Source organism: Vicia villosa, linkage group LG3 (assembly GCF_029867415.1).
Source record: "Vicia villosa cultivar HV-30 ecotype Madison, WI linkage group LG3, Vvil1.0, whole genome shotgun sequence".
In the NCBI taxonomy this organism is placed as follows: Eukaryota; Viridiplantae; Streptophyta; class Magnoliopsida; order Fabales; family Fabaceae; genus Vicia; species Vicia villosa.
Genome location: NC_081182.1, coordinates 86,506,924 through 86,579,012, shown reverse-complemented (window position 1 = coordinate 86,579,012; position 72,089 = coordinate 86,506,924). Strand labels below are relative to the sequence as shown.

General features: G+C 33.3%; 2 protein-coding genes across 2 annotated transcripts; one reads left to right on the top strand and one right to left on the bottom strand.

The window, feature by feature from the left end:
* The first annotated feature begins 17,817 nt into the window (after positions 1 to 17,817).
* On the top strand, positions 17,818 to 20,856 carry LOC131656261 (cation/H(+) antiporter 24-like). Its single transcript, XM_058926009.1, has 3 exons — positions 17,818 to 18,248; positions 18,353 to 19,360; positions 19,586 to 20,856. The coding sequence occupies exons 1-3, from the start codon at positions 17,922 to 17,924 to the stop codon at positions 20,684 to 20,686; spliced, it is 2,436 nt and encodes an 811-aa protein (XP_058781992.1). The 5' UTR covers positions 17,818 to 17,921; the 3' UTR covers positions 20,687 to 20,856.
* Positions 20,857 to 37,338: 16,482 nt separating this feature from the next.
* Positions 37,339 to 53,408, bottom strand: LOC131662124 (N-terminal acetyltransferase B complex auxiliary subunit NAA25-like). Its single transcript, XM_058931819.1, has 19 exons — positions 53,091 to 53,408; positions 52,849 to 53,005; positions 52,596 to 52,714; positions 52,414 to 52,488; positions 51,314 to 51,407; positions 50,224 to 50,342; positions 49,076 to 49,146; positions 47,644 to 47,785; positions 47,352 to 47,527; positions 46,680 to 46,888; positions 46,042 to 46,172; positions 44,280 to 44,356; positions 42,970 to 43,044; positions 42,655 to 42,847; positions 41,458 to 41,577; positions 41,236 to 41,374; positions 40,142 to 40,182; positions 39,781 to 40,026; positions 37,339 to 39,115 (listed from the first exon to the last, which is right to left on the bottom strand). Exons 1-19 carry the CDS (start codon positions 53,235 to 53,237, stop codon positions 38,411 to 38,413), a joined length of 3,036 nt encoding a protein of 1,011 aa, XP_058787802.1. The 5' UTR covers positions 53,238 to 53,408; the 3' UTR covers positions 37,339 to 38,410.
* Positions 53,409 to 72,089: the final 18,681 nt, after the last annotated feature.

The window sequence follows — 72,089 nt, the reverse complement described above, 5'->3', positions numbered from 1 at the left end:
ACCAACATGTTAAACAAGATATTTTAACTTGCAGAAAGAAAAGATGTTTATCAAAATGTTCTATCAACTGCAACTAGTATAACATGTCGAATAAGATGTCTAATGCAGGACCATATGATATAGTGATTCTGTGTTAAGCTGAGTTCTTAGAATATGTTTAAGTTATTAAGAAACGCAGAAGAATTGCAAAATATTCTGGGAATATTATGCAATCCAATATGGAGCTTAATTTAAGGATAAAAGATTTTATCAGTTTTTGAAGATGTTTTCCTAGTTTCTAAATATGGAGAATATTTAGGAAACTAATATTTTGAAGCCATATCTTTTTGGATAAGATTTTCAGCGCTCCCCAACTGCGAATTTTTAAGCCCAAGTCCAGTCCATAAGATTGCTTTAAATAGAAGACTACAAACCTTATTGTTGAGGATAACTTACGATGTAATAGGTTAGAGTTTTTGTGTTAATTGTGAGTCTCTCTAATATCGTTATTGATAGAAGATTAGGATAGTTTTTGAATTGTAAGTTCTGTCATTCATTCATAGGCTTTTAAGCATTGAATGTTTATATGTCACTTAGGTATCATTGATACGTAATTCTAAGTGTGTGTTGCTTGAATCTCTAGCTATTGTTCTTGATCGAAACTTTTAAGAAATATCAAGTATTATTCTTGATTAAGAGGTTCTTAATCTAGTATTGCTTGTAATTGAAGATTATGGTAAAGGACCGTCAATATCAGTAACTGGGATTGTTATTGTGAGACATCACTGCGGTAATTGGAAGTGAGAGGGGTTTCTCGTATTTAGGAGGTTTCTAGGTAGAAGTTGCATTGGGTAGGGATTAAGTGAGAAGTTGTAAAACTGAGGTTGTTTAGCTTTGAATTGATACTTGTCGCCCTCAGTTTTTTATATCTCATGAGAGATACGAACTGACTCTTCTTTTGTTTTTGAGTTTTGAAAATCAGAGAGTCGCCACCGACTTTTATTTTATCCAATTAAGGAAAGGTTTATAAAAGAAACAGAAAAACACCTTTAAGAGATTTTGGGTTCGGGGGTAGGTTATACAAAGGGAAGGTATTAGCACCCCTTTGTATCCATGGTTATCCATGGGCTCTTAATTGCTTAGCTCACTTGTTTGAATCATTTATCTTGCCTTGAAATGCTTGTATGTGGTTTTAAAATACCTTTGTAAATTAACTTTGTAATGATCCTTGTGCGGATGTATACAAAGTGTTTTATCTTTCGAAAGATGTTATGAAAAAAAGATCTTTAACTTCGTAATGATCCTTGTTTGGATATATACAAAATGTTGTCTTTTTTTGAAAGTTTTGTTTTGAAAAGCAATGAATATGTGAGACATTTGTTGTTTTGATTTGAGCAAGCAATTAGGAGATCTACCCTAAGTTTATAAGGTCCTTTCCCATTTCTTTTAGAAAATTCTCTTTTGACCGGATGTAAACAAAAGTTTGGATTTGTATTTGAAACAGTAGAATGGATTTTGAAGAGAGTAACAGAGGGATTACCCTAAGAGGTGCAAGTGTGATTGTGTTTTGATTCAGATATTTTTATCTTTAAGTTAGTGATCTAACGCTTCAGTTTTTATCTTTGACATACACGCAGTTTTATATGTACAGAATTTAAAGTGCGGGAATGTAAAATGCGGAAAGTAAATCTACGCTATTACATCGATTGTGCGGGAAATGTAAACTACGCTATTTACATGATTTTGACAACCTATACACTTTATCTAGGAATTTAAATTGCAATAAGATAAAAGGAAGTATTTTTGGATTTTTTAGATGGTTGATTTTAATTGGAATTAATGCATAATTAATTTAATTTAATGAGAAAAAAAGGTAGAAATAAAATTTAAACCTAAAAATCAAGTCTAAAATATGTTCATATTGCTTGTTAATTAATTTTAAAACAAAAACTAATTTTTTTGGATTTTTTGAAGTTGTTTTGGAAATTTATTAAGCCAATTAACATAATTATATAAACAATTATACAAATAATTTAAACTTAAAGAGAAAAATATTCTAAATATGTACAAAATTAGTCTATAATATATAAACCTAATTTAATAAAAAGAACATATTTTTTCTGATTTTTTTGATAGGTTGAAATAATTAAAAAGCAAATATATAAATATATACTAATTAATTAAACAAAATATTTTAATTATTAAGAAAAATAAAATATTTTTGTGTCAAAAAATAGTAGATTATTTTATAAACCTAAAAATATTTTTATTATATTTTTTTGATTTTTAAAACTATTTTAAATCAATTTTGCAAGTTATATTAAATAAAAATAGAAAATAAAATAAAACTGTGATCCTGTGTGGTTAGTGAGAGAGTCTATGACATGGTCTGTGTGTTTTGGTGCGTTGGATGAGTGGATGGCATGATCTGATGGTGGTCAGTGTAAGGGAACATGGCGCGTGTGACACCTGCAAAACACTGGATCACAACATATTTAAATTAAAACGCGCGCGCTTCAGCCAATCAGGGGAAGACACCTCATCGTCTTCTTCCTCTCGCCACTACATTTAACAGCGTTTTTTCCAAACAAGTGCTGTAATAAGTGAGCTTCATCCCTACAAAATAGCGAATAGGGGTAAACCTGTACAAAAAATTTTCGCGACATGTTCATTCCACTTGCTATGATTCACTGAGTTCAAATATGCATCTGTTTTCTTCTAATTTTGCCTAAATCAAAAAATCCCAAATTTTAGCTTAAGAACCCTAAAATGGTATATTCTACAAACGGCCATTAAAACTCAATTAGAGCTCCAGAAACGATCAGAGCATCAAACTAAACACAAATATGAGATTACATCTTATTGAATATGCATGAATGATCAGATACGAGGTGATTTATGTTTGAACAAACCGTGGCTTGTGTGGCTCGATTTGTGAGGCTTTGATGCTTAAAATTTATTTGAATAGGTTCAATGAAGTTCAGAGATGATGTTTGAATACTTAGTTTGGATTAAAACTAGCTTGAACTCAAAATTCGAAATTTGAATTTCTTTGAAATTTTCAAGTTGCTACAAGTATGATACAAGCATGGATTTGGTTCTGAAATTGTGTCTCTTGTGTTGCTGAAACATGCTACTTCATTTATAAGCAATGAATGAGCTTCAAACTTAAGCTAAGAAGCATTGATGATCTTTGAATCTTTGAATTCTTTAATATTAAAAAGTTTGAATTCTTTGGCCATGGCTTTGAATTTTCTTCACCCTCTTGCTCTAGGCCTGCTATGTACTTCTCTTTGTTGCAGAAAATAAGCTATCTTGATGACTCAAACAAGAGACAAAGCTTTGGATAATGATCTTGCATCATTTCTTTTTAATTTAATTTTAAATGTAATAAAATTAAATCAAAAAAGAAATAAAAATGTTATGGGCCTTAGGTTGGTCGTGGGAGGCCCTTAGCATTATTAGAATCATGTTTGGATCATGGAAACTTGGCCCCTTTTGGAAAAAAAACATTTTTGATCAATGTTGGTTTCATGCATTTTCCCAAAAATTAGCCAACTTCAACAAGGCATAAATCCCTCAATTTTGATCATATGAAGGAGTTCTTGTACTTTTTAGAAACCTCAAGATGTCCTCTACAAGCCACTTTGGAAACTTTTTTTCATTTGGAGAAGTTATCTTGATGTTAAGGCCTTTGACAAAAAACCACTTTTTGTTGACTTTGAAAATGACCTGTAATGTCTGAGCTCATATTTTTCAAAGGGCGAATCCAATGACCATGGGATCAATTGCATTTGAAAGATAGTTGAATTTCCTTCAAAACAAGCTTTGGTTGGAATTTTTTGAATGAACGAGGAGAGAGTTATGGCCGGTCAAAGTTCAGTTGACTTTTTAGGAGAAAACCCTAATTTTGAAACTTAGGGTTTTGTTGATTTTTGATCTTTTCTTGATGAATTATGATCAACCAATGATCAAATGATGAATCTTTTGACAAAATATGGATGTTGACAAAAAATTTCATTTTTGACTGTCTGTTGACTTTTCGGTCAAACTGGTCGTCTGTTGACTGTTTGAGCTGCTGACGGTGCGTCTGAGCGAATTGAAGTTTGAAAATTTGTATGGTGGTACTTTGAGACATATGGAGGTCCATGAAATCCATTTGAGGTCTCAAAAAACTTGTTCTCCTGAAAAAAACAAAAACCCTAGTTAAGGATTGTTTGTGTAGAAGACAGTTAAGCGTACCTGATTTTTGTGTAGTGCTGAGTCTCTGCTGATCATGTGATTATCAGAAGACTTCTAGAACAAAAATCTTGGAATTTTTAAATGCAAAAGATTGATTTGATTAATGGTGCAAAACAGGAGAATCGCGCTGTCAGCGAGTTTGACTGTCAACTGGCTGTCTGGGCATTAACGTAACAGTTAAAGTGAAAATTCAACAGTTAAAGTTAATTTTTTTTCTTTTTGTTTTTTTTGTTATGTTAATGGTGAAAATTTATTTACATGAGTTGTTAGAAAAACACAAACATAATAAATAAACAAAAAATATTGTACGCGGACAAAATTACCGATAATAACCTTGAAAAATATTTAATGCACAGAAGAATAAATATTTACCTAGCAGAAAACACACATAATATTATCTTGATAATTAAACTACAGTACGACAGATAGTACGACATTTAATACTGACAGTACAAATATTACATAATATAATGAATAGTAAAATAAACGGTACATTATTTGAAAACAAAAGATACGACAAACTTTAAAAATAACGATTAAAAACCCATGCTATAAATAACAACATATAGATGATCGGGAGTGTAAGCAACCCAGGTCCGCATTTTTCAGGACTATGTAGACAGAAAAAAGACATGATCACCACCAAGACAGTGATGACCATAAGGAAACACGTATCCATCCACTTTGCCATTTTTGCCGGGGAAGAAGAGAAAATAAATATGAGGTAGAAATTTGAGGAATGAGTTGAAATTTGATGTGAGAATTTATGGAAAAAATGAGAGGTATTTATAGAGTGAAAAGAAGGATAGAGACGTTGAGGAATGAAGTGATTCCGTACAAAAAAGGAAAATTTGAGTGGTAGTAGGATTTGAAAGAAAGTGTATGGTAGGGTTTGAAAAGAGAGATGTATAAAATAAAGTTAGGATTTGATTTTGAAAGAAAGAGATTTGAAAAGAAAGGAAAAGATTTTGAAAATAATAGAATATAGTACAAAAATTAGTGGGAAACAAAAAACTAATAATAATTTACTTGTTACCAGTACAGTCTGAATCCTCGGGCTCTGTGCCTGCAAAATTTAATTCTGTACCAATTGCGTCAGTACTATTTATCTGTAAATAAATCTCAAATAAACAGCGTGTGTGAAGTGATAAACACTAATTGGCGTTTGTGTAAGAATAAATTCAACAGCGAACCAAAATACCGTATAAGAAAAATTCTAAAAACCGAGTATTCATAAAAATCAGGATATTTGTGAAATAAAATCCAAGATTATATGAAACTCCCAATTTTTAGACAGAAATCTGTTGCCTTCTTTCTAAAAAAGATGCGGGCAAATTTTGGGGTATAACAATACTACTAATAGTGGATTTCCTTACTGGCTTGGTAGCCCCCAGAGTAGGTGTTGTTATACACCGAATTGGGTTAACAATTATGTGTGTTTAGTTACTTTCCAGTATTGTTTTAAATAATGTTTATCCTACCACTGCATGTTGCTCAGATATCAATGTCTCAACATCTCTTTGGACATATGAGATTTGAATACCAAAATTTCCCAATGCTAATTTTGACTTTAGAGGAAGTCAACAAAAATAGTTTGTTCAGATCAACTTTCCACATAAGAGACATCTTCAGTGCAAGTATATGTCTAAAGCTTGGGTTTTTCAGATATCTAGTACAATGTTGAGACATTTAGATTTACATCATTTACTTATCTTTCCTTTTGATAAAAACATCCTTTTGTCACTTGAGTTTCCTCATTGCTTGTTATAACTTGAAAACTCAACCGCTTTTTAGACTTCCAATTATCTTTCCACTTGAGAAACTTCCTTCAACTGAGTTGAACCGTCCCTACATGCTTAATCATAATATTAAGTATGAAGGTTAATAGAGTTACCTTAACCTGCAGAATATAGATGGTTAATAGACCTTCCTTTTCTTAAAGCATAAGATAAGAAATAGTCACCTCATGTCTTCTTCATGGTTGACAACCCTTTTTTATTTTAGATACGCACATCTTTGAATGAACAATCATTTTATCAAGAGAAAATCTTCAATACAATGAAACTTTATTAGAAGTCCATCTTCCAGTCAACCCGTAAAATCCTTGGTAAAAACATAATTAGAATCACCTTACTGATTATACCAGGAAGTAGAAAACCTATACATTTGTTCTTTAGATAAGTAAGGCATTTTTATCCACACAAATCCAAGGTCTTCTCACTCATATACATGAATGCTCTGACATTAATTGATATATATACTCTAGTTCAAGCCTTTTCTTGAGAATCATAGACTTGCTGAAGTTAGTACATATGTTCTAGACATTCTGGCCAATCTCCTCAACACCTAGTTGGATTGCCTTTTAAGGAACACGATAGTAATAAGAAACCCTTCATCACAGATCATGGCACAAGATCCCAAAATTTGGAAACAAAAAAATGATATTGTTGTTCTTCAATGGTTTGTCACTTTCATGTCAAACCTCTTGAGTAGAGACCAGAATATATCTTTCTTAATCATCTTCTCTTTTGAACTATTTCCTCCCAAACACACTTAGATGTGCCTTCATGAGTGGACTTGAGAAACTCCTAAGTATCTTTGGCCACAATATATGTGATACAGAGTGTTTACCAATTCCATAGGTAATGAAGTTGATAATTTTAGAATTACACATAGCCAACTCAATCTTTTCCCTTTCATCTTTTCAACACCGGGATCTTCCTATCCCTACAATTCATCAAGATCTTCTCTCTAATTGAATGCCATAATAATAAATTTTCATTGTTCTAACAAGAATAGTAGTACCAGAAAAGTACTACCTGAAGCTCACCCAATGGACCAGGGTGCCTACTCGGATACCAATTGAAATTATGGGTACAATCAACACATGTTAGTACTGATATCCTAACATCAGAACAATGTCAAGACAGATGTTACAACATCTCTCTTAAAACTGAACAGATTCATCAAGTTGTGATTAATACTGAATTAAAATTCCAGAGTGATAAACAACACAGAGAATTGTTAACAAAGTTCAGTGTAACAACACCTAATCTGGGGGCTATCAAGCCAGGAAAGAATCCACTATGACAATATTAATTCAAAGCCTAAATAATCCCAGTTTACACCTTCTCACTTAATCACTATCATGTGCAACTTCTGCCTAGAAATCAACATCTAGATATGAGAAATCACCATCCCACTTCCTAAATCACCTAAGTGATATTGAACGGTCCCAATCTCAGTGACTGTATCAAGAACAACCCAACAAGAATATTATTATTCCAATACAAAACTAAACTCTCTTGCTTAAAAGCTTCAAGAGATATAACACTAACTTGATAGACAGTCAAGTAAAAATCAGTCTACCATATAGTATCAAAAGATACGTGGGTGACTTAAAACTACACAAGAGACTCTCAAACCCTAAGACTCTAAGCTTCCCCTAATTTAAAAAATATGAAAAGTTCAAGTTACATTTGGTCAGGTTTTCTCTTTAAATATATCTCCGCAGTCCATGGGCTTCAAAATCTGCATCCAAATACTTCTTGATCTACAAGCTGAGTGATACACCTATTGTGCAGATAAATCTCCTTAATTCTTGGAACAACAATATCAAGTTTCCTAAATTGTCTTATCATCCAATTTTCGCAACTTGTATACAGCTGAAGATATAAAACGTGTTCCAGATTAAATCTTCTTGAACTACGAAAATTACTGAGATATATCCAAAAGAAATATCACATAATCAAGTCAAATCTGTCAGGATTTAAAATAGCTTGTGCTGATGTTCTGGTACAACATGTTACAACATCTATTAGAACGTCTTTTTTTAATGAACCTGAGAAACATGTTAGAACATCTTCCATAACATCTTTGCAATAAACCATATTTTAGAAAAATTGTGTCAATCCTAAAACCATGATACTAACAATAAATATTTCTCTCTTATTTGCTAGGCATGTTTAAATTCCAGAAAAACCAAGATTCTTATATCCCAACCACATTACAACAAAAAATAAAGACCTTAGTGATTCATGATTGATTATGTATCTTGTAATATTTCTTAGATGATGTGCAAAATATTTGTATAGTTGATGCATTGATTAATAAATGAGGGAAACACTAACCCGTTTAAGTGATGCACAATGAGATCGTGATTTGGATAAATAATGTATTTTTGATTTGAACATGTTTTAAATTCATTCTTTGATCAAGCAAATCTTTATCTTCACGCTATAGTTTAGGGATGCTAATAATATTGATCATAAACTTGCCTTGTAAGAAAAATCGTGTATAACTTTAAAGATCTTTCAAAAACTTCTTGATCATGTCTTGAGAAATTACACGAACACTGCATAGTGAAAATTTCTGAACCATTTGTATTGATTTTGTTTGAGGACAAACAAAAATATAAGTGTGGGATATTTGATAAGTGCCAAAAATATGAAAAATACACAAGTACTTATAGACTTATTTTACAACCAGTCAATGAAAAACCCATCAATTATATGGAAAATATGATAAAACGCATGTGTGAACTTTTTAACTAAGTATTTATTAAGTACAAGTAAAAAGGACTAAGAAAGTACCAAAAACGGCCCAAACGCATCATTCAAAGTACCAATGCTCACTTAGTTAAAAATAAAGCCTCTCCATGTGATTTGAGGAAACAAAAGGATGCTTAAAAGCCAAGTAAATTCAAAGCCAAACAACAAAACACGCTAAGTTACATCGGACAAAGAAAAAGTTTACTCACTAAGTGAGATTGAGGCACGGTAAGCAAGGATAGGAGGCCAGGACTACTTGCAGGATGAGTTGGAATTTCTAATAAATACAAATGTAAGCGTGCCAAGCGAGCTATAAACCTCTCTTAGCGAGAATGGTATGACATGACCCTATAAATAGGGCTTCAGATAGTTCAATTGGGAATAACTTGGTGTAGTTAAGTAATTTTCTTAGTAGAGAGTGAGATAAGTCTATTGTGAACTATATACACAATAGGAGATTAAAAGTGAGAAAGATTATGGGAGGAAGCACTATCCAAGGAATTTGCAACATATGCTTTTCAACATCATCCTTATGGGGCTTAATTGTAAAGCTGCGATGCGCAAGTGTAGTTAATTTCTCTGATGTTTGGGTTAGATGAAGTCGTCCTAATGCTCATGTATTGATCCCGATCATAGAGTTTAGTGTAATTTTTCTTAATCTTTAATATATATGAATTCTTTGTTCTTAATGCTTGTTTTTTATTAGCTACCTAAAACATGTTTTTATGGTATGACTTGATATTCAAAAGGTACTAGTTATTACTAGATCTAAACTTTTCATCTATTTAATATGCTAAAGTATAGACATAAATTAAGTCTCGATTTAGAATTAATTTTTTAATATCAATTCTATCATATTGGTTAGTAGGCTAAGATATTGTCTATTAGGTAATACGATTGATCTCATATCATTGACTCAGACATGGGATAGAATGAGAGAAATGAGTGGTAATATTAATAGCTAATTAGAATTGAATATTACTAATCAAGGATATTACATGAGAATTGGTCGATGAAATCTATCTCCAACAATTTTTCTTAACTGTTAAACCCCAAAGTTCTTTTTACTTTATGTTATTTTACTTTCAGTATTCATAAACAATCAAGCATCTGATAAATAATTCTTAAAGTTATAGAAACTATAGAATGGTCTTTAAACCATAATTGTCTCTGTGGAGACGACAAAACACTTGCACTTTTGTACTGACAACACGAAGTAAGGCAAAAAATTAAAATTCTCACCCACATAAGTATTGGTGTCAAATTTCATGTTCTAGAAGGAAAGTGATGCCTTGTTATTTAAAGGATTCGAAGAAGTGGTTCCCTTTAAGGGTGATACCTCGAGATCCAAAATATCTTTGTCATCCAAGTCTGTAGTTTTATTTGTAAAAGGCCTGGCTAAGGTGATGCCTTTAGCCCGCCTAGAAGAGGCAACGATAGAATGTCTCCCAAAGGAATGTATCGCCTAGCCCCATGGTTTTCCCATCCCTGCTACGTGGGAAACATGGGATAATACGCTTCTTGGGTAGATAGAAAGTTCGAGTCATTAACTGACACACGTCTCCCTTGGAAATATGGATTCAATCGTCCACCATTGACTGAATGGGCAGTGGCCCTTTCCAAGAAAACCCTAGGCCCTAGAGGCCCTTATAAATACATATCCCCTCTAGTGAGAGAGACATACCATAATTCATACACATTCCTTACACTCTAAAGAGCACATCGCTCACCCAGCTCTTAACACCCAATTGAGCGTAACCTTACGCTTTCTCTCAAGCATCATTGTTCATCAACAGAGCCTCTTACATCACATAGGAAAGACTCTTAAACTATCTTAAAGCACTACCTTATAGGTCTTATCGTTGTCGTGGGCAAGTCCTAACCATCATATCATGTTATAAACGTTCTAAGGCCTCTGAGTCTCCCTGCCCTTGTAGGGGGACATGTACACCTGTACTTTTTTACCAGTACACTGGTGCCCATCATGAGGGCCCAATTAAACTAACCTGGTCAACACTCATACTCTAACTCTACCCATCTTCCTAATAGAGATGGTCGACAAAACCACAACCTACAATATAAACACCATCGCCGAAGGCTTCGCCAGTAAGTGAATGATAGACAAGTAAAGGAAGCAATGAACACAAACAATGCAAAACCGATAAAATTAGTACATCACAATGGGGATGGGGATACAAATTGATCAAATGGGGATTGAAATTAAGTAAACTAAATAACAATTGAATAATATAAAAAACAAGGGACCAATGGTAAGAAAGCCCAAGTGAGAGGCCGCGACCAAAAAGCAACCAAAATTGGGACTTGAAATTGAAAGGGACAAATTTTGCATTATCATTAAGCAATCATAGAGTAAATTCATGTAGGAATCACTCTATCTGAGGCTAACCAAAACTCTACACGCTTAATCATTTTCGAAATTTCAATTAATATGGAAAGTCGAAACCGTTACGCGAAACAAAGAAATAAACAAAAATAAAAATAGGAAAAACTATTTACAAAATAAAGTCGGGTATAACAAAATAACATCGAGTGAATGAAATAATTTATGCAAAGATTAGATTAAATAAAATAAAATGGGAATGAAAAAAAAAGAAAATGGGATAACGAGTAAAAATAAAGGAAAAGAAGGAAAAAGGGACCCCGTGGGTATTGAACCTCGGGGTCCTTTTGGTTAAGGAATCCAAGATTTAGCATTCTGCCAAGCATAACTTTCTGATAGTAGCCAGCAATGTAAATTCATTTAAACAAAAAAATTCAAAAAAAAGAGAACTTCTTCTCATTTTCTCTAAATAACAACAACCTAAGTTTTTACAGATTAATCATGTTGCCTTAAATAAGATGCAAGGATCTAAAACAAACTACAAACACAACAATCCAAATGCAATGGAAGGAAAATGAGAGGAAACTAACATTCATAATGGAAACAGATATCGACGAGTCCGTACACTGATACTGAGTGTTGGATTCGACAGAAAAAGTTGTTTCAACGGTGATGGCGCCGGTTATTGATGATGGTTGAAGTTATGGTTGTCACAGTAGCAGAAACTTTGATGTAATGATTGGAGTTTGTATGTGACTTGAAGGGTACGGTGGTTGTGTTAGTATGGTTTGGTGAGATCCAGTTTAATGGCTTTTTGTGTTATGAAGAGGTTGCCGGTGGAAACAGGTTGGGAGTGAGTTGTTGGGGTGGCAGAGTTGCAGGAGGTTGAAAACGGTTATGTAATGGTCGTGAGAAGGTTAAGTGGAGGTGATGTAGTTTTGGTTGGTGGTTATGGTGGCGTGAAGTACAGCTATGATGATGGTGGTTTGTGATTAATTTTGGTATTTAGTGTTAGTGTGTTAGGCACTTTTAGTGAGGAGATAAAGAAAGAGTACTAAGGAAATAAGGATTATATTATTCACTTGAATTATACAAATAATGATACAGACTATGACTATTTATATACAACCCTAATTGGGCTTGTGCTTACACAACTAGGATTATATTTGATATTATTGGATTATATTATATTTGATATTATATCTAATATCTCAATAATATATCATTCTCAATAATATCTCAACATGTAAGTGGTACAGTGGGTGTTATGGTTTACTTGAAAGGGTGAAATTCAAATGGTGGTGGGAGGATCGAAGGTGAAGCGTTTGAGTTGTGGATCGGTGGAGGTAGATGAAGTATGCAGGCAATGGTGTTTTTGGGCGTGTATGGATCTAGTTTAAAGAAGAAGGAGATTTACGAAGAAGACCCATCAAAACCCTTCACGTTTTTCTTTTTCTTTTTTTGCTCTAGTTGGTTAACATGTGAATGAGAGAGAGAGAGAGGGAGAGAGAGAGAGAGAGAGAGAGAGAGAGAGAGAGAGAGAGAGAGAGAGAGAGAGAGAGAGACAGATTTGTAGGGGAAGCTTCTATTGGTCTTTTTTTGCTCTTCCATGCAACATGCAAGCTTCAATATCTATAGCAACAAACTAGGGTTTGTTTGGGCTTTAACAAAAACGGGCCTCAAATTGAACCCCACTTCCTTCTATGCTTTTTTTGTAGATTTTTTAAAAGACACGGTACTAAAATATTTTTTTATTGAAATAAAATAAAATAAATTAAATTAATTAAATAAAACTATTCTCTTTTTTTAGTGAAACAAAATTAAACTAAAAAAATAAAACACAGATTTTTTAATATTTTTTGAAATGATAAAAATAAAAACAAATATCTATTTATTGTCTAAAAATGAAAAATTCAGATAAATGTTTAACCAGAATAAAATATGAAAACATGTGAAGATTGAATGCACACGAAATACGAATGCGATACGCCCAAATGAATGAAACGCACAGGGCAAAATTTGGGGTATGACAACCACCTACTAGCATATCATAGATAAAGCTTCCTCCCACCAGATTGGGTGAAACCTGGAGGTCTATGATGATGATATGATAGTTAAGATTATCAAAGGGTGCAGTCATGCAGGAGATTTAGAAGATGTCCTATAGTCAGTCAAGAAGTATGATATGCATCTAAACCCCACCAAGTGTTCTTTCGGGGTTCAGGCAGGGAAGTTTATGGGCTTCTTGTTGAAACGGAAAGGCATCAAGGCCAACCTAGACAAGTTCCAAGTGGTCATCACGATAAGGAGCCCAAATAACATAAAGGAAGTGTATTTAGGAAACAATTGAGGTGTATTTAGGAAAGATCTCTTGTTAAAAAAGGTGTTGGAATCTTCTTCATGAGACGATTAGTCTTTGCACAAGAGATAGGCTCTAATGTCACTTGTTGGACATGTGACTCCATACACAAGAGGGATGGTGAATTAAGTGTTTACTAAAAAACAATAGATTGTAAATATTTTGTTATTATTTTTAGTGTTTAAAACCATTTTCAATTTTTTTAACAAATAGCTGCGAAAAGTAGATATGTGAAAAGAGTTAAGGGTAAGAGAAATGACATTAGATATTTATATAGGTTTAATTAAGAAGACTTAATCTTGTCTCCAAAATTTGATCTTGAGAGTATCCAGTAATTCTTAAGAGTTTTTAGTAGGTTAAACTCTCAAACCCCCTTATACAAGGAAAAATGAAATTTCTAGTTAACTTCCAACCAAACAGCGAACAAATGAGAGAAGCGGTTAGTATTTCTAGCAAACATGAACGTGTGGAGAGAAGCGATTAATCTTCCTTTCAAACAAGAACTGGAAGAGGTTAGTCGCTAAGTTTAACTGAGATTTTCTACGGACTTATCTCGAACCAATGTGAGATTTTAAACCGAGATAATCTCACAAACCAAATCGGGGTTTTAACCAGGCTGACCACAAACCAAGAGGAGAGTTTAAACCATGCTTTTCTCGAACCAAAGTCATCTTTTAAACTCGGTTTAACTTAAGAACCGAGTTGAGATTTTGAATCGAGCTGATCTCGAACTGAAGTAAGCTTTTAAACTAGGTTCAACTTATGAATTGAATTAGAAACTAAGAAACTAAATTCTCAAACCAAAGCTTTTAAAGGGTTTAATTTTTAACCGAAACAAACTCTCTATTGAGAATAAATTATTCAACCAATAGAAAAATAATACTTAGTAAATGTACAATAATACCCCTTTAATAATACAAGATTCCTTACTATAAACAAGACTTTCTTGTATTTCTACAGTTAAATTTAAGTGACAAAAAGTGAAGAAATATTTTTAGAGAGAGAGGAGTGAGATAAGAAGTTCACATTTTCTAGATGTTAAAATGTGAAGGGAGCGGCCTCTGTTTATAGGCTAGAGATTTGCACAAAAAATGAAAGATTCAGAGACAAAATTTAATGTGCCAATCGATTAGCCTCTTGCCCCAATCGATCGGAAGCCCAAAAATAAACAATTATCAATGTTTAAAAAGGAAAGAGAAGATACATAGATGTTGTCCTTCATTATGAGGTTGTCACAATCGTTTAAGGATATCTTTTGCACTAACCCAATCAATTGGGTATGAGTGCTAATCGATTGAACAATACAAAATTTTGTCCAAAACATTCCAACAGTTCGTGAATCAATTGGCACGAAACATTTTTAGGGATGTTTTCTTAATAAAAATATGCTTAAAACTTGTTTTAGTGTGAGTGTCTGTGTCCGTGTCTGTGTCTGTGTCTGTGTGATTTAGCCATATAACATTAAAAAAAAGTCGTTGTGTTTTTACAAAACACAATTCACTCGGATGCGACAGGGACAACTTTCACACTTCTTCTCTTTCACACTTTGAATCTTCAAGACTTTCAAGTCAACCAATCATATAGAAATTTGATTGAATCTTCATGGAGATGAGGCTTGAGATTTCCACAAGTTGAATTTCATCATCAGGGGATGTTTGCAATGATCACCAAACCCTAATTTGTGTGCTTACATCTTTAACCGTTTTTCATACTTGAATCCTCATAGGTTGTAAAGGTTGATATGCAAGTTTTCATACAAGTTTTTATACAAGTTATATCATTAAAAGCTCCTTTTAGTTGTCACCATCAAAAACACATTATCAAGAGCTCTTTTTATTACTTCATTGAGTAACCTGCAAAATAATTTTCCATAAAATAGTTTCTCAAAGGAATGTAGATTGTATGTGAAGAAAAAGTGAGAAGAGAGGCATAGATTTTCACATATATAAGGCCAAATACTTAGGCCGAATAGACATTATTACTAAGCAGTAGGGTTACGCCTACTAGTGGGTGGAAAAACATCTATGACCCATATTAAACATATGCAAAGTAATCAGCGCCTTACCTAAGCAAACTCATCATAATGACGCATTAAATACCTTAAATTAGGGGGTGTTCATGGTGCAGTTTGGGTGATTTCGATGCTAAAAGTCATCTGAACCTCAAGAGAAAAAGAATGTGGTTTGATTTCGTTCGGTTGGCTTTTAGAAATAAACTCAAACCAAACCAATGCAGTTTGAGTTAGTTACAAGATTTGTTTTGAGCCATACATACATATATATAGAGAGGACAACAAATCTTTGTGTTTAGTCATTCATACATTACCAAATAACAAATAACAATGTCTATGATTACAAATAAAAAGACCACTTTAGCACCAAATAACAAAGGGTTATTACCATCTTATCCCCCTGCCATATAGGTCTTTTCTGGTTTTGCCCCCTGTAATTTATTTTTTTTGAAAAACAACCTTGTCATTTCAAAAAGCTAACTTTTTAGCCCCTAAAGTCAAAATCCGCAGGAAAATCTGCAGCTTTCCTGCGGATTTTCTTTCGGATTTTCCTGCGGATTTTGACTTTAGGGGCTAAAAAGTTAGCTTTTTGAAATAACAAGGTTGTTTTTCAAAAAAAAAATTACAGGGGGCAAAACCAGAAAATACCTATATGGCGGGGGGTAAAATGGTATTAACCCAATAATAAAATAACTCAAATAACAAAATAACAATTTGTATTACAAAGTGCACATCACCTAGACCAAAATTAGGCTACCCATCATACGACACAACAAAGGAACACTTCAATCCTATGTTAGACCTTAAATACATAATAATTTCTCCCAAGACAACACCTCCTTCTACTAGAAAACTCAGCCACAACAACATTGAACTCTTCCATTAAAATCATGATATTCAGGTATCCTCCATTAGAGCTCCTTACATATCATAATCGAAGAAGTTAATACTTAAAAACAAATGAAAATATTTAAAAGGAATGAAAAATATTTAAAATATACCATTTCATTTTCAAGCATGTTTACTCAAAATTGTCAGAATCTAGTTTTTACTTCTCGTTTAAGTAAAATTGAAACCTAAATTCAAAAAGTAAAATTGTAGAATTTTCTTCATATTAAATTTATATACACGACATATATATATATATATATATATATATATATATATATTAAATGCAATAACAATTTAAAATTTTAACTTAATTATAAAAACAAAAATATATTAAATCATCATAATAAAATGTAATATTCATAAACTTGTACCAACCTATATAAATTATCCACCAAATCATAAAAGTGACATTCAAAAGATTATCCAAAAGCATAAAATGTGCCAAAATATAAAATTTTTTAAATTTGGCAACAACAAAAAATTAAAATCGGGCCAAAGAGTATAAGCCAACGATTTCACTAATTTCAGAGTGATTTAAATCGTTTAAAATTGTCCCAAGATACGATTTTACATTAAAAAAAATACTTTTACCTAAGATTTAACATGTGCTGACCTATAAACGTTAAATCTATAGAATTTAGGTTTTAAATTGTGATTTTAACAACCTTGCATTTACTAATCAGATTCAATATAGAAAGTCTCTCAATTAATTGTGAAATCGGAGTCATTTTTAAAAATGTGTCAAATATATTAATATAATGCAGTACAATTCAGTTTATAAAATACAAACTGCAACTAAATCGAACTGCACGGTATTGTTAAAATATGGCTCAAACACATCCAAATCAAATATATTTTTTTATAATTTTTGATTTGGTTCGATTCAATTAACAGTTTTCTATTAGTCCGGTTTTATTTTAAACACTCCTACCTCGCGCTCTAAGTCTCACTTGAAGGACTCTCCACCTAGTAACGTTTGACGGACTTGTCTTCTAAGCTTCACTTGAAAAACTCGCCCCAAGTAATGCTTGAAGGACTCACCCCCAATTCCATCACTTCGCCCTTCCTAAGTCTCGTACTTGAAGAAGCTCGACTAACATAACTTTAATTAAATTTTGAAAGAGACCAACTCGAAATCTGACCGATTCAAAAGCAATGTAAGAGGTCAGAGAATAATTAAGTCAAACGGACGACGAGTGAAATGATAAAAATGTGATGTGTGTCATGAGAAGTACTATATACAATTTTTACAAAATTAAATTTATAAAAGTGAAATATTTTCAAAAATAAATAAGTATAACAACACTAACATAAATAACATGTGTAATACTTACCTCACAAATAAATCAAAAATGGTTAACCATCAGAATGCAATGAGAAGAATAATTCTCCCACTTTGACGTATATCCACTCACAATCTTCTCTACGATGTGTTTCTCTTCTCTCTCTTTCTCTCTCTCTCTCTCCCTCTCTCTCTCAAACATACGCACACCCTTCATGCGTAATTCTGCATGTGCATGATAATCATCATCAAAAATAAACTCATGCATGACTCGGAAATTCCCTGTAAATGGTTTCTTACAATCCCCAAATTATGAATGGCAACAACAACAACAACATCAACATTCTATTCCTTCTCGTATTCTACAAGAAAAAATGGTGAAAAATACTAATGGTACAACATTTTCTTCCTATGAAATTCTGTGTCAAATTCAACCAAACACTCACCCTTCTGGTATTTTCTATGGTGACAACCCCTTAACTCATGCATTCTCACTGCTCTTGTTTCACCTCATTCTTGTCTCTGCCATCACACGTATTGTCCGTTTCGTTCTTAAGCCTCTCAAACAACCTAACATCGTTTGTCAAATTATTGTAAGCTTCTTATCATACATATATTTATTATCATTTCAATTCTCATGTTAAGTTTTTTTCTCTAATGAGAGTTTTTTATTTTTCATGTTTGATTTCTATGCTAGGGTGGTGTGATTATTGGACCTTCATTTCTAGGAAGAAGTAAATGGTATCATCGAAGCATAAAGCCGGAAGCGGCGCAATTCCTAATGAGCAACCTAGGTGTGATGGGGTTCATGTTTTTTGTTTTTGTCTATGGTGTGAAAATGGATCCAAGTTTATTGAGAAAATCAGGAAAAATGCATATATCAATTGCATTGACAAGCATAACAATTCCAACAATAGCAGTGTTTGTTATAGGACTATGTTTAAGAAAAATGATGGACAAAGAGCTAGGTTCAGTTTCATCCATAGGAGTATTATCAGGGTACTTAGGAATAACAGCATTTCCTGTTCTATATCATATTCTCAAAGAGCTTAACCTTCTAAACTCGGACGTGGGACGATTCGCGTTAGCGACAGCGTTAATCAGCGACGCGTTTGGAATTCTTAGTGTTTTAGCATTTGAAGCATCACAACAAGGAGAAACAAGAGCTGAGAATGCTTTGTGGTATTTGCTTTCCATTGTGGTCATATTTGCAGTTTTAATGGGTTGTTTAAGGCCAATAATGCTATGGATAAATCATAGAACACCAGAAGGACAACAAATTGATCAATCTTTGGTGGTTGCAATTATTTTAGGTGTTTTTGTGATGGCATTTATAACTGACATGTTTGGTATAGCAATTGTAAATGGGCCTTTGTGGTTGGGCTTGGCAATTCCTGATGGGCCTGGTTTAGGAGCAACATTGGTGCACAAAACTGAGACTATTATGAATGAGTTACTTATGCCGTTTTCATTCATTTTGATTGGGCACTATACTGATTTTTTTGCATTGGCTACTTTTGATTTTAAAAACTTGAAAGCTTTGTTTCTCATGGTTTTGACTGGTTACTTGTTGAAATTCTTTGTTACTTGGATGGCTACAATGTATTGGCGCATGCCTTTTAGAGATGGTTTAACTTTTAGCCTCATTATGAGCTTAAGAGGACAAATTGAATTCATCTTGTTTGTGCATTTGATAGACAAAAAGGTGAGTAATCTCCAATGACAAACTTATGTAGTTTTTTATTACATGCATTCACACAGTCAGCCATATCAATGACCGTTGGATCAAGTTTGAAAAATCTGCATTTTTCAATCTCGGTCCAACTGGTATCTAAATGGCTGACATGTGGAAACGCAGAAACCTGCGACGGCAAAAAAAATGTAAACTTGACTAATCCAATGATTGTGGTTTGTGTGGATGCATATACAGATCTTGAATGTACCAGAATTCACAATGTTGGTGATTGTGACAACAGCATTGACAGCAACATTCACTCCACTAATCTCCATATTATATGATCCAACAAGACCCTACATGTTAAACCAAAGGAGAAACCTTCAACACAATCCACCAAGTGAAGAACTTAGAATAATTTTATGTATTCTAGACACAGAAAGCACAAATGGACTCATTCATCTACTTGATGTCACAAATCCAACCTCAAACAACCCACTTTCAGTTTCTTCTCTTAGACTATTCGAGCTTGCTGGTCGCGCTACGCCATTATTGATCGATCACACGAAACAAGAAGTTCCTCAGATATATAGATGGACACACACCATAAATGCGCTTCGAAGTTACCAACAAATGAAACAAGAGTTTATGAAAATCCAGTTCTTCACTGGCGTGGCTCCCAAGCAATCAATGTTTCAAACCATCTGCGAACTCTCCCTCGAACAAGAAGCGTCGTTGATCATTCTACCTTTCATAAATAGAGGCTTTTATTATCATGGAGTAAGAAGGACATTGAATTCACAGGTGTTGGAAAATGCTCCTTGCTCTATTGCAATTCTTGTTGATAAAGGTCTTCTTGAAAGTACCATGCCTACGACCGGGAATTCGATGAGGCTTAATACGCAACGATTTGCCGTGTTGTTTCTCGGAGGAGCAGATGCGAGAGAAGCACTTGTTTACGCGGATAGAATGGTCGCGAACGAGGAAGTATCGCTCACGGTGATAAGGTTTCTGTCATACAACAATATAGGAGACAATGAAATGGAGAAGAAGCTTGATGATGGAATAGTGACATCCTTTTGGGTGAAGAATGAGAGGAATCAAAGAGTGGTGTACAAAGAGGTTGTGGTTAAGAATGGTGAAGAAACAATAGGAGCAATTCATGATATGAATGATGGTGCTTTTGACCTATTGATAGTTGGAAGGAAACAAGGGATAAACCCTAATATTCTTACAGGGTTATCAGAATGGAGTCAAAGTGATGAGTTAGGGCTCATTGGTGATTATGTTAGTTCTCAAGATTTTATTGGCTCAGCTTCTGTTTTAGTGGTGCAACAACAAGTCCTAAGAGGTTAACTTGAAATGTGTGAATATGTAAGGTTTAGTTTTTAGATGAAGGCATGTTCAATGTACTTTAGAAAAATATAGATGTTTTAGTTTATTTATAGACACAAATCTGGTATTCCTTCCTATTTGTGGGTGAATAGATAAATGTAGGAAAAAACAGTTTTGCATGTGAAATTTTTATGGAGAAAAAAAATACTATTCAGCAGAAGAGTATATCTAATTTAACAATAGTAAAGAAATGACTTTAAGAAAAATAAAATAAAGCCATCTATCTTAAAAATAATAAATTTATGTATTAAATATGTTTTTTTTCTCTACAAAATTATCAAATTTGATTTTTAGTCCTTATAAAAAAATCATATTTTAGTCCCTACAATATTATTTATGCACGTAGTTTTAGTCCTTTTAGAAGGACTAAAACGTCATGCAAAAATAATTTTATAGGGACTAAAACATACAATGTTTTCTCCATATGCCACAGTTGTCAAACACATTTCCCTAAATGCCACATTCTGAAATTAATTTCCCAAATTGTCACACTTTCCTCTCATGTCGCCAATCAATGTGGAGACATGGTGGGCCTCCTCTGCACAAGAAAGCATGTCGCCATTTAGCATGGAGACATTGTGGGCCCCGCTTGAGAAAGGGAGCATGTCGCCATTCATCATGGAGACGTGGTATTTTTTATTTTATTTTTGTTATTTTAACTATTTTTGTTATATATAAACTATTTTTGTTATATATATTTATATTATATAAATCCAATAAATAATTTAAATGGTTTAAAATCATTTTTTTAATTAATTTTAAATAATTAAAAAAGTTAATTAATTTTTTTAAACATAATTAATAATAAATAAACTGTAATACAAAATATTAATTTTAAAACAAATATTATTAAACAATGCCTAACTAGTTAGAAGGGCTTGCTGCATTTGGCTGATGCAGACATTTTTTTCGCATATGTAATCCTTGACAGATTCTACATCGTCTTTTTACTTTCTCAACGGTGTCCATTTCAGTCCTAATGCGAGTGTTGTTCGGGCGACCTTTTTTATTTCGTCGCATTCTTTCATTGTGTAAAAGAATATCGCCTTGATATTGAGTCCACTAATTTTCTTTGGGAACACCGATGAAGCTTTGTTCGTATACCTTGAAGACATTTCGAACTCTAAATACAGGAGGGATAAACATCAGATAATTGAGTCGGACATGAGAACAAGCTGCAATGGCATGCGAGCAGGGCACATGAAAAGTTTGAACATGTTTGTTTTTTAAGGTCGACGTTATAATAAGTAAGTGGCCGACACTCGTTATTATTAACCGTCTCTTGGACGACGAAATAGTTTCTCTCACGATCAAAACTCAGGACATTATAACTGTGAGATTTTTCTACTTCTTTCGTCATCCATTTCATGCAATTATCAATGAAATCCTTCTTTGATGACAACATTTTTGTCCAATCATGACCTCTCCTCCCAAACAATGTGCCCATCCTGAAGTATGTTGATCTTACCAGTGTTGTAATAAGTAAATTCCTTGTTTCCTTCATCACTGAGTTCAACGATTCAACAAGGTTGGTTGTCATGTGACCCCATCGTCTTCCAGCGTCATAAGCTCGGGACCATTTTTCTCTTGGAAGATTCTCTATCCAGTTGAAAGCTTCCAAGTCTGTTTGTCGGATTTCCTCTCGATAATAAGCGTATGTAGACTCCGTCAGAGCATAACCTGTGTATGCATTATTAAAAACATTAGTATAACAAAAATATGAGTTTAAAAGTTGAAAAACATAACGCTAAAAAAATATAGAATAAATTACCCATGTTTACAACTTTTTTGCGAAGTTCTTTGTCCTTGATCGCTCGCATAAAATTTTGTGCGATGTGCCTGATGCAATACACATGCACTGAAGGAGGATTTCGCCAGCCATTGTCTGGGTTGTTGTATGCACTCTTTATAGACTCATGTTGATCAGATATCAAACATACATCGGACTGAGGGGTCACGTGGAGCCGCAAATTCTTGCACCATTAATTTGTGTTCCATCATCTAAATATGCAGGTAGTGTTTCTAGTTCTATTACGGTTCCAGGAAGATGCTCTCGCATGACTAACGACCATTGAGGTAGGTTGTTGTATGAAGCCTCCCAGTTTCCATAAATAGACTTGGTTGCTTTGTTCTTTGCAAGCCATCCCTTTTTATAAGATATCGTGTAGTTGAAAACTGTATGAACATGAGCGATAATAGTTTTCACCTTGATTGAAGCGTCGTCGCTGACAAGAGCTCTGATGCTTTGAGCGATAAGATTTGAGCGAAGCTTGCTGTGATCTTGTGACATAGCAAACTCCATGCAAGTGTGTAGTCCACCAATTCTACCAATAACCCATTTACCACACCCCATGCAAGTGTGTAGTCCACCAATTCTACCAATAATCCATAAATAGACTTGGTTGCTTTGTTCTTTGCAAGTCATCCCTTTTTATAAGAGATTGTGTAGTTGAAAACTGTACGAACATGAGCGATAATAGTTTTCACCTTGATTGAAGCGTCGTCGCTGACAAGAGCTCTGATGCTTTGAGCGATAAGATTTGAGCCAAGCTTGCTGTGATCTTGTGACATAGCAAACTCCATGCAAGTGTGTAGTCTACCAATTCTACCAATAACCCATTTACCACACCCCTTTCGTAATGATGCTCTACATGTGAAGCCGCATCCTTCGATCTGACATCTAACCAAGAAACGTTGCGTATCAGACTTATAAATCTCGTAATCAACACTATTTTTAATGTGATATTGACGGATTGCATACATGCAACTTTCTTTGTTTTCAAACTTCATGCCCTCCTCTAAACCTCCACATTCATGACCCTCGTCTATGGAATCAAAGACCGATACAGGCACATTAGGATCGGAAACATGATTTCTCATGTGATATGGTGGCTTGTATAAATCAAGTACTAGAGAAGGTTGTGACACGGGAATAATTTCGTCACCTGAATCGTCACTAGAACCACCAAACCAATCAAGTTTCCTGGCATCATTAGAGTCGCTATCATCACCAACCTCTTCTTCCGAAAACAATAGCTCGTTATGTTGGGTATGGGATGGCTCTCCGTGTAGGGAGGATTGGCTTTGTTGATATTGATGTGTTTGGGACGATTGCGTGGGATAAACTTCCTCTGCCTCGTGAAAACAAACATACAACTCCAATGGATGTCCATTACTGAACCTAGTGTGACAATTAAGCATTGAAGTAACATCTTCATCATCTTCAATCTTCGCAGTATTGTATGTGACATTATTACGTGATCCATCAATTATTGGATATCGATAAAAAATATCTGTTTTTTTTCATTCTTTCTTCTATTTTTTGTCATGTGCGCTAAATCACATTTGCGATGAACTTTGACAAGAATGGTAGTTGTATTCTGAAAAACTACCCCAATATTCTCATGTGTGACGATATTTCCATTCAAATGAACGATACAAGGTATTTTATTTTGTGCCAAATTGATATATGGATTGTAAGTAAAGAAATATGGTTATATTTGTTGCATGTAAAGAAATAATGTTGAGAGTATTTATCATGCAACTCTTCTCAACGATGCATGCATGGCTACACGTGGAACACGCATGGGACCTTGTCTCCAAAGCATTTGGCGACATGGGGGTTGTCTCCAAAGCAATTGGCGACATGGGGGTCTTTACGCCAAAGCAATTGGCGACATGGTCCTTTACGCCAAAGCAAATAGCGACAAGGGGGCCTTTCGCCATTCCAAATGGGGACATGGTGCAGACATGATGGAAAGCATGCATGCCTATATAAGCAGGCTATTCTGTACACAAATAGCACACCTCAAAAAATGGCACTACTACTTTGCTCAGTGTTTATTGTTCCATATAATACCTTTGTTCAAATTTCTAATTATAACACCGCTTTATCTAATCCATTAATTACACGGATAATGGAAAGAGAGAAACCCCGTCATTTAAAAAATCAACTATGCCAGCTCACGAAATTGATAGGCAAATTCGTCATATAGCATTTAATCGCAGGTACTTCAACGACGATGGCGTTCTAATTGAAGAAATAACACAATTAGAGACCGATGAGAATGTGCGTAATATGTTTTATGATTTTATGAATGATTTTAACAAAACCCCGTTTGAATTGTATGTTAGATTTAGTAGATCAGCAGATAAAATGATAACATTGTGTAGAAAACCGATTTAATATAAATTTATGATTCAACTATGTTATTTATTGTTCCATTTACTTTTCACCCACCTACATTTACTTTTCACCCACCTACATTTACCATCCCACCATTATTTTTCCTATAAATACACCACAAACTCTTCTCATTTCTCACACTCTCAACCATCTTCTTATATCTCTAAAATTCTCTACTCCTAAAAAATGTCAAACTTGCTTTGGGTCGGTTCTACTCATAGAGGAACGAGAGAAAATATTGTTAGTGTAAGTATTTTAGTTTATGTTTAGTTCTTAAATATTATTCGTAAATATAAGTATTTTAGTTTATGTTTAAGTTCTTAAATATTATTCATAAATAATTATCATTTAAGTATTTTAGTTTATGTTTAGTTCTTAAATATTATTCGTAAATAATTATCATTTAAGTTCTTAAATATTATTCGTAAATAATTATCATTTAAGTATTTTAGTTTATGTTTAGTTCTTAAATATTATTCGTAAATAATTATCATCTTAGTATTTTAGTTATGTTTAGATGTAACATTACTATTTTTTATTACAGCTAGATGATGAATATATACATGGGTTTAGATGTAGAAGTCACCAAAAGTTGGAGCCATATTCTGCAATCATCCCGCATCTAATTTCGTCAGGTTTATACCACGCAACAAAAATACCCTCAACCCAAATTGACAATCGTTTAATTTTGGCGTTATCAGAAAAATGGAGGCCAGAAACTCACACTTTTCATCTCCCGACTGATGAATGCACCATCATGTTGGAGGATGTTAACATGTTACTGGGCCTTCCTGTTGAAGGTACGCAATTAAATGGTCTTTCCAAGGTAGATGATGATGTATGGCCTGGAATCATAGGGGAAGAACCACCAGAAAATGCTTTACATGGTTGCTCTGTAAAATTGACATGGCTTAAAACCATTTATCAAGAAGAAGCAAATATACCAACAGAAGAGCATAAAAGGAGATATGCTCAAATTTATATAATGATTCTCATTGGGAAACTTTTGTTTCCCGACAAAAGCGGCAGCCACGTCCACCCAAAATGGTCACAATTCCTCTTTGATTTTAATCAGTGTGGCACATATAGTTGGGGTTCTGCTGTTTTGTGTAACTTGTACAGGGAGATGTGCAAAGCTTGTGAGTTCAAAGTAAAAGAAATATCAGGATGTCTTTTACTTCTTCAAGCTCGGGCATTTACACGCATGCCTATTATTTCTCCTCAATCTGCGTTCGCTTCAACATTTCCTCATGCTTCGAGGTAAAATATGATTTAATTTCATTATTTAATTTTTTTTAATTACTTTTGAATAATTTTTATATCTTTTATTCCCTTTAGATGGTGCGTTAAAGGCATAAACTTCAAGAACAACCCCCTCCACTATCTCCAAGGATACTGGTTCCAAATGGATCACATGCGGCCAGATCAGGTTTCTTCAATTAATTATACTTGCCAGTTTAAGTATACTTGCCAGTTTATTATACTTGCCAGTTTAAATATACTTGCCAGTTTATTATACTTGCTAGTTTAATTATACTTGCCAGTTTATTATACTTGCCAGTTTATTTGGAGGTCGTATCTAGGATTTGCGCCCCTGCGACAAGAAGATAGTTCGATTTGGAGTGCAAGAATGTATATAATTTGTTTCTATCTTGTTGAAATGCATCAAAGTGATCGAGTGAAATTTCAGTTTGGCTATCTACAAAATATACCCGATACACCAATGTGCCTCAAAGAACATCACAAGATGAAAACAAACAAGTCCCGCTTAACTCCATGGACAGAACTATACCGCGACGAGCAACAATGTTGGACAGATAGGGAATCCTATACGTTGGAGGCAACACAATTACAAGAGGATACAAAACCATCAGCAGAGTACATGCATTGGTATAGGTCGCTTCCATTCATATATGTATCGTACAAACACTTTCTCACTGACCCGTGTTCTATTCCAAATTCAACAAACCATCCAAGTGAGTCTCAACAACAACAACCTCAACCCCAACTATTTCAACAACAACATCAACCCCAACTCTTTCAACAACAACCTCAACACCAAACCTTCCAACAACAACCTTAACCCCAACCCTTCCAACAACAACATCAACCCTTCCAACAACACCATCTTAACCACAATTATTCCCAACAACATACTCCTAGCCCTTACATTGACCCACAATACTCTTCCTACACCCAATACACCCCATCCACCCCATCTCACTCTCAAACAAATTATAACTACCAAACCCAACACCAATAGACCTATATTCGTCCACCCATGTAATTCACACCTATCCCGCATCCAAACTTTGATTCCCCTTACATCCAACAAAACCCTTCAACCTCATACACTCAACCACCCACCACTTCTTACATCCCAATCGTGACCCACCATGACCCGCCACACACACAATCCACCTTAAACTTAAACTTGGATCTTAATGTCAGTGATTATGAAATGTTAAGTCAAATTTGGCCTCCTCCTCCACCTCCAACACAAGAAACACAAGAGGACCCTGCTCCAGCTGAAGAAGAAGAAGAACAATTACGTCGTGGTTTTCGTGCGCGACGACCACCTCACTGTGGTACCCATGGTTATTTGGAACGTCACTGATTTTTTATTTGTATGAAAAGAAATGTATGAAATTTCGTATTAATATTATTAGTATTAATTATGTTTAATAATATTTATTTTTAAATTAATATTTTGTATTAAAGTTTATTTAGTATTAATTATGTATAAAATAATTAATCAATTTTTTAATTATTTAAAATTAATTTAAAAAATGATTTTAGCTCATTTAAATTATGTATGGGATTTATATAATATAAATATATATAACAAAAATAAATTATATATAACAAAATAGTTAAAATAACAAAAACGAAAAAATAAAATAATAGCATGTCTCCAAGTCAAATGGCGACATGCTTTGCAGTCAGCATGGGCCCCACTATGTCTCCCAATGAGATGGCGACATGCTTTGTAGTCAGCATGGGCCCCACCATGTCTCCAAGTCAAATGGCGACATGGTCCAAAAGTGTGACATTCTGGGAATTAATTTTCAGACTGTGGCATTTAGGGAAATGTGTTTGGGAGTTGTGGCATATGGGGGGAAAATTCTAAAACATGACATTTCTTATAGAGACTAAAAGTCAAATTTGAGATATTTATAGGGACCAAAAACATATTTGACCTTAAATTTATAATATTGTAATTTCTAATTTTTTTTTGAAATCTTAGTATCCGACTTTACAACCTATTAATCCAAGATGACCAATTCCAACATTCACTTCCGTGGATCTCCGTTTAAATTCAAAGCAAATCTCTTTTTTTAAATAAGAAAGGGAAAACTTGATATTAAAAAGAGGCACAGGGGTGCTAACCCTTTTACAACCAAGGATACCGAAACAAAACCAAACTAAATGCAAAAACAACAACTCGACTAAAGAGCGCAAACTAAGTCCAACAAGCTCCCAGATTTTTACCCCAATCCTTCCAAGATACAAAACCTCCAAAAAAAAAGCATTAAACCCACCACATCCAAATTTCTAAGAATGCTTCGTTTAAAAGGATAACATTTCTACAAGACCAAATGAACCAACAAAAAGCGAGATCAAATAACCAAAAACAAATAGAACAATTTAAGGCTTGAAGTCTCTCCACCAAAGAACTTGATAGGAAAGTGTAATACGGTGGAAGAACTGACTTTTATTTTATTTCGCAAACAAATGTTGCGGTGAGCAAGAGTCGCCACCGACTTTTATTTTATCCAATTAGGAAAGGCAAAAAGAACAGGAAAGATCTTTTTAAAGACTTTGAGTTCGGGGGTAGGTTATACAAAGGGAATGTATAATCACCCGTTGTATCCATGGTTATCCATGGGCTCTTAATTGCTTAGCTCACTTTTTGTTTGTTTGTTCGAAAAGTGTCGTGTGTGATTAGAAAAGATTTTGAATAAGGACTTTAACTTGTAAATTGTTTGAAAGGAAGTGTGAAAAGCATTTGAAAGTTTGATTCGAATGTGAGCAAGCAGTTAAGAGCTACCTACCCTAACATTATAGTCTTTCCTGTTCTTTAAGTCTTTCATTTTGAAAGGGCTATCCATACCAATTGTTAGGCAGGTAGTACTTTCATTGGATGTGATCAGGTCATCGAGGGTCATCGTTTGTCATAAGGCTATCCATACCATAAGAAAGGTAGGAAGTCCTATGAGTTTATGAGAATAGTCCTAAGAAGGCAACAAGTAAAGATACATTAGCAATCGAAAGGGACTATCATCAAGATCATTTATCGTAGGCAACATCGAAGGGACGAGATCTTTTTATGATGATTTTATTTGTAGGCAGCAAGCTAAGGTATCCCTACGCTTGAGGGACTTGACTATTGAATCGAAAGGCAACGGAAGAGGAATTACCCTAAAGGTGTGTGGGTGCAACAATCACGTGATTATGTTCAAATATTTAATTTTATAAATTAAGTGAGTTGTGTTCAATTATAGTCTTGCCACTCCCTATTTTACTAACCACGCAGATGATAAACAGAAAAAATAAGCAGTTATAATATGCGGAAAATAAAGAGCAGAAAAGTAAATCCTAATTATTGTTACATTTAAAACGAATGAGCGACCTATACACCTTCTAGAATTTTAAATGACAGAAAATTAAATAATTGAATAAAGGGCAAAAAAATCAAATAAAGGCAAATTAAATAAAAGCAGAAAATAAGAGGGAAAAATTAGACAAAGGGCATTCGCCAATCAATGGAATATGAGATGAGAAGAGAAATTACGCCTTGAAAGAAAATAAGGGTTAGAGGTTTTATGGTGACAAATTCTAAATCTTAAGGGTTAGTGAACAAACCTAAAAATAAAATTAATGGTTAAAATTGAACTAAAACCTATAAATAATTAGTCTAAAATTAATGATTAAAATTTTGCCCAAAATTAGTTATTAGCCTAAAAATAAAAACGGACAACATTTACCTAAGGGAGAAAACCTAGTGGGTAAAAACCTAATAGGTAAGATAAACCTAAAGGGTTAAAAACCTAATGGGTAAAACATAAGGGTCACAGTTAATGGACGACACCTACCTTTTGCACATTTTAGGGTTTTCTAAGGTTTTTGAAGTTAAGGCTAACTCTAAAAAAAACCTAATTGTAATTAAATTGAAATTATACTAATTAATTAACTTAATCCTAATTATGTTAAATTTAAAAAATTAAGGTCTAACCTAATCCTAATTGTTTAATTGAAATGGCTAATTAAATTGGTTAACTAAAGATTAATGGTTAAAAATAAAAGAAATTAAAATAAGCAAATAACAAAGGGAAACAAAACCTGAGCGTTGGAATCATATGTGGTTGGCCCTTGAAGGTGCACCATAGGCGTGCGCTTCCTAGGCGTTAGATATGACCCTTGATGGATGGCACGTGAGGGTACACGATGAGCTTTGGTGGACCGTGCGCGTTGGATCTATCAACACCTAATAACATACAAATGCACAAAAATAATTTGTAAGGGGGCGGGGTTCGAACCCCTGTCTTGAAGATGACAAGTCTCCTTGTATGGCCTGTTGTGCTACACATGTTAATTGTAAATATGATGGTCAGGAATAATTAAATATAAGCAATGAGTGTTAAATATAATAGTCAATTGTGGGCCTAGTTTGCGCATGAGTGACGAATAGGGTGAGGAGAGAGAGAGAGATATATATCATTGTTGACCAGCCATTGAGAGTGTAACACGAGCGTGGAGGAAGATGAAATGGTTGACCGGCGAATAGCAAGACAACACGCGCGTAGTCAAAGAGTCAGGCGTCCCCGTCATCATCTTCTACCTCCAGCCCTGCGAAATTACCTGCGGAAACTATTGCAATATTTCCTGCGGATTTTGTTGCAATTCTCCATGGCGAGTCCTGCACTTTTAAAACTTGTAGAAATCAACATCAAACAAAATCAAGGCTGCTTAGATCCGTGTAAAATCACGCCCTGAATTCATTGGTGGCATTAGTTTGGCCTAAAAAGGCTCACAGCTATGGATACAAAGAACTCGAAGCTTATGTCTCCATCAATGGCAAGTGATGGTTCAAACGTTCCTGGCCCCATGTGATCGTTCAGATATTCTCTAAATGACTCAATAAACATATTAGCACATTCAAATTACATTAAAAAGCCCTATTATGTAGAATATGAAAATCATAAATATAAATGAAATTGTAGATTATGATATGTGCATTCTATGTATGATCAATGCTCAAAAATCACCTTGACTCACCCTATGCTACCACAGGAATGGAATGGAACCTTTGTTTGCCTCTGAATTATCCTGAAACCAAGAATGCAAGTGTGCCCTAGTTTATTGAAACTTTGCAAACTTGAAACCCTAATATTTTCCACCAATTTTTTCATCCTCTTTGATCAGAATATGTTGCATATATATAATGCAAGAGAACTAGGTCAAGAAAAAAACCAAAAGAAGCCCATGATTAAATGAAAAAATTTGATTGAAAATAATATGCAAACTTGCTATTTTGGTTCCGATTTGATTCAATCTTTCTCAATCAATCTCATGTGATTTATAAGCCAATATTTGTCCAATATTTGATTGAGAAATTAGCCAATATCATATCTTTCATAATTACCATGATTTCTTTTATTAAACTTTGAATTATAATGAATATAATTCAAAATAAAGTAAATAATAATGATAAGAATAGAAGAATGGGGTGGTGGGCTTCTAAATATACCATGGACATGTTTAAAATCAAGAAACTTTGTCCCATTAGTCAAAAACTTAAAATTCACCACTTTGGCTTTCATGCATTTTTCATAAAATCACCCAACTTGTGCAAGCCATAGCTCCTTCAATTTTTATCATATGGAGATGATCTAGGACTTTTTGGAAAGCCCAAGATTCTTTTATAATCCAATTTGGAACCTTTTTGCATTTGAGGATTTTATCTTGAAGATATGGCTCCTGACAAAAATAGCTTTTTGCGAGCTTCTAAAAGGACCTGTAATGTTTTGTCTCATATCTCTTAAATGGTGCATTTCTTGACTTTGGGCCCAACATCAAAGTTGTAGAGAATCAAATTTCCTTGAAAATGAGATTTGTTTGGGGAATTTATGATGAACCATGTGGGAGATATGATCAGTCAAAGTTGGGTTGACTTTCTCCTAGAAACCCTAATTTAGTAACTTCAAGTTTTTATGATTTTGAAGCTTTCCTTGATGAATCATGATATTTGATCAAATGATTAATGTGACTTCAAAATGTTGATGTTGACCAAAAATCAGGAGTTTTGACCGTGATTTGCCCATAGTTGACTTTTAGGTCAAACTAGTCGACTATTGGTCATTTGAGCAGTTGGCTGAGCAATCTTATGAATCAGAGCTTGAAACTTAGTATGAGGATTCTTTGAAGCATATGAGAGGCCATGAAGTCCACTTGAGATATCAGAACTTGATTTCTCCTTTGGGGAGAGAAAACCCTAATTGGAGACTTGTTGCTTAGGAGAGAGATAGTCAGGCTTATTTCTCAGTGCTTGAGCCAAAATATTTTAAAATATGATGGGCAAATTTTGGGGTATGACAGGAAGAAATATCTACACCAATCCACGAACAAAAATTATTCCAAAAGTGAATAGAACAAGTGCAAGAACCAAACAAGTACGTACTCCACATCTTCCTCTCCTATAAAGCAAAAAGGGCAAACCACATTATGAGTCCCTTCAAGAATACCACGCTTAGCCAACTTCAATCTAGTCGATAACTTATTAAGGATTAACCACCAACCAAAAATAAGGATTTTGCTAAGAACTTTAGACTTCCATTGTCAAGCTAAAGCATTTACCTTGGAAGGACCCAAACAAGGCACCAAGATGCAAGACTCATAAATCCTCTTGTAAGCATTTTTAACCGAAAAAACCAAATTTTTCCCTCCACCAAACTAACTGATCCTCCTCAAGAGAGCTAGGCTCCACACCGTGCAAAATTGGCACCAAATCCTCCAACTGCAAAGCGTCATCAACACTTAAATTATCCCCATTAAAGCCAATATTCCAAACCCGAGAGTCATTGATCCAAACACTCGTGTCACCCACTTTGAGATCATTCGGATCACTTAACTGATACAAGGAAGAGTATAAAACATCAAAAGAAGAAGATCTAAGCCAACGATGTCTCCAAAAATCAAGATACCTCCCATTATCTAGCTTATAAGAAATGGAGGAAGAAAACCAATTTATATGAGTAGAATTTACCTCGACCTCCCCAATTGCACACAAATCCTTCCACCACAAGGAAACCTTCTTACTCAAACAATGTCCACCTAAAACATCCATTTTCATATTACCATACCTACAAGAAAGAAGCTCAGCCCACAAAGATGAATCATTATTTAAGATCTGATATTTCCACTTGCTTAACAAAGCAAGGTTGAACAACCCACAATGCTTAACCTTTAAACCACCATTATTCTTAGATAAGCAAATAGAGTCCCAACTAACTCAATTCACCTTCTTAGAGTCTTCTCCCCCACCCCATAAAAAAGTTCTTTGGATCTTAATAATCTCTTAACAACCACTTTAGGAACTTTATAGAAGGATAAGAAGAACATGTGTATGTTAGATAAAACATATTTCAAAAGAACCATCCTATCTCCAATCGAAAAAAATCTATTATGCCAAACTGCCAATCTTCTTCTTAATTCGGAAACAATATGAGCCCAAGAATATTATCTTATCAGATTAATAACAATAGGAATACCAAGGAACACAAAGGGAATCAAGCCAAATTCACAAGATAGAAAAAAGGCGGCAGCCAGCAAAAAATCAGAGTCAAAATTAAGACCAAATAGTTTACTTTTGGATAAGTTCACCCTAAGCCACGATACCAACTCAAAGCCTCAAATAAAAGCTTTGATGGACTAAAGGTTCTTCCAAGAGCCATATCCAACCTAGATGGTATCATTAGAAAATTGTAATAACTCGACATGAGTAGAAACATCAAAATGAAAAGGTTCCAATTCCCCTTAAGCAATCGGTTGGTGCAATAAACCAGAAAAACCTTCCGCAGCCAAAAGGAAAAGAAAAGGAGAAAGAGGGTATCCTTGTCTTAAGCCTATGGTAACTTTGAAATCCTTTGTTGAACTCCCATTAATTAGAACAGACATCGAGCTATTAAACACCAACGCTTCCATCCACCCACACCATTTAACACCAAACCCCTATTTTTCTGAACATACTCCTCAAAAAGTCTTAGGATACACAATCATAAGCTTTTTCGAAATCCACTTTAACCAACACACACCTCATTTTCGCCCTCTTCGCAATAACCATCACTTCACTGAAAACAAGACTTCATCCAACAATTTTCTATTGGCCACAAAAGTTGTTTGGCTAATAGAAATAAGCTTATGAATCACTACGTTCAATCTGGATGCAAGAAGCTTAGCAAAGATCTTCTACACACTTCCCACCAAGAAAATAGGCTTGAACTCATCTAAGGTTATGATGCAATAAGTTCACCCTAAGCCATGATACCAACTCAAAGCCTCAAAGAAAAGCTTTGATTGACTAAAGGTTCTTCCAATAGCCATATACAACCTAGATGGTATCATTAGAAAATTGTAACAACTCAACATGAGTAGAAACATCAAAATGAAAAGGTTCCAATTCCCCTTAAGCAATCGGTTGGTGCAACCGGAAAAACCTTCCGCAACCAAAAGGAAAAGAAAAGGAGAAAGATGGTATCCTTGTCTTAAGCCTATGGTAACTTTGAAATCCTTTGTTGGACTCCCATTAATTAGAACATACATCGAGCTATTAAACACCAATGCTTCCATCCACCCACACCATTTAACACCAAACCCCATTTTTCTGAACATACTCCTCAAAAAGTCTTAGGATACACAATCATAAGCTTTTTCGAAATCCACTTTAACCAACATACACCTCATTTTCGCCCTCTTCGCAAAAACCATCACTTCACTGAAAACAAGACTTCATCCAACAATTATCTATTGGCCACAAAAGTTGTTTGGTAATAGAAATAAGCTTATGAATCACTACGTTCAATCTGGATGCAAGAAGCTTAGCAAAGATGTTATACACACTTCCCACCAAGAAAATAGGCTTGAACTCATCTAAAGATAGCGGATTATCCACTTTAGGCACCAAAGCAATAAAGGAAGTTGAGATCACTTTTGAAATACGAGGAGAATAGTGAAACTCCTCTACCACTCTCAAAAAATCAACCTTCGCAATGTCCCAACAAGCTTTATAAAAACTCAAGTTAAACTCGTCCAGCCTGGAACTTTTATCCCCTGTATTATCCCAAATAATCGCCTTCAGCTCTTCCTCTAAAAAAGGGCCTTCAATCAGAGATCTATCCACCTCCTCCATCTTATTAGCATAGGATTGAGATGCATTATTTTTGCTTCATGCAAGACTTTTGTGCGACTTTCTACATGTCGGGACGGGTATTAATCGGTTACTTATGCTAATTCAATGGCAAGCAAGTATACATCCACCCTTGGAAGGCGTACATGGACAAAAAAACTTTTGGTCGAAAGTGATCATACAATTAAACCTGAGTACACAAGCCTAATTTTGGCTATTTAAAAAGAAACCTCATTTTTCACATGGATCTCAGAATTATTGACGGCAAAAGACATTCTTGAATAGTGGTGGCAAAACGGGTCTGGTCTGTTGGGCATGCCCGTTTTGCCTGCACTTTAGTGCAATGCGGACCAAACGTTTAGGCTCGCACCCTTTAATATGTCCACCTCGTCCCGTTTTTTTTTTTTTCAGATTTTTGCGGGCACGGGCATTAACATAATTTTTGTATTTTTAGGCTTAAAATATACCGCGCTCGCGGATTCGCCCCACCCTCACTTATTTCCGGGACGAACCTAGGTTTTAGGCCTGCACACTCAACTATGCCTCCTGCCCCATTTTTTGCAGGCTTTGCTGGGCGGACCTAAACGAGATGGTCATGTCCATTTGCCATCCCTACTCTTGAACACAGCAAAACGCAATAGGAGCTACGGTAGAATTCGACGGATCACTGAGTTGAAGTTTTCTCATCACTTTTATGCGTAACATTTTTAATTCATTCAATGATTATTGTTAGAATAATGACTAGTTAAATTTATTAGTGTTAGGAATGAGTTGTTGTCATTGTTTAACCTTGTATTCTGAATTATTTCTTGTAATTGGTATTTCATTATTCATTTATGATTTATTCTTATCTACAATTAGTATTTTCTTTTTGGTCATCTAAAACTTGGTTTACGATTGTCTAACCTTATATTCTCAATTATTTCTTGTAATTGGTATTTCATTATTCATGTATGTATGATTTATTCTTATCTACAATTAGTATTTTCTTTTTGGTCATCTAAAACTTGGTTTACGATTAATTGCAATATTCCGAATAACTAAATGTTTAATTTTATATATAATTCACTAATGATCATGGAGGGTTAATTTAAGACTAAGAGTGTGTTTGGATGAGGTAATTAGAAATTTTAAAGTAATTTAAAATTCAAAGCAATTCAAATGATTCAATTCAAATCCATTCATTTTTAAATTGTTTTGTTTGGATGGAGTATTAAGATAATTCATTGTTTGATTTTTGGTGTCATTTTGTATAAAATTTAAATTTTTTGGACCAAATTAAAAAATGAAAAAGTAGGGACTAATTTGTAATTTTTAAAAATTTGAAGGACCAAATTGTAAAATTTAAAAATTATTAAGGACCAATTTGCAATTTTTTAAAAATTTTTGGGGTCAATTTTATAATTTTGAAAAATATGAGGACCAATTTGTAAATTTTGAAGAATAATAATAATAAATACATTTTATGGAACATGAGAGGAATTTCAAATTCTTTGGTTTTTGGTGTCATTTCAAAATGATTAAATTTAACTTAGGATGAAATACTCCATAAATTTCCATCATTTTAACAATTCTTCATTTTTGTATCCAAACAATGGATTTTAGTCAAATCATTTTAAATTCCCTCAAAACATTACTTTCCCTCATTAAAATACTCCATCCAAACACACTCTAAAGGTTTATTCACTAAGAAATTAGAAATAAACAATGTGGAAAATTAAGTCATACCGAGTAAGTAACAACAACAAGGTCAATTTATAATACTAAGGGGAAACAATGTTAGTCTCATCTGACATATTTTATCATATTAATTTTGAAATCAATTAAATTTACTCTTGGTTAGATTTAAAAATAAAAGATAAAAAACAACTCATTCAAATACCATGAACTTTTTGTTCAAGTGAAACATGAAGTGAAACTAGATAATCATAAGTAATTTTTGAGTTCGATAGTCGAACCTTCTCAATGTTACTACTTGCGCGATTTAGTACACGTGCTAAAAACCAAGGAGATATAGGTTTGATCAAAATCCCTGAGTTAGAAGCATACAATAAGTGAGAGTCTCAAATGAGACTGCTAAAAGACCGAGGCCATATTATCTAAGCATTTGAAATAAAAGAGCAATAAAGATAAAAGCGCAACTATGGAAATGGAAACTTTAGAATTTACTTATGGATTGATTATTATTGATGCATGAGAAACACATCACATTACACAGGTATACTAATGAGTCTCGCAAAGCAACGTTTTTTGGCCTATGTGCCGTTAAAATACCTTATAAACTCAATATGTACAATGGTAGAAAGAAAATGATACTTGCACAAACTGCCATGCAAATAATTGAAGACACATTTACATTTAGTTAAAATGGGTCTACCTGAGATACTTCCAGTAATTCGGGTAGATAAGGACTATCACTCTTACAAAACATGTGCCTAACAAAATAAAAAAAGAGCTTTTGAATGATAACTGAAGGTCAGAACAGATATTAACTCTATCAAAAATGTATTTTAAGATTTATTTCTATACACATTAAATAATAAAATTATTTTGTTGGTGTTATTTCCACTATCAAATATCCAAAATAAAATAGAATTCTTATTAAATAATTAACAAAATATTAATTAGAAGATACAGAGAAAAAGAAATAGAAGAAAAAAAGGCGGCATCTATTTTAAAACAAAAAATTTGTTAAGGTGACATTCATTTTGAAACGGAAAAGTATTATTCAAAAAATTCAAACCAGTAGTACATTACCAAAATTTTTGCCCAGACAAACAGCTAAAATTCTCCACCATCAGCATAATGGGGGGACAGCTAAAATTCTCCACCATCAGCATAATGGGGGGACGGTGGAATGTGCACTCAGGAAAATTTTACAGAATGACCGACTAGAGCCAAGTAAGCAAGCAATAATACCGTGATTTCGACAGAGGCTTCTCTCATAAAATCAGTAGAAGAAACAAACATAAAAACAGCAGAACTGAAGCACATGTTCTCAACCCCTGACATTGAAGTTTCCTTTCAGGAGTGATTAAAGAGTCGTTTGTCAAGCTGAAATAAAACTCCTGCATCAGCCACTGATAACATTTCTTCACACTTGAGCTATCTGCTGTTTCAGAGACTGCAATAACTTCAACTTTGATTCACAAATGGCTGAAAATTCCATCAAGACTTTAAGCTTGCCTGTCATCATTTTTCTGGCAACATCAGCAGGATTCCAAGACTTCAGTGAGTGGTATATACCGTCACCAACTTCCGCACTACTCATAGAGGAAATAAATGTTTCTAAAATGTGAAAGACCCGGCCTGGCCCATCATTATGCCCATCTTTCCGGAGAAGAGAAAGAATGTCCTCCGAGTTCTCATCTTCAGGTCTTTTGTTCCATTCATTTAGCCATTTCATAACATCCTCCAATACAAGAGATAATTGCTGAACAGAATCTGTGATTGCGTGAGCCAAATTTGAGCTAGACTGATGGGCCGGCCCACTTCTCTTTTTCTTCTTACTTGATGGAAGACAGGATCTAAGACAAGACTGGATCACAAGTCCATGCCACGCCAAAGGTTCTGTAACTAACTGCATCAGAAGTTGAATGTCACTCCATGGAGAGCATAGTTGGGGCTCCATGGACCTAACCTTCTCAAAAATATACTTCTCCAACATTGAATCTAAGATATTCCAAATAATAGGCTTCCGTTCATCTCTATCTGGGTGTACCAGTTCATGGGAACTCAAGTTCCACGCATTTAAGAATACAGTAAAATTCAACCAGTCAATCAAGTTGGAGTCAGAAACCTGCAACATTTTTTTGAAGATATGAATCAATTTCTTAGTTGCAAACTGCAACAATATATAGATATGTTATCCACACGTAAGAAAAAACATATCAAACATGATGCTACAAGTCAGAAGTGTAGCTAGAACCCCAAACTATAACATGCAGAAATTCAAACAAATGGCCCAAATCTGCAAGCCCTACACTAAATTCTAAATTCAGATCTAGAATAGCTCGATTTTCCACTACCACAGCACATCTAGTGTAAAAGTATATTGTTTCAAGAAATCTCTTCCATTTCATTTCTGAATTCCGAGATATCTAGATCATCACATAGTTATTTCAAGTTAGTTCTCCATTAAACAAGTGATTGGGCTTAAGTGGTTAATGACTCCACTTACGGACAAATCGTTCAGAAGGACCCAAATTCAAATCATGGGGGAACAATTCTCAGACCCGCTTTACTTACCTCCTGGCCAAACTTTGGATTGCCAGGGGCCCCTTCCCCTGGAAACCAGAGAATTAACACCAAAATAATTTAGTTCTCCATTAGAAAAATATTCATACAAGTCTGCATTTGTACGAGTATAACATGCAAAAACATTACAGCAGTGTTACAAAGTCTCAGTTTCATGGATCTCCTAAAATATTTTGCAATGGTGCATAAAAGCATAAGCATTCATACCACAGATCTTTCGCCATTAGAGAAACCCTTGACCACTTCTATTGCTTCACTAAGAGAAAAGCCCAAAAACTGTGCAAAGCGCTCCAGCAATAATTTCAGCTCCAATGTGATGCCTGGTGTATCAGGACCGTTGGCCACATGCTCCTTGATTGATGACGAAGCACTTTGAATTGATAGATAGATCATTCGTGGGAGTAAGGATTTCTTCTCAATGTCTCTCTTTAAACTTGTCTCCCTTTCTTTGGTCTACAGTGTTGACAAACCAAGCAATAAAGAAACGAAATATTAAAAAACTTTGTTTATACAACCACAAACATTATTTATAATCTGATAACAAATTGTTCAGATGGAATTGACTTACCAATATTTCTCTAGGACAATATGAAATCCCTTGGAATGGCCCTGAAACAGAAGACAAACTATCTGATAAGTTTAATTGTGAAGACCCTAACACCTGTAATTTTCAATTTAAATTGGATCTTTAAAATCTCATCTTTTAAAAAAAACAGATCATGGCTACTGTATTGCTTAAACATGTGCCTTTTTTTCTGTAGTTTTTAATATTATTTAGTAATGTCTGATCAGGCAAAAGAGCATAAAGTATTGCAGCACAGGTGGTCAAAAAATTAACAAATTTGACCAGATTAATCGATCAATAATCAATTGCACCATAATAATGTAATGGACCTCTGCTTTGAGCATAACATTGTAATGGATCTGTGCTTTGACCATAATATTGTAAAAAACATTTGCTTGAGGTAATATTTTTTTTAACAGCTTAATATTAGGTTATACATTATTTGTTAATTGTAACCAAAACATGATGTATCACGTACATTTTCATTTGTAAAAAAGCCAATTTTATATTCATTTTAACCAATGGTATCACATATACTTTCAATTGTATAAAGCCAATTTTATATTCATTTTAACCAATGAAGCACGGACACCTCTAAGGGTAGGCATGTCAAGGTTGTGCGACACGTGTTAAAAAACTCACAAAAGTGTCCAAAAATACTCTTTGAATTGATGTCCGACACATGTATAACACTCGTACAAAATACGTCGAACAATTCAGACAAGTGTTTTAAAAAAATTGTTTTTTTCTTTGCTTTAACACACCTTATACATTTTCAGAAGAAATCTCATACACATTTAAAAGGTTCAAACATGTGTTGAAGCAATATTGATCTATGGAGAATTAATGACATTAAATTTGATTAGGATATTTTTAACTCTTTTAATAGTAGATGGATAAGTAAAAGTCAAACACTATCATATATGATGCGATGCCGGTGCTCTATGTTTTTGACATTATAGGTGTCGGAGTGTCCGCACCGTGTTCCAATGTCCATATCGGAGGGTGTGCTTCATAGATTTTATCTCACACATACTTTGAGGATTCATTTTCTTTTAAAAACCAATGTTAAATAGTTGCAAGATTGAGAAACTAACCTAGAAGGTAATTTTTCTCTAATGTTGGTGTCCACCAGGGCCGTGACTCCAAGTCTTCATTGAAGGTCAAAGACTTTGACCCAATCTCATTAGACAGCTCAAGGAAGTGAATCCCACATTTCATGCTTTGAAGGATGCCCTGAGAAAATATGAACTTGTTAAACCAACCATTATATTTATAAAGAAAGGCAACATGTAACAAAACTGGAAAATGTGAATCACCTCTTCATCTTCAATGTTATTTGCATTCTGTTTTAGCTGTAAAAGGGGTGTTTCCACTCGTGCCACCAAATACTGACTAGAATGTTGCAACCTATCTTTGAACTGGACAAATTCCATTATCTGGAACATGAAGTAAATGTAAGCCTCAATTCAAACATGGACACAGTGCTTTAAAGATTATGTTAGAATCGACATGACATAGACATAAGATTAAAATGACAGAATTAAGACGTAGTTATTTCTGAGAATATGTTTCTGTATTATAGATCTGAGTTGTGAACTAACGTTTGTATCGTACATAGTAGTTATAAGCTTTAACTCACTTGTAGTTGGACAGCTGTAATTTGAACTAACTGACTGACTTGTGAGTTGCTTATGATAGTATTATTGATGGTGGATGGCGGCCCATGGCATAGAGCCAAAATCCCAGAATAACCCTGACATAAGACACCGCCATATCGGCATATATATGGCGCCCTATCCTGTACACACTTGGCCATGGTGAGAGCCTAAAACCCACCACCAATATCTGCCATGGACGATATTTGACAACAGTCTTTGAACTGTACATATGCTAAGAGTCCATTTGTGTAATACAGTATACAACACTGAGACTATATAGAAACATAAACCATACAGTACAAGTTTTGTACTCTAATATGCCGTGTCCACATGCATATACTTTTTGTTACCTAGGCAGCCCCATCTCAACCACGAGCACTAAATGGACAGATGCATACTAATCATGTTTTGAATACAGGCAGCCCACTAAGAATACAACAAAATAAGATCAAATCTCAACTTCATTTCTAGCTAGGTTCATCAGAGATCAGCACATTAAGTAGCAAAAAATTTCCTTTCGAAGTATTCTACAAAAAGAACCTGTTCTGCCCTTATCAGTTTTGAATTTTCGCCTTGGCATTATTTATGAATAGACTTAAAACCTAGTAAAATGTTGCAGAGGATTCAACCACAAAATATATTAATTTTTGGGAGAGGTGGGGAGTGCAGACGGATTGATAATCTCTCTAGATATGAATATTGTAACTAGGCATTGATTATCTAGACTGACAGGCCTGAAGAAATCTTTTAAAGAAACTAGGCTTACAATTGCAGATCTATGCATCCATATACTTCATTGATAATCTAGTTTAAAAGGATAGTTACTAGAAGTAATAAAGACTCAAGTATACATACTTTTGAGTAATTTTTATGATGATAGGCAAGAGATGTTAAATCTGCAGATTCTCTGAAGTGGTCATCCATAAACTTCAGGTAGTCCTTTAGCAGACCATTTAACTCGGACCATAGAGGAGAGACCAACATCTGAGGTAAAATGTGGTGTAGCATACTTTCCGTTAAGATATTCTTGATATCCAGTGATTTATACCTGGAGAGAACAAAGATATGTGTTGAATAAGATAGACTGATAGTGGCAACAAATTACTTAAAAGCAGAAATACTATGGAGACTTTTCAATGACCTAAAATATAATTAAATGAACAACCTTACCATTCATGTGCCACTGAAAGAGCACCAAAGTGGCAATACAAGTGCAGTAGTAATATCTTGTACTGTGATACATATCTGCACAAACAAGAAAGGTGCATAAGCTATTTCAAAGTAAAACTATCATTATAAAAGAATCACAAGTATTTAGCTTAAGATCTGCCACTTTGAACCAAATCATCTAATGCATCAGAGGCAACAGTGTTAACACGCTAAGTAACCAAGATTGACAGTAATCTTAAGATATCACACACTACACTCTTCAAAATTAGAAACTATTTTGCTATTGTGTCAACCAAATAACAAATTAAAAAATTCATTCCTGACTCAAAGTATGCATCCAGATCATATATAATGAATGGAGTGCAAATATGAATTATAGGATATTTTGTATAATCCATAGGTTTATTCATTCAAGAAAGTCAAACAAACTACTGACTGGTGTACTCAAGTCAAAACAAACTACTGACACTACTGACTTGGCATAATCCAAACTACTGACTTGGCATAATCCAACGTTTTCAAGTCAAAAGTCATCATATACCAATTGCTAACTAACTTAATCGTGATAAACTCAAATCCTAATGTAAGTATTTAAATAAATAGAGCAGTTATAACTCACAAAATAATCTAAGAAAAAATACAAACAGTAATTTGAATTAAATCCAAGAGATGTTGCGTCAAGTTATTAGATAATAAAGCTAGGCTTTTAAATTTTTGTACACTATTATCTTATGATTACATAGCTATTCTGCTCACAAAGCAGATTCTCTAATGGCGATAGTTCACAAATGCATAATACCAATGATAGTATAAAACTATTACAGTCCTTTAAAATGAGTGAAGTGTAAAGAGAGAAAATCAATATAACTTTAGCAAATATGTGATTTGTTATGATTTTCCTATGATATCCACCTTTGATTTGTTAATCAATGATATTAGGAGCAACTCATTTTAGAGGATCCCGATTCTACCTTATTATATTACACATGGGCTGTAAAGACACAAAACATTGGCCATATGTGCTACATGTAGCCAGAGACCAATGCAAGTTCAATGAAATGCTTCGGCTTGATGCACTTTCATGGGACATTTCAAGGTACAATAATACGAAATAATTAATAGCACTGAATTGGAGTCATCTGAAAACCAAATGTATTTTTGACAAACTCATAATTTATATGATTTACCTATAAACTTTGACTTGTTAATCAATGATATTAGGAGCAATTCACTTTAGAGGAATCGGTTTCTACAGTATTATATTACATATGTGAGATTACAAGGTATAATACAAAATAATTATCCCTGACCTTCGTATCGACAAGCCAAACTCCAAAACCATGACCGCCTCTACCAAATAGCCGATATTTTTGGTACGCCAGAATAACTACATCAATAGCAGTAGTTAATATAGCAGTCAGATTATTGTCTAAATATTTGCAATGATAAGATTACCTGTAATGCAGTACTATAACACAACAATGTTTGGCCATATTGCAAACAATACACGAAGTAAGCATACACAATTCCAAGGCAGAATAAATAATTTAATTTTTGAAGTAATATAAATTATTTTTTGGTTTTAAATTTACTTGAGAAACAAACAAATTACCAGTTTTTAAGTTCTATTAGCCGTTTAGTTAGAGAATTTCTAACTAGACCCCATGGATCTCTCACGCACATGCGAATTGGCAAAATAGCCCTCCTACTTCCATAGATGTACCTCCGGAAGCACCTTTTTAAAAAAAAAAATTGGTTTTTTACGTAGATGCATCTACGGAAGCGTTAAAACATAGTTAAACTAGGGATTTTCCCAATTAATTGGGAAAATCTCAAATTAATTAAGTTCATGAAATCTTCCGTAGCTACATCTACGGAAGGGTTTGAAAATAGAATGTTCCGTAGATGTACCCACGGAACATTCTGTTATATTTTCAAATCAACTACATTTCACTCCTACACTCCAATTTTTTAAACAAAATTGGAACATCAAATCAAATTTTAGTAAATCAAAGTAATTGGAAAACCTCAATTGCACTATTTTGATTTACTATAATTTGATGTTCTATTTTTGTTATAAAAATTGAGTTTCGGAGTGAAATGTAAATGATTTAAAATATAACAGAATATTCCGTAGGTACATCTACGGAACACTCTATTTTCAAACCCTTCCGTAGATGTAGATACGAAAGATTTCATGAACTTGGGATTTTCCCAATTAATTGAAAAAATCTCAAGTTTCACTATGTTTTAACGTTTACGTATATGCATCTACCGGAAAAACCAATTTTTTTTTAAAAAAAAAGTGCTTCCGGAGGTACATCCACGGATGCAGGGGACATAAATGGAATTTCGCCAGGTGGCTAAGAGATTCATGGGGTGTATTGAGAAATCCTCTTTAATTATATGATTGTTTTGGAGAAAAAACCTGATGAGTATGCTAAAAGCTCGGATCACTTCAAGCCTCTGAAGCACAAGTACATCAGAAATGGCTGATTACCTCTATTTGTAAGTGTGTGGTTCTATATATCAGAGCTGCACCTTTTATTTTGGTTGGGTACACAAAGACGCAATAACACACGTGCTAAATCGCACAAAAAGGATCAGGTTCACAAAATGGATTTAATTAATACAATAGGGTTTTCTTAATTACAGCGAGGGAAACAATATTGGTTAATCTGCAGCTGGGAAACATTATTGGGTTCTCTTGTCTAGCTTACAACGATCGATACAAGTGAGTCTGCAACTTGCAACACATACCAGTGTTGTTAAAAAGCGGCCATGGCAAATTTCAGTGCAGTTTTTGACCCAACCGCTATTAGAATTTTAAGAAGGATTTTGCTACAGTCCACAACATGGTGTTTGGAGGTGGCCAAGTATGAGAAAATTTGGGACTTCCGCTATGTAGACAATAGATTCTAGCACAAGTTGCATAACACTAATAATAATTATCAACAACTTGAATATTCATATGTAAACAGGGAACAAAAACTACAAGAGAAGAATATCTTCTAAATCATTTTTGACAATGATCAGCATAAAAATTTAAATAAAAAATGAAATATGGCATACCTGAACCAAAATATTGCATGTAATTGAAAGCAGCTCCTCGCCATGCATGCTCTCTTGAGGATCAAAACCCTTTGAAAGTGGAAGGTTTTTGCAATACGTTTCAAACATTTGAACACAGGAGACCTCAACATCTGGGACAAGTTACGGTGAACTACATTAATACTCAATATGGAAGTTCAGGAAGTGACCTTCAAGCCACAAGTGGAAAACAGGAGCAGCTTGTTTCTAACCTCTCCCAAGTGTGGAAAAAGAAAAAGAAAAGTTGGAATAAAAAAATTAGGAATACTTTAAAAGAAGGGGTCATTTCGGTAGTAGAAGCAAAACAATATTGTCAAAATGGAGCAAGATTGAAGGTTTAATCAACTAATAAAAAATATTCTTTGTTTTATATATAAAAAATAAATAAGATATGTTCAACTGATAATTAGGTGTAAAGCACCAACCTCAAGTGTCCATGAAAAAATAACTTCTGGTTTTATGGATCATGTGCATGTCCACTCAGCCATGAGATAGAATTATAATTAAATTATTAAAAAGTCAATTAAAGAATCATAGGAGAACTGGTCATATAATGAATATGTCAATGACTTCCCTGAAAATCTAATTAAAAAAGGTGAATGCCACAATATGAAACTCACCACTTGCAGAAGACTTAAACATGTCCCCTAGCAATAACTGTTGTTTAATTTTAGAAATGCTTATAGACAGCCCAAGTGCCTTGGTTGGTGGAGTTGATAATGTGTCATTGCTTTTCATTAACTTCCCCAAGAGCTCTGCCTTCTTATCAGTAGTGAAGGCTTCAATAAACATTTCAACATCAGAAGTAAAGCAGGCCAAATGACCAAACCTGAGAACAAACAGAGTTCTTAATCAAACAAGTTTCACATTTACAAAAACACTTTAAATATGTATGAAATAAATTTTTCTAAAATAAATGATTATATAGCTAGCCAATCTAGAGTTACAAACAATCATGTTAAAACCTACAGGAAAACTGACATCTTTCTGCAACAAAAAAATTTTAAAGATACTAAAAATTGTGTTTTCACTCTTCGCAGTTAAAACAAACTGAAGTAAGCTCCAGAGTAATAAATAGTTTGCACAAGAACCAACAGACTCTAGCACCAGGAGCACTAGATCGGGAACCCTACGGTTTGTTCCCCATCAACACTAGTCAGTCAACACTAGTCAATGACTCGATGTAAAATGTAATTCACTCCTAACAAAGCACTGCATCAATGTGTGTGATATTTGAGGATAAAACTAAGAATCTATAAGAATTTTATGTTCTGTTCTGTGCTACAATGTACCTGCAGAAGTATTGTACAATGACATCCATTAAGGTGTCATCGTTTCCGTTCCCACGTAAATGCCTTCTTCTTTCGATTTCTATAGTTGCCAGGTATGGACATCTTACAGAACTATCAGAAGTTTCTGTTTGTAACCTCAGTATAAAAGCTGATGCAATTGATATTCGACTGTCAAACTGCACTGATGTTAGTAGTTTACAATTATACATGAATCAAGCTCTACACAAATAGTAAATGCCACTTTCATCCATAAATATTGTCTTAATTAAACACTCTCAAAGACAAAAGTCACCTGTTCGTCTGTCAAGTGTGATACTTTGCAACTGACAAATTTTGGGGGGTGAACTGGATCATTAACAGCCTCATCACACCAAATGCTTCCATCTTCCAGTAAACAGCCTAGGTAATGAAGGAAACACTCCCAATCGTCTGGACTGCCAAAAGAAGAAACAACATCAATGGTAGAAAGGGCTGCGCAATGAGTTTTATTCAAGAAACAAACATCTTAAAATTCACTTCATGACTCGAGTGTAAAATATAGAAAGAGGGCACAACTTGCTTGTAGACTACAAGTTAAGAAGGTAAATCTTAGAGCACGGCATAACATATAGAGGCACAAATCAAGAACAAATGACAGTTTGAAAGCAAGGAAGAGAGATAAGGCCTGAAAAGGATTTATAAAGAATGGCCAACCCTCGACTTACATGCCACGCCGGCTTAGTAGGGTTGAGTTAGAATCAAAAGCTAAGATGGTATCAACGTAGCAACCATATTAACCACGCACCAAGCTAATAGTGCTTAGATTGAGGGTGTATATGAAAAAACCCATATCTCAACTCAATGATTCAACTAGTGACCCATTAACACAACACCCCGATCGAGTTGATGACTGGTCCGAATTTAATAACATTAATCAAGGATGTGTACTATGAGATCTCTTACGGATCAAAATTAGTGACAGAATGCAAGTGGGTACCAGAGACTTCCACACAAGTATGGACTCAAGAATAGGTACCGTGTTGCGTACTTTTTGAAATAAATGGAAAGCTAGAGATGGAATGACATGCTTTAGAAACACATGTATTTTGTTTAGGTGGGAGTAAATATGAATATGTTGAATGTAAGTTTAGTGAGAGGCATACTAATTCCACAAAAAAATAAAAACTAGATACCATACCACTAATGGCATTGGGGATCCAGCATACGGAATGATGGGGAAATAGATGGTGAATTATGGCTTAGGAAAAAGGTTGTGCAAAATAAAGTGCTTTGAGAGTTGGTATGTGAAAGAAAAGTATTGATCATGCTTAAGATAAAATCTTAGCATAGTCAAAAAAAATGTAATGTTATATAGGATTAAATGTTGGGTGATAAAAAACAACAAAATGATAAGCTCCATATTATAAAGATGAGAAAATTATGACTAATAAGCAGCAACTCTAAACGAGAAAAGTTAATGAAAAATGTATTAGAAGAAAAGATAGGGTAGCAAACGTTGTTGGAAAAGATAATAGAATTCCATCGTAAGTTATTTCATCATATTTGAAAATGGTTTATGATAAAGATAAACCATTACAGCGCTATTTCATTTTTATAGCTGACCCACCTAGTTGAAAAGACAACCAAGACCACTTTATCCATTAACATTTAACAATTACCACCGGCTAACCAACTAAGCTTTTGAAATGTCATGTTTAAACAAGAATTCAGCATCCAAGGCATACCATGACTCCAGAATTTTGTGAAAGATATCAGCAGCTGCAGTGTAGTCACATGCCAGAGCCAGGAGTCTCCCCTGTCAACTTAAAGTCAGAGTATAAAGGTTAGTGAGAAAAGTCAAACAATACAAATGAAAATAATTCCCCATGTTTATTTTCCTATTTTATATAGGAACAACAATGTTAGAGAAAGAAAAGATAGAAGGGTGAACGAGAATGATAAGAGGATATGATGGAATAATAGTAATACACACGTAAAGATTAAAGCTTCCAAGTTCTCAACCCCTCTACAAGTCAAACAAGGGAAACAAAACCTTTAAAAAAAGAGTCTGAATAGCAACATAGCTTATAGACAATCCATGAAAACAATCAAATCTCAAAGCAAGTTAGTTCGATCAGTATTCTTCAGTTTTCTATATTTAGCTAAGCATCACCTCTCAATATATGTCTCTTTAATTAAGCAGCAGCTGCAAAATTATTTTACTTACAAATAGATCAAAATTATAAGTTTTAATTTTAAGAAAGTACACGTTTGTACAAGTTTTAACTAATTTTATTGCTGGGCGTTTAAAAAAATGTTTGTCTCAGGACCTATTTTCAAATATTATATCCTTACAAATTACAACTGCATGGAACGCAACACTATTAAGTTTCACTAACTTTGTAACAAACAGATTTATTTAATTATGACTTCCACCATATTATTAACCATGGAAAATGTCCTCCCAAATATGAAATACCAATATTATTCAGTTTCCTATATTTAGCTAAGCATCGCCCCCCAATATAAGTTATGTCTCTTTAATTAAGCAGCAGCTACACAATACATTTACTTTCAAATAGATCAAAATTATAATATGAAAATAAGTACACTTCTGTGTTAGTTTTTATTAACTCTATTGATGGGCATTTCAAAGAGAATTTGCCTCAGGATCTATTTTTAAATATTATTGCTTAGAAGTTACTATCTTTGTAATATACAGATTTATTAAATTATGACTTCCACCTTATTATTAACCATGGAAAAACGTCTTCCCAAATACCAATATTCCCTTATAATTTAATTGGATGGACAATTAATTCATAATAAATAAGAAGCAGAACTCAAAAGTTAAACTGAAGTTACATGAAAGGAAGAAAACTATTGAGATTACCTGCAGTCGTAGCTTATCAACTTTAATCATCAAAAGTGATCCCATTTTTCCCGATAGAATTTCCAAAGCATCCCCAAACTTAGCTTGTTGTTCCAATATGGAAACGTAGACCATAAGAGCTGCAACCAATTTTGGGAATTTAAACTATTGAACATATGCTTTGTTTAATGGCATGACAGCAGTATTGTCAATTGTGACCGCTATGCAATAGTGTTATTGTGCCATCATGGCAGCTATTTAACAACATTTTGTACTTAGTAGTATATCGTGAAACAATAAAGGTTTGTCCGAATTCCACTGTGCTATAGCGCTATAGAGGTATAGTGCCACTATACCAGCTATCTAACATCACTGCACAGCAGCAGTCTTATGTTTGCCCAAAATAAATAAGAAAGAATCGTGGAATAGAATGTTTGTCTTTTGATTTGGATTTGTGGCATCTTTTTCCCCTTTTCTTCCTTATACAATTTACTATCTACAATCTTTAAGGTTTCAATATTCCACTATTGAAATTCTCTATGTTTAGTAACTTAATGATATGGAATTCTTTTAGTTGAAATTTCTCTTGGCATCTTGGGTCTCTTGATCCTTCTAGGGTGTTCGTGTAAAATGTAAATCCAGTGTTGTCGATGGCGGATGGCGGTCCATGGCGAAGAGCCAAAATCCCGCCATACTGGCCACTTTGCGGCGCCGTTATTGCGGATTATGGCGGAAAAACCCGCAATAGCGGACGATATTTACCATTGCGGCGAGCCCAAAAACCACCATGTATATCCGCCATAGCGGCCATGGCGGGGCAAGCTTAGAACCAGTCTTGCATCTAACTTCTTATTTGTACCTTTAGGAAGAGCCCCTGAGTGATAAACTTCTTTTTGATAGGACTAGGAGTTTGGGGCATCTACTTAATGTAAGCTAGGTGAATTGTTAGAGTTCCCTCATAGATTTATAAAGGGACTGGCAATTTTGTATATATTTTCACAGTACGATCCCTTATTCTCTAATCTCTTTGTAATCTTCTCCTTTTGTATCAATGAATTTCTTTTTTATCAAAATAATATTGATGATGATTATAATGATATTAGAAGATCACCTTCAGGGTCGTGTAAGCTATGTGAAGTAACATGTTTCTTAAGTAAGCCTTCAGCTAAAACTAAAAGTTTATCTCCTCCGTTGCCACAAAGCACCTATCATGAATTCAGTACACATAAAATAAGTCAATATAAGTCCGTCACCAAGAATAGATTAATAAATTTGAAGGAAAATACTAACGATGTCACATCAATGAAATATTGTTGAAAGCATCACAAGGATATGCATGAGGTCCAGCCAGTTTTAAAAATTAAAATATTACAGATAAATTACAGATTAGTAGCAGATTAGGGCATTCAAGAGTTAGGTTCAGAAAAGATTATAATATAAGCAATGATACATTGATATCGATAACTAGCCCAATTTAAGACCATATAGTTACAACACATTTAAATCTATCAATGGATGAAAGGTCGTTATAGCTTCAAACAGCTTCAGTTAAATATTCTTTACTAACAGATAGATTTCAGTCTTGCATTGTATCTATATCTATATATAATTACATTACAGGTTGATTATGAATGGGACAAAACTTCTTGAACCTGAAACCAGACCAAGACTCTAGAGCTACTACAATCATCAGCAGCATTGGTCTTGCATCTAGTCACATACATGCCTTGAGATCAATCCAAACTGCATATAAAATATTTTCTTAAAACTAGATCATTTCCATGCAACTGAGTAAGAAATTTTCTGCACTCCTCTTTACTTAATTAATCATATTATAAGCATTTCGATCAATTAGTGTATTTAGAATTTATAAATCTTACAATTACAAGTTTGACTAACAGAAAGAAGGAAAAAACAATCAAGAGACAAAACAATAATTCTAAAATTAACAATCAAAACTACACTTAATCATGGGACAGCAATAACGGTAAGAAAATCGACATATTATTTAATTCTCAGCAGTGTCCATGATATTCTAAATGTACTCTACTTTCTCGCGTCTATCCACTATATGATATAATATAATGACATTCCATTTTCATTTCACATTCATCCCTCCTTAAGCTCACTCAGCACATCGAAACAAACACTTCAACACACACTGCATAAGATAACTCGAGTGGATAAAGAGAGAAAACAAGTGGGGAGAACCTGTAATTGGATGCTACAAACAGCCCAAAGAAGATATTTCTCTTCTCCAGAAAGCTTGTACATTTTGATAGCTGTCTGCAAACACAAAACAGAAAATGATAGAGATATAAAGTTAGTTAACATAAATTAAACAAAATAAAAAATCACACTCATAGGGATAAGCAAACAGCAAACGAACAAACCTGCTGCTGTTTCACAAATGAGTACTCGCGAACATAGCAGTTAAACAATCCCATCATGAGTTCCATTTTATTAGGAAATTTACCACAGGCATGTTCATAGCATTCAGTAGCCAAATCCACTAAACAAACAAACTCTAGTCAACAACACAACAAAGCACAATAAAATAAAAACAGATAAAATTGAACAAAATTCAAAGAATAACGAATTCTATAACTACAAATATATTTAGATAAGAGACAAAACGATACTGACGGCGATCCAGACGCTGAAAGACTATCTGCAATGTACTGAGAGTGAGATCATCAATCAAGAGAGAATCATTGGAAAAGAGATATTCCTTAGCATTGAGTGAAACAGAGAAAGCATCTTCTGGTTTCCCCATTCTTTCAAGAACGAGAGCTTTAAGAGCCTAATTAGAGACAAAAACCAAGAAAATCAGTTCAATTTCACAGTTATCGTAAAGAAACAAGAATGAAATCGGAAAATGATCTTACGAGAGCGTAAGGTGAATTAGCGTGCTTAGCGAGGAGCGTGGTAACGTGTTTGAGAGCGTTCTTGAACTGGCGAGAATCAATGGCGTCCCATACCGGACGAACCTTCCGTTCCGGAATACCGCCGGCGTAGCCGAACTTGGATGCCATTGGAGAGAAGCGAGTTGTTGGTTCTTGTTCGTCGGAAAGACGCGAATGAGTCTAGAGAGAGAGAGAGGCTGAAGAAGGAGAAAACCTAGAAGTGTAGAAGTGAAGTGAAAGTGTGAAACGCAACTGGGCTTTGGATTGGGATTGGAGAGTACAATAGTGACCAAGGTTCAAAACGATTTACATATGGACTTTCATGTACTAAACCTTTTTTTTTATTTTTCCATTTTAAGGATAAACATTTCTTTTACACAATTCTCCCTCATTACCTTTTTAATTTTTTTATTTTTCCATTTTAAGGATAAACATTTCTTTTACACAATACTCCCTCATTACCTTTTTAATTGTCACATTTAAACTTTTTATACATAGAGCAAAACTAATAATAATTGTTATTTTTAAACTATAATTTTTTCTATAATATCTTTAATTTTTATTTTTAATATATTTTTTTCTTTCTCATAATAATTAGTTAAGGACAATTTTGACAAAATTATGATGATTACTACATTAAAATTTGAAAGTGACAATTAAAATGAAACAAAATTTTTTCATAAAAGTGACACACGGATGAAGTAAACATTATTGTTTGACTAAAATATTCTTTTAATTAAAAAATGAGTTTAATTGATATGTATTGTTGATGTAAAAAAATTTACTCTTTCAATGTATCACAATCAATCAATTATATTATTTAAAAGAATTAAAATAAAAGTCAAATACTTTCAACAAATTAACGGTTGTGATTCATTGATATATTTTATTTTTTATTTTTTAGCAATAACTAGTACAAGTAAAATTATATATATATATATATATATATATATATATATATATATATATATATATATATATATATATATATATATATATATATATATATATATATATATATATATATATATATATATATATATATATATATATATATATATATATATCATACAATATAATAAAGCAAAATGAGATTTTTGTCAATTTTGACAAGTGTCACAATTATAGAGAGCTTACTATTTTTATAATTTCTACGTTAGGAAATCTTACTATAATTGTTAATTTAATAATTCATTTTTTTTAAAATTACTATATATTCACTTTGGTCTTATTTATAATTAATTATCCACCTATTTAATTTATAAATTTTTTATAATAATTATGGACCATTTATTTTCCAAAAAATTGTTTTGCGTGAACCAACTATATGCTTCCAATATGATAGGTTTTTACGGCTAAATCAATTCAGTTTTCTATTTCCAACAATTTTCATGCCTTTTGATATTTCCTTCCCACATTAATCAAAATATTCGTTGATTCAAACAATATTTGATGGCTTTTAGATTTTCCTCATACATTAAAATACAAACTTTTAGATTCTAACGTATTCCTATATAAACCCTAGAGCCCTAATCCCATTTCAAAGCCATTTCTATAATACAGATATAAATTGGTTTTTTCTGAAGTTCATAAACTTTTAAAGTTTTTTAATTATTTTTGTGTTGTAGAAATATAAGCATACTCAGTTTTTTTCTGAAAATCATGAGTTGGTTGTTTCTCTTTTTCTCTCTGTTTCAGATCTGCTGAAGGGTTATGCTGTGTAATTTTTAGCTGCCTCTATAACACTCTTTTTCGGTGTGTTTTCTTTTTGTTTTTCAGATTTTGGTTACAGTTCGAGTGGAACCTGAGAGATTAATTATGTCTTCTTTGTTGACCAGAGTTTGCAATGGTGTCTTCGATGTTGACCGGAGTTTGTGGTGCCGATGCTGCAGTGGTCAGGTGGTTTTGCACTTGGATGAAATTGAAAAGGTTTTGGTTGAGCGTTTGCTTGGGAAATTGTCAGTAGATATTGATTTTCTGATGATGCTTTTTGAGTTGGATTAATGGTGGATTCCCTAACATTATTAGGAATGTTGACTTACCTTTGAGACTTGAAGATGAAGATTGCACTTTTTAATACATGTATTCCAATTAAAAAAATAAAAACTAAATTTTTATTTTATTTTTTAATACATGTATTCCATTAATGTATTTCATTATTTCTAATCCATCCTTAGCTTTATTGTCGTTACCATACAGATATATCTCCTTCTCATTATTTTTATCATTTCAATTTTTATACTAATTTTAGTATTAAAATTTTGATTATTATTATCAGTAATAATAATTATTATTATTTTTTATTATAATTATTATTAATGTTTATTGTTATTTATATTTATTTTTATTATGTTCCAATAGATCTAATTAAACGATAACTTTTTATATTTTTTGTAATAACAACGGTAAAAAAATTATTTACTTTATATTAAATTGAAATAGATCTTTTATGTGATATCTTTTTACTTCGTTTATTTCATTATTTTTTTCTCTATATTCAAATTTTTTTTATTTTTTTCTATTGACCATTACATAGAAACTTGACTTACATATTTATTCTTTTAAACCTATAACAAAGGTATAAATTTAGAACAATAATTAAATAATTAATTAAATTTAATATTGTTTTGAGAATTTGAAATTTGCTTAACATAAAGTTTAATTTGCATCAAAATTAAATTTTATCTTATTAAAAATGTATAAAATAATATATAATAATTTGTATCTATAAACTTTATTTATTTGTGATTTTTTTTTCTTGAAAATACATGTAATTAACTATAATTACAAACACTATTAGAGTGTAACAAATTATATTAAAATATTAGTTTATCATAAAAGTTTGTATTTTTTAAAATAAAATATTAATATTTATTCTAAAATTTTTTAAAATATTTGATTAATACACAAATTTATTACTTTAAAATTTGATACGGTAAAATTTTGACAATTTATATTCTCTTACTATATTTAATAAAGATCAATAGATTAACTTGATATATTTTATTATATTCAAATTTTTATCTTCAAATATCATAAGAGTCATTTTTCATTTGTGTTAGTAAATTATTTTAGAGGCTTATGTAGTATAATCATTTTTGTTTTTGTTTTAGTGAATGAGATGATATAATTTTATAACATAAAACATATATTATTATTATTATTGAATAGATTCATATTAAAACGGGTTTTAGTTTATAGCTAAAATACAACTTAATATTTATGAAATTTTTAAATTAAAATTAGAAATATGTACATTGAAATTACACACAATTATATACCTATGCAAATTGTATTTATACTAAAAATTGCTATAAGTATTATATCTTAGACATGAGACAATTATGATGTATGAAAAACACAACTTTCTTATGAAAAACACAAATTTGTTTTTTTTTATTCAATTTATTTTATTATATATTAAATAAAAGATCTATTTTATACATTTTTCAATTGCTATAAGTAAGATTTGTAAATTATAAGTGTTTTTAAAATGAGATTTTTTACTTAAAAAATATTTAACCCGTGCCTCGCACGGGTCTAAAGTACTAGTATATATATAAAAAATAAATATTTTAGGAAAGTATTAGTAGAATAAAAAAAGACAAATATATAAGGAAAAAAATAGAGGAGTTATATAGTTAAAACAATATTCTTTGAAGTTGGGACTTAAAAGTAATTGATTGAGATGGTAGGAATTTCTTCCGATTTAATTAGAGATTGGGTTTGATTTAAGTATTGATCATGTGGTAGTGATAAATTTTTTGAGGAATAATTGTGCCGTCTATTATAGTATTTTCCGATTTAAAGATTAGTCACTGCAATTACGCGCGCAAAAGATATTTGATTTATACCAAAAAATAGTTTATAGTTGATTAAATAGCTGGTAAATTAATTTGAATGTTTAGTAAATTAGTTGTTACATCAATTCGTAAATGAAAAATGATACAAAGGACGTTTTTTAATTAAGAAATTGATTATCTCATTATATTATTAAATTTAATTAATTTTTATTCAATAAAAATAAATATATAAATAAACACATGCAAAACATTTTATTTTATTTTATTTTTATAATAATCAAATATTTAATTAAAATAAACAAAATAGAAAATACAAGGCAATCACTTGGATCCAGCCAAAAAACTAAAGGACAATTACACCATCAAAAGATTAACTAAACTAAAGGACAATTACACCATCAAAAGATTAACTATGTGATTTCTAATTTTTGAATGAGTTCATCCTCTATACATAATAGTATCAATAATCTTGTTACCTGTGTAAGTATTATTTACTTTGCCTCTAAAACTAACTTTATTCCTATATCTCCATGCTTCATAAATTGTTTATGTGAATGCAGCTTTAAGTAAGCAAGATCTCCAACCTTTTCCTTTCACTTTGTAATCCAATGCAACTTCTCTTTTCAATCTTTGGGTTTATGTTTCACCTAAAGCCAATCACATGCAAAACATTTTTATTTTATATATATATATATATAAATATAAAATTGGGACTTTGTAGTTGTACTTTCTACTTTACAGTTGTGCTTTGTATTTCTTGTTCTATCATCCAATATATCTATCCTTCTTTATAAAGGAAGTCATTGGAAGAATTTGAAATCAACGAATCAGTTCTATAAAACTACACCAAAGCACTACACAAACTCTGCTAGAGAAATCTTTATATAGTTTTGTATTTTAGTAAGGAGCTTTTGTTCGTATATTGCTTATCAACACTTTGGTGTTCCTGTACTCAACCATTATGTAATCTACTTATTAGAAGCATCTTATAATACACACTTGTAATCAAATTGGTTGATTGTTTCCTTGGGGTATTAGGTGTTAGTCAGGAGCCTCGAAAAGACTCTGGTTGCGGTCATAGTGGGTTCACGATAAGGATCAGGTGAACTTGTTGGGATTGTCAGCAAGGATGGTCATAAGCTTATTATGGTTGTTTCCTTGAGAGACTAGGTGTTAGTCAGGAGTTTCAAGAAGACATTGGTTATCGTCAATGTGGTTGTCTGAAATCAGTTTAGTTATAGTTAATTAAATCCTTATTGAGAAGGTAAAATCACCTTGGCGAGTGGACTGGAGTAACTTCGTTAACAGTGAACCAGGTTAAAAATAATTGTGTTTGTCTATTTTTATTCACTTTTTAAATCACTTGTTTTGAGTTGCGAAAAGATTAAATTTTGTGCAACCCAATTTAACCCGCCCCCCCCCCCCCCCCATTTTCTTATGTTTCTCGCACCTTCAATTGGCATCAGAGCTTCGATTATAATTTGATACACTTAACTGTGTCAGATAAAGATCCAGACGAGTTTCAAAAACACTATGGTTGATCCTACTTCACCTCCTCCTGCTCCAGTTTCAAATGAAAGCTACGATTCTAAACCTCTCATCTTTGATTTTAGAAAATTTCAGAGAATTGAGGTCCAGAGGTTATAATATCTCAAGGCATGTTAGAGCACAAGAATGGCATAATTATTTCGCCATGTTGGATGGACCTATCTTTTTAAATCACGTTGAATGATAACGAGGTCTTTTCCAAAAACCAATGGTGACTTTAGGTTGAAACACTTTTGATAGGGTAAAGTATTTGTATTATCATTTTCCACAGAGATTGGTGTGATATTACCGTTGTTCTACATTTATATTTGTTTTAAGCATAAGATTCATAAAAGGTTTTGGTTCTGGTTTTAGTAATAGAAAGTTTCAATCTCCTAAAAAGTATCAAGTATCAGAAAAATATAGTTTTGGTTTTAAACGATTGGTAAAAGCATGTCAAGGTTAGGATTTGATAATCTACTTTGTACGTATTTTCTTAACAAAGCATGTGAACTCATAAATGATCAATATAATCACATACCCTCTCAATATGTTTCATCTTTAAATCATATTGTGAGTTTTATCATTTTGACCCTTAGACGATCTCTCAACCTAACTATCAAAATGATAACATTCAAAGCTTGATATTAGTGAATATCAACTCACAAAGCTATCTCTAAACTTTGTTTATTGATAGATGAAAATCTTGGTCTTAACTTGAAACATACTTCACAATAATGATTCAAATCACAAATAAACATAAATATAAGGTTTTCACCATATATTAATCATCAGTTGTTCACATACAAAGTATTAAGAGAAATACATAACAAAAGAAATATTATATACCTCTAATCTTGACACAAAGAGAGATTTAGCCACTCATTTTCACGGTGACTTGATCAACAAGTAAACAATCAAGTTTTATGAACATTAAACTTGAAGTCTCAAAGATTGATGGTTGAAAGCTGTGATTTTGAGTAGAAATGAAGAAAATGGGTATTTTTGCTCTACAATGGTGTTCTAGGTCAGGACATGTGTAAAAGATGTAATGATCCACAAAATATCTAACAAAATGTCTAAATAGCATGGTCTGCACGCCCAGATTTGCCAGGCAGAACCTTGGCCTCACCGGGCGAAGCCCACAAAGTCAGCCACGAGATGCCAACAGTGCAAAAGAAATGCAGGAAAATATCTTCATTTGCCCGGCGAGCCCCATGCTCCGCCGGGAGAAACACTATATGGACTTGGCCAAGTTTTCCTCCATTCGCCTACACCTCTTGTTTATGCCTCGTTGGGTGAACCTTTGGATGAATCAACCCAGTTGCCACTGTCTTGCTTCACCGAGCGGCTCCTTCTCTTCGCCGAGCGAGCGAGCGCCCACAAGCCTTCGACGTGCGAGCTTAGCCAGTTGCCTTCAACTTAAGCGAACCAAATAATTCTTTGATTCTTCAGCTTTCTCTCCCGGCTTTTTTGAACTGTTGTGATAATAACACACTGAAATACTAGCAAACACATTAAAAATACCTAATATATACATTTTCCAAAATCACTTATTTGCATAAGCTATTATACAACATGTTACTTCCTATGCTTGTAGCTTGCAGCTTTTTCATGAAAAATGTGGAAGACAACTTCTGAATAGTACAAACATCTTTGTGATAGAAGATTTGTTAAGCATACTGTTATACTGAATTCTTCTTGAGAAAGTTTCTTGATCTTATCTTCAAATGATGTGCTTATGATATGAAGTAATGAGCTGGGAAGAGATCAACTTCTTATCTTTGTTCTTCTGATGTATTTTCTAACGAGTAGTTCATAAACTACTTGGTTATGATGGCATAAGAACAATAGAGACATTAGGAAGAGAACCTTGTCTTTTAGAAACAGTAGCAACAACTTTTCTGAAATACAACGGAGGACTTCTTATGCGAGACTGAAGTATATCTAGAGGATATATAAGATATCTGATTTGAAAGAGTGAAAGAATCCATATGAGGTTTCATGTATTAGTGTCAGAGTCCTTCACGTTATCCGCATTAGCTAGCAGCTTCATATTTTATCTTCCCATGATCCAAGTTCCTTCAGCTCATATTCCATCAGCAGACTAGTTCAGTCTTGGTGATTTTAAAGAAGTAAGAGCTACATGCCCTAGCCATAGTGATTTTCTGAAGATGCTGCAAAGACTTATAAACGATATCAAAATAAACTTGAATAACATTATGAACATGAATGGAGGTATGAATGATATGAATAAAGCATGACGTGAAAGTTCAAAGAGGATGATGGAATAATCACAATTGGAATTTGTCGCAGAGATGTTTGATCACGCCCTAGTTTGGAGTTTATGGAGATGGCTTACAGCACTAGGATTTCCTCCTTTTTTTGCATGAAGAATATTCATATATATATATATATATATATATATATATATATATATATATATATATATATATATATATATATATATATATAGAGAGAGAGAGAGAGAGAGAGAGAGTATTAGGTTAAAACAGAAGTTGGCTTGAACCATGTGAGAAAATCTTGTATTTTATCCTTCATTATTTTTTAATTTTAAATAAATAAATCAAAAATAATTAAAACAAAATAAAGGGGGTATGAATAACAAAATTGTAATGTCATTTTCACACTGTTCTTCTTTAGACCAAAAACATGACCCAAATCCAAACCCATATGCTGTAACACTTTATTTCCCACTTTATTATTTGAATTTCTGTGAATCCAAATAAATTAATAAATAAGCAAAAAAGAATGATGGAGCACGAATGGACTTAGAGGGCTTGTACGCTTGATTCCTTGAGTACCCTTGAGTCAATGAGAATTCTTGAAACAATTTGTCTTGAAATATAAAGGGCAGGTTTTGGGGTACTATACTTGTAGCTTGCAGCTTTATCATGAAAAACATGGAAGACAACTTCTGAATAGTACAAACATCTTTATGATAGAAGATTTGTTAAGCATACTGTTATACTGAATTCTTCTTGAGAAAGTTTCTTGATCTTATCTTCAAATGATGTGCTCTTGATCTGAAGTAATGAGCTGAGAAGATATCAACTTCTTATATTTGTTCTTCTGATGTATTTTCTAACTAGTAGTTCAGAAACTACTTTGTTATGATAGCATAAGAACAATAGAGACATTAGGAAAAGAACCTTGTCTTTCAGAAATGGTAGCAACAACTTTTCTGAAATACAACGCAGGACTTCTTATGCGAGACTGAAGTATATCTGGAGGATATATAAGATATCTGATTTGAAAGAGTGAAAGAATCCATATGAGGTTTCATGCATTAGTGTCAGAGTCTTTCCCTCCATTTAATACTCCTTTCACGTTATCCCCACTAGCTAGCAGCTTCATATTTTATCTTCCCATGATCCAAGTTCCTTCAACTCATATTCCACAGTAACTCATTTTGTTGTGGCTTTGCATCTCCACCCATACAATCCGCCAATGTCACACAGTCGTCCATGCAAATTTAATTCACACATTTACAGAGCCACTGAATTCATGATGACAATTTTTTGATACGGAAGCCTCGATTGCTATTATTTGAACTTACTATAAGGTTGTTAGAAAATTAATTTAAACCAAATGGAATCGAGGCTAGAATCATGAACGAATCACTTTCCTTATAGTATTTCAAGCACTCTCAAATGTCTTAGAGTTTCTACGCAGAAATACCCAGGATAATTCAGCCTTCTCGAGTATGCACAAGACGGATGAATACTCGAATGTAGCGAAGAGTGTCTGGAATTTTCGGTGAAGATGATGTACATTTTTGTTGTTAATTTCTGAATCCGGAATGAGGTTTTCATATGCCACTTTAGTATTGTTTCACAAGGTAGTGACCCTTGGTGAAACAATTCATTTTTTCAAAAGTTACAATGTTTGGCCTACAACAACATTTTCCAAGAGTTGCATGTTTTCATTCTACAGCACTTCATGAAGTGTTGTCAACTTTTAAATTCAAAATTCAAATTCACCAGCATATTTTCCTTGTAATTTCGGAACACACTCATATTATTAATTATTGTTAATAATTTACAACAATTTCTAAACAAACATTCTTTCATAAATAACAACCCAATGTATGCTACATGAAAGTTTTTAATTTGATTTTCATTAGATAAAAGTGTAGCTGAAAATTAAAGTTTCCATGAAGAGAGTGAAATATTAAAAATTATCAAAACAAATTATTATACTTGTATTGTTATTAAGTATACAAGTGAATAGTATTGATTGGAAACTAAAAAATGAAATTTAGTTTTTTTTATTGATTACCAAATAAACCTTATTTAAAAGTTGAGATCACAAATCCATTATTAACTTAAAAATCAAACAACGTTTTAGTTATTAATAAAATTATTAATAAAATTTAAATATGATATAACCCATTTTCTAAGAACATCAGGTTTAACTATAAGCGTTACAGTGACCATGTAGTTATTAGTGGTCATTATTAATCATAAAAATTATATTTCTCTTGTAATGTCATGGGATATAAAAGCAAGTGATTGGTAGGAGGTACATCTCTAACAAAGAAGAAAGAGATCATACCAGGGATACTGAGCTTTCAAAAGAGTTAGAATTGAGGAGAGGAAGAAGAGACATTGTGAAAGAAGGATGAGATAGGTGTATGCCAAGAGAGAGAGAGAGAGAGAGAGAGAGAGAGAGAGAGAGAGAGAGTTTTTTGTGGTGTGTGCATTTGATTTAAGCCACCTCATGTATTTATAATTAAGAGTCTTGATTTATGACCATTAGATGAAACAACGTTAGAGATAAGGTTGTTCCCCAACCATTTGATCTTTCTTCCACATGCAAAAGTCATCGAGACATTAGGTAAAAATATCATGATATTTTTAGTTACCATTTAAAAGTGACAATTATCAATTTTCTTAACTGATGCCAACGTAAGCAAAAAGACTAGGACTGCATCATAATTGAAACGAAATAAACACATACAAAAGTACCCGGAACAAATAATAGTTAAACGTGCATTTGATTGAAAAATAAAAATGAATATGTTAAAATGATCTACGTGGTACGAATTTTAATAAAACAGACTGAAAATGATCAAAATCTTAAATAAAAGTATCGGTTAAACAGGATTTGACTTGTAAAAGTATGACCGTAAATGGTGTTAAAAAATAAAATGAGCTTACCTACACGCTTTACACGTAACATAGATTAATAAAATAGTCTGGTACATATCAAAACTCGAAATATTACGCCTGCTAATTTTCGCATAATGTCAAATCTTTTGCATAGACTGGTAAAAGTATGACCGTAAATGATGTACATTTTTGTTGTTAATTTCTGAATCCGGAATGAGGTTTTTATAGGCCACTTGAATACTATTTCACAAGGTAGCGACCCTTGGTGAAACAATTCCTTTTTTCAAAAGTTACACTGCTTAGCCTATTGCAACATTTACCAAGAGTTGCATGTTTTCATTCAACAACACTTCATGAAGTGTTGTAAACATTCGAATCCAAAATTCAAATTCACCAGCATATTTTCCTTGTCATTTTGGAACACACTCATATTATTAATTATTGTTAATAATTTACAATAATCCCCCACTTGTTCTAATAATGACAAGTCTAATTCCAGAATATAGAAAGCAAAAGAGTGTTAATACAGTTAGGTATCTTTCGATTTGAACTTAACCTTAGTAAAGACAACGCAAAGCCTAATCGGAACGTTAGGTAGCTATGATATGAACGTTAGGTGCTTCATAACAGGCATACATGATCTCTTTAGCATCTCTGTCTTGCACTTCCTCTGGTAGCCTTGACAGATGATCAACTACAAGGTTTTCTACTTTCTACGCCTTTCTTATCTCTTATTTCAAGATCAAATTCTTGCAGCAATAGTACCCATCGGATCAGCCTCGTCTTAGCATCTTTCTTAGAAATTAGGTACTTTTTTGTTGGATGATCTGTATATATAATAACCATGGTGCCCACCAATTCAGATATAAATTTATCAAAGGCAAACACTACAACTAGTAACTTCTTTTCAGTGGTGGTATAATTGATTTGAGCTTCAATCAAGGTTCTACTAGCGTAATAGATGGTGTGAAATACCTTGTCGTGCCTCTAATAAGCACAACTCCAATTGCAAAATCACTTGCATCACACATTTACTCAAAGGGTTTCATCCAGTCAGGAGCTTTCACTTTAGGAGCAGAAGTTATAGCCTTCTTCAACAAGTTAAAGGACTTCAAACACTCTTGACTGAAGATAAAAGACACATTGTAACGCCCGAAAAAAATAATTATTTTCTTAATTTAGTCATTTGTGATGTTTATTAAAATTTTCGCGTTTTGGGATGATTTAGTCGGTATTAGTTCGGGATAGCGGATCGATATTTTAAAAAAAAAATTAATATTTTTAGTATTAGAAATATTAATGTAATTAATATTTAGCGTTTTGGGAATTTTCCGAGTAATTAAGATTTGACCGGAAATATGAGACATTGAGTTATTAGAGGATATTAGCAGTATTTATTTTATTATTTATTTAATTAATTTGGTGTGTTAATTATTTATTTAATTAATTGATGTGTTAATTGATATATATATATTAATTAACTTGGTGTGTATATTGTGTCTATTTAATTATTGGTGTTATTTAATTTAGTAACTAAAATAGAAATACTAAATAGTATATATTTTATTGGGCTTATTTAGAGATGTTAAGAGTAAATAGGGGGTGTTATAATTAGGCCCAAAGTGTATAGTAGGTAAGGGTTAGAGAGTGAGGTATCAATTCCATTTATTTATTTTTCTGTCAAGAGAGAAAGAGAGGCAGAGGAGAAAAGAAGGAAAGAAGGAAAAGAGAAAGAGGAAGAACAAAAGGGGAGCTAGGGTTTGGAGGAGACATTGAAGAGGTAAGGGGGAGAATCCTTATTATTATGGGTTAGTATGATTGGGTCAATGGGTATATTAACATAATTTAGGGATTTTGTTCTTCAATTTCTAGGTTTTGACATGTTTAGGGTGAAACCCTAAATTTCTATGATTTGTGATTGTTAGATTTTGATGATAAATTTTTATATGTGATGATTAATTGTGTTTAGATTGTTGTTTGAATTCATAATTGTGAATAACAATTTGGTAAACACTGTAGTGGCATTTACGAGTTAGTTTTAATGAACATAGTTATTTTTGAATTTATAAACTGAGACATACTGATAGTAAACAAACATCCTTGAATTTTTCTACTGTGTCAAGCTAGTCCTACCGATTTGCTAACTATTGGGGTAAAGAAAAAATCAAATAATAGAATTCATCAATCTTTAACAATGAGAAAAGCAATATATTACTGATATATATGTTTCAACGTGGTAGACTGCTAAATGTAATACTAATATATATTACTTCATCATAATAATTGGGTGAATCACAATTGATAGGTATCCAATTGAAATGCACTGTAGTGATATTTATAAGTTACCTGACACATCACGTTTTAATTCATTAATTTTGGAGCATCATGTTTCAAGTTACCAAAATATATAGTATTCTTGTTTTAAATCCAAGTGCCTACTGTATTTCAAGTTTACTAGTTTGATAACATCCTGTTAAAATTCAAATTCTAAATATGATATACTGTATCATCTTAGAAATTAATTTGATAAGGCACTTATATTTTTTTTGAATTAAAATCACATTCAAGTTTATAATAATAATAATAATAAATATTATTAGTATGATATTTTTAGGAGTATTGATATCCCATTATTTAGTTAACTAGTTAGTTTCAATCCCGATAGAGTTGTCAATAGAGTTGTCAATAAAATTGTCGGAGTTATTTCGAGTTATTACGAGTCATATTTTAATTGTTTCGCGTAATTCTGACATGTTTAGAATTGTCAGTGTATGGTGTCGGTGTTTGCTTTTTTGTAGAAACTTTAAAAATTCATAACTTTTGATCCGTAATTCCGTTTGAGTCTCCGTTTGAAGCGCTAGAAAGCTAGCGCGACATTCTTTTCAATAAAAATGGTCTTGAGCAATAGAATGATAGAAAGTGGAAATGGAATAGAAATATAAGTGAATTAAATTAATATAGTTTGATATTAATTGGTTAAACTAATAATTGAATTAATTGAGATGAGTCTATTTAATCAGATTATGTTTGGACTTGGATGACTTATTCGATTTATCGGTAAATTACAATATTTTAAGAATTTGTCCGTAATTGTGTTTTTGGCTTGAATATTTATGTTTAGAATAATATATTGTTATACCAATGATGTTGTTTTGATAATGTGTATATTCATATATATATATGGTAAATATGAATTGACATGAGATAGTATGGATACTAGTGTTAATTGGATTTTGTGAATCGTAATTGATTAATTGGCCTCTTATATGTTATTGATGTGTGTGTGTGTTGCGAATGTTGTGTACAATTGGTGGATAATTCATAGAGTTGAATTATTGTGATATGCGGAAAGTTAAGATGGTAGAGATGATCTTAATTGCATATATTTGTGATATTGTACATACATTCATATCATAGTGTTCCTTGAAACACAGGTGGATTTGCTTTGAAACACAAGCGGGCTTGGATTCTAGAGTGAATCGGAAACCGTAAACTATATGTTTACAATTGGTGGACTTTGGTCTTGTCCGGATCGGAAGTGTGGCTTAGATTCTAGAGTTATGAATCGGAGGCCGGTGAAACTTAGAATTTCACATTGGTACCACATGCATAGTGTCATATGTTTCATTGAGTCACATTAGAGTTATGTGATAGTTGATTATGTGCATTATGTTGTTATGATATGTGCATGAATGTGATAATTGATTATATGCATTATGTTGTTGTGGTAAGTGTACGAGTGAACAATTGATTGTGTGCATAGATGTCGTGATGCTATGTGTATGAGTTTGGTAATTGATTATGTACACTTGGTGTTGTAGTGATAATCGTATTAGTTGATAATTGGGAAGGGGTGATGTTTGAATATGTAATTGGTTAAATGCGAGAATATGTGATAATTATAGCTATGTGTATAATTGAGAATATAGTATTGAGATATTATACTCTTATACTTGGTGTATGCTTAATATATGTGAATTATGATTAGTATTAATTTCATGATTAGGCAAGTGTAATGCATTCCTATAATTGTTTATTTAACCATTGTATCTCATTGTACTTTCTTCATAATGGTTCGTATTCTCACCCTTCTGTTTTAATGTTGCCCTCGTTTGGCGACATGCAGGTTTTGACGATTAGTAGCTGGCGTGTGATCTAGTCGGAGTTTCTTCCGAGTTACTTGGTAATTAAGTAGCGAGTCGATGCTCTGGTCATGTAACACTGGGTAGCTTAGACGTTGAACTCATGTTCTATTTGTTTATGTATTTTGTTATAACTTGTGAACATGTTTAATTGGTTACTTGTTGTTGAGAGGCTTTAAGCCAAATATTATGATTATGGTTATCTTATGAGTTGTTTATGGAAATTTGATCATGGTATGGGACATGTATCATTTATATGAAACACATGAGTATTACTTTCCGCTGTTAATGCATATTCTAGATGAATTATGATTATATGTCAGGTGTTATTTGAAATGACCAGGTGTATTGTATTTTGTGGATAAATGCTGTCGTTTTTAAAATCTTTTTAGTTTTTGAAAACATCGATGTGACGCCCTTTTGAGTTATATGCATGCTTATTCTCTGATTATATGCTTAATATTTTATGGGGTAAAAAGGGGTGTTACATTAGTGGTATCAGAGCATGGTCGACCAGTTGGCCAATAGTCGTTAATGTTTTCTAATCATGTTGTATTTGATTCGTGTATCTGACACGATCAATACTGTTTGTCTGGTTGTTTGGCTGTTTAGGACGATGGTTGCAGGAAGGAATGGTGACATTAATGTCGGAGCAGTAACGAGGTGGATTGGTGCCATTGGACAAGGGCCGCACGAGAGTGCAGGTAATGGAGGACAGGATGAGTTACGTGCTTTTGAAGACTTTCGAAGGTGCAATCCGCCGATCTTTGAAGGAAAGTATGGACCGGACAAAGCACATGCATGGATGAGATAAATGGAAAAGATCTTTCAAGTCATGAGTTGTACTGATGTACAGAAGGTACGGTTTAGTACTCACATGCTGACGGAAGGAGCTGAGGATTGGTGGAGTAATATTGTGCGGAGATTTGATGAGGAAGGTATTGAAGTTACTTGGAATCTTTTCCATGCTGCATTTTTGGAAAACTATTTTCCAGAAGATGTGCGTGGAAAGAAAGAAGTGAGAGTTCTGGAATTGAAGCGAGGAAGAGAACAATTCCGTGGGAAACCGTATGATGACGTGAGGAAACAATCCGGATTTAGCAAGAAGCCGAGTGGGGGAGGAGGTTCTACTTCGATTAAGTGCTACAGGTGTGGCGATACGGGTCACAAAACTGTTAATTGTGGAGTTGGTTCGAGTAGGATTTGCTATAGTTGTGGTGAGCAAGGACATAATTGTGCCATGTGTGACAAGCCAAAGAAGGAGCGAGCAGAAGGGAAAGTGATTGCGTTGTCTGGTGCTGAGACCATTGCTAAGGATGGGCTAATCTGAGGTACGTGCTTTATTATTGATAATGATGCGATGCATTCTTTCATTTCTTTGGATTATGCTACGAGTTTAGATCTTGCTTTATCTGTATACGTAGAAGTATGGTTATTGATACACTTGCTATGAGTTGTTCTACTTCCTTGTGTGTTGAATTATCCGTTGAGCATCTTTGGTAGAGATTTTGGAATTGATTTAGTACAAGTTCTGAAGGGACGATATTATAGTTTAGTAATGGAGGTTTATGTTTCATTATGATTATCGACTGTCTATTAACAAATTGAGGACTTGATCACCCTTAATCTATTGTTGATAGGAGACGAGATCGTATTGGACGAGATAGACTTGTCTTACTAATTTATTAGTGTGTAAAACGACTAGGAAGAAGTTGAAGGGTCAAGTTGAGGAGTTATATGAGAAGAGGTTCAATTGTCTGAGTGTATAGTCATAAAGTTGCGCTTGTTTTGTCGAGTAAGAAGAAAATAAGGTTCTATGAGGTAATGTTTTGAGGATTTTTTGATTCTAAGAGTGACAAGGAACATGATGAACATTAAGGATTGGGTTATCAATGTTCAAAGAGAAGGGGGTTAAATGCGAAGTTTCTGAATGTGAGTTTTGGTTAAAGGAAGAGGGTTTCTTTAGGTTTATGATTTTGAGCTGAAGTGTATTGATGCGGAATCGAAAAGTGGTGGCTTATGCTATAAGGTATCTGAGAATTAGTGAGAGGAATTATTCGATGTATGAATGGATGTCATCCGCCGTTGGGTTGTTTTGAAACTTAAGAGGCATTATTGTTTGGATCGAGATTTGAGGTGTGTAGTGACTACAAGAGTTGAATATGAAGTAAACAAGATGAGTAGACTTTTGAAGGATTATGATTTTGGTTGAACTACCATCCTGGAAAAGTGAATGTTGTAGCCGATGCATTGAATAGGAAATCATTGCATAAGTCTATGTTGAGGATTCAAGAATTGGAATTGTTGGAACAATTTAGAGACTTGAGTTTGGTTTATGAAGCGACGTCTTCATGTGTTAAGCTTGGTATGTCGAAGCTTACGTGAGACATTCTAGATGAGATTCGAGAGGGCCAGGAATTGGATTTACAACTGGTTGACAAGAGGACAATGATTTAATCAAGAAAAAGGTAATAACTTTCGGATGAACGAGAATAGTGTCATGAGGTGTTGTGATCGAGTTGTATTCCTAATGTTTCGGATTTGAGAAAGATAATTTTGGAAGAAGGACATCGTGATGGTTGAAGTATGTCATGATGCTACTAATATGTATCAATATTTAAGGAAAATGTTTAGTAGCAAAGTATTAAGAGGGATATAGAGGAAGTGTGTAATTGAATTAGATTTGTCGGGAACCGTTTCGTTGGTGCAGCAGTTATCTATTTTCAAGTTGCTGAGAACATCGAGTATTTGTGAAGTGATGTGAATCATTATGGAAAAGTTGACGAGATGTGCTTATTTTATTCCAGTGAGGATGGATTATTCGATGGAGAGACTTGCTAAGTTGTACATCGAGAGGATTGTATGTTTCCATGATATTCCGTCGAGCATTGTTGCAGATAGAGATCAAAGATTCACTTCGAGATTTGGGGGAGGTTTGCAAGATGCTTTTGGTACGAAGCTACGTTTTGAGTTCGGTATATCATCCGCGAACTGATGGTCAAATGGAGAGGACTGTTCAGTCGTTTGAATATCTTTGAGGTTTGGAGAGAGTGTTGTTGTTGGACCAGAGTTAGTTCGACAGTCTACGAATAAGATTAAGATGATTTAAGAAAAGATGAAGAAGCTTTGTGGTAAAGAGATCGTTTGGTAAAATTCGTTTGGGGTGGACCGGTTAGTGGTAATGTGACTTAGGAGCTTGAGAGTGAGATGAAGGAATCGCATCCGGAGTTGGTCGTTTGAGGTAATTTTCGAGGCCGAAAATCTTTTAAGTGGGAGAGTTGTAACGCCCGGAAAAAAAAATTATTTTCTTGATTTAGTCATTTGTGATGTTTATTAAAATTTTAGCGTTTTGGGATGATTTAGTCGGTATTAGTTCGGGATAGCGGATCGATATTTAAAAAAAAAAATTTAATATTTTTAGTATTAGAAATATTAATGTAATTAATATTTAGCGTTTTGGGAATTTTCCGAGTAATTAAGATTTGACCGGAAATATGAGACATTGAGTTATTAGAGGATATTAGCAGTATTTATTTTATTATTTATTTAATTAATTTGGTGTGTTAATTATTTATTTAATTAATTGATGTGTTAATTGATATATATATTAATTAATTTGGTGTGTATATTGTGTCTATTTAATTATTGGTGTTATTTAATTTAGTAACTAAAATAGAAATACTAAATAGTATATATTTTATTGGGCTTATTTAGAGATGTTAAGAGTAAATAGGGGGTGTTATAATTAGGCCCAAAGTGTATAGTAGGTAAGGGTTAGAGAGTGAGGTATCAATTCCATTTATTTATTTTTCTGTCAAGAGAGAAAGAGAGGCAGAGGAGAAAAGAAGGAAAGAAGGAAAAGAGAAAGAGGAAGAACAAAAGGGGAGCTAGGGTTTGGAGGAGACATTGAAGAGGTAAGGGGGAGAATCCTTATTATTATGGGTTAGTATGATTGGGTCAATGGGTATATTAACATAATTTAGGGATTTTGTTCTTCAATTTCTAGGTTTTGACATGTTTAGGGTGAAACCCTAAATTTCTATGATTTGTGATTGTTAGATTTTGATGATAAATTTTTATATGTGATGATTAATTGTGTTTAGATTGTTGTTTGAATTCATAATTGTGAATAACAATTTGGTAAACACTGTAGTGGCATTTACGAGTTAGTTTTAATGAACATAGTTATTTTTGAATTTATAAACTGAGACATACTGATAGTAAACAAACATCCTTGAATTTTTCTACTGTGTCAAGCTAGTCCTACCGATTTGCTAACTATTGCGGTAAAGAAAAAATCAAATAATAGAATTCATCAATCTTTAACAATGAGAAAAGCAATATATTACTGATATATATGTTTCAACGTGGTAG

Coding starts and splice junctions, on each gene's coding strand:
- LOC131656261 (XM_058926009.1), top strand. CDS start 17,922: ATGACTCGGAAATTCCCTGTAAATGGTTTCTTACAATCCCCAAATTAT. Junction 18,249..18,352: donor ACATCGTTTGTCAAATTATT/GTAAGCTTCTTA, acceptor TTTCTATGCTAG/GGTGGTGTGATTATTGGACC. Junction 19,361..19,585: donor TGCATTTGATAGACAAAAAG/GTGAGTAATCTC, acceptor ATGCATATACAG/ATCTTGAATGTACCAGAATT.
- LOC131662124 (XM_058931819.1), bottom strand. CDS start 53,237: ATGGCATCCAAGTTCGGCTACGCCGGCGGTATTCCGGAACGGAAGGTT. Junction 49,147..50,223: donor TTGATAAGCTACGACTGCAG/GTAATCTCAATA, acceptor TTAAGTTGACAG/GGGAGACTCCTGGCTCTGGC. Junction 40,183..41,235: donor AGAGAAAAATTACCTTCTAG/GTTAGTTTCTCA, acceptor CTTCTGTTTCAG/GGCCATTCCAAGGGATTTCA.